Genomic DNA, 72089 nt, shown 5'->3' on the forward strand with positions numbered 1-72089 from the left:
GCGACTTTGTCATTAAAAGTATCCGAGCGGATGTAGGCTTTCTTCATGAGATCAAACTTACTCGACTCAGCTCCTTGATAAGTCTCTAAGGCCGCTCAGGAGACCTCCAACTCTTCCCTCAACTTAACCATATTTTCATTTTTTGGTAGAGCTGGGTCTTCACGTCAGTCTGCTCGGCCACCCGTCTTTCTCGCTTGGCCTTCAACGCGGCCTTGACCCCCTTCAGGTTCTGAGCCAACACACGAAACTCTTTATTTTTTATGTCTAGATCTTTAATGGCTTGGAGTTTCCTAATGTTGGACGAGTGGATTTTGGACTCAAAGGAGGCGGTCTGTTTATTAAGTCGGGCCAGCTGAACCGCCTGCTCGGCGCTCTTACCTTTCTCTGCTTTGAGATGCTCGGAGCTTTATTTAGATCGGCCCTTAATTGAGCTATCTCGGCGTTCATCTGCTCTAGTTGTGCTTGAGAAGCAGATGACTGGTTGCTCGAAGCATGGAGCTACTGGACTTCACACTCCAGGTAAGCAAGCCTATGACACATGGCCAGGCTTTCCATCCAATATTACAAAGAACGTTAAGCATTATACAAACTGAGCAAACGAAAGAAAGAGGAAAGATATACATATCCTAGTAGACATCTTGGTGTGACTATTCGCTAGTTCCCCCGGAGCTACTACCGCCGCACGGGCTCATGCGTCAGCCCATATTTGTGCGAGCGACCCTTGTATTCTTATTTGATATTCGGGGGTGTGGGACGCTGGGTTGACCGCATGGTGGTACTCATCAGTCGACAAATGGTTGATTGACGTTATCGATCTCTAGCCGCTCGAGCTAGAAGGTGCAGAAGTTGTTCGGTCAGTGGGCTGTGAGGAGACTGACCGGATGCGGGACACCTACGCTACCTACAGAGATAGGGGCGTGAAGGCAGTCGGCGGCGTGTAGATCGTTCCTTGAGGCAACCCGGACAGTGAAGGTATTCGGTCGGAGGATAGAGACGCAGAGAATTCCCCAAGGCCTTGCTCAAGAGGTGGAAGGGAAGTCTCACTCCGCTCGGATAGGGGTAGAACAGAATTCTCACCCCACTCGGATGGAGGTTGAGAGCTAATCACGGTGGGGGTCTGTAGGGCTGAAGTAGTAGTTCGGGAGGAACCTTCCGCTCGACGCCTTTTACGGTGTTGTAGGGGCTCGTCGGAAGTTGTTGAATCTGAAGCAACAACTATCGGGACCATAGACGGCTGTTCAGGCAGAAGGTCCGCTGTGGCAGCCGTCGCATCACTCACCGCTGTCCGACTTCCTCCAGCGCCGCTTCCCAACACTTAAGTTCTTTCCTCCTCACCAAGTGAATCCTGGTTCCCCGGCTACAAATCGCGGCTCTCTAACTCATATTTAAATTTAAATTAACTTGATTAAATATATTTGGATCTAAATTTTGATTAAATAAATTAAGGTTTGAGTTAATTTGATCAAGGTTAATTACATTTGAATTACTTAATTTTTTATTAATTAAATTATTTTTGTTAAGTAATGTTAATTTAGAATTTGTATGCATTTCTAGTTCTTCATTATAATCCAAACATGGAAAATCTAAAAGCATACAAATTTTCATGAAATTTAAGTTGATTTACCTTAATTGCTCCTCCTAAATCTTTGAGCATTCTCTCTATGCATTGAAATTTGTAATGATCCATTATTTTGCAGTTGAAGCATTCGATGTGATCCTTCCTTTTCCGAACTCCAAGCATTAGTTCCTCCTTTGCCTTTGGTGGTGCAGGTCAGTCCTTTAGACATTTACTTTTATAGTGTCCTTTTTCACTGCACTTAAAACATGTTATATGATCCTTAAATTTTGAATTGACAATTTTACCTTTTGAATCCTTATTAGAATTCTCCCCATTGACCATTGCCATCTCGGATTTGGGCATGGATATTTGTTCTAATTCAAGTCTAGATCCATTAGCCTCCTCCTCAGCCATTAGTGCCATGAAGTTGATTTGGTTTCGCTCTTCTGAGTTTGATTCTCTAAATTTTGGCTCAAATTCAAACTCACCTTTGCCTTGATCTTCTAGTCTCGACAGAGTCTCATGAAGCTCAATTAATTGGGTCCACAACTTTAATGCATTCTTGTAATTTTCCGATCGACACAAAATTTCATTAGGAAAACTACTAATTAATATATTCATTACCTTTATATTTGCTTCTGAGTTTCGAGAAGATTATTTCAATGTAATCCAGTTGTCGAAACTATCACTTCCTACAAAGGATTCCATTACTCGCCTCCAACAATTGAAGTATACTTGATTGTACAGTGGAGGCTCGTAGATGTTTCGCCTATCTTGATAAAACATCAATATTCTTGCAAGATATAAACAGAAAACGAATTTCCAAGACTTTGGCTTGGGATTAGTAGTGCACTATAAGATTATGAAAGGAATATAAAATATAAAAGTAAAATCTTTTTAACAAAAATAAAATATAAGACTTTTAAAGTGCTTAAAAAATGGTTAAGTTAATTCAGAATGACCTTGGTCTGATACCAATTGAAGAATCAGAATAGCGATAAAAGGAGGGGATATCACTTGTTATTTTTTTTTCTTTATCGTACAACTGAATCAGAGTAAGCAGCGGAATAATACAATAAAAGCAATACATAAGAGACACAATTATTTACTTAGTTTGGATCCTATGTCGTCTCTTACTCCAGGACTCGCGATCCTCAATCACATCGTTAGGTAATCTATTAAAATTCCTCTTTCCAAAATCTTCTAAAAGAGGTAATTCGTACAATGAGATTTACAATGAATTATGCAAGCTAAAATTAAATTTACCGACAAATAAGATTTTAGATGAAGATCATTGGAGAACTTTGATGTCATAGCTTGCACACAGAAGTGTAGAACAGTAGCAGCATGAACAGAGAGGAAAAGTTTAGAGAGTTGTGCAAGAGTTGTTTATCATCGGCTCTGATCTCAAGGTCTTTTAATAAGCTGCATTTGGTCGACTATCCTTTCGGTGATCGATCTCCCTATTGGTCGACTAATCATGCAACCTTCCTTTTTTGCTGAGATCCAATTTTCACCTCATTAATTGCATTTATTGTTCGGTCGACTGATCACCTTGATTGGTTGACCGATCCCTCTATTTTTCCAATTTTGCATAGATTGAATATGCCACTGTGTTACCTAATTAGGTTTGGCCGACTGATCCTTGGGTTCAATTGACCGATCCTTGGGTTTGATCCATCGATCTTTGGGTTTAGTTAGACCGATCTGCCTGACTTCCAACTTTGCTTTGCGCAATCTGAACCTTGCCACATTAGCTCGGCTTGGTCGGTTGAATATCTTGTTTGGTCTATCGATTCCTTCAATTTCTGCAAAACAAAGTTAGTTCCACAGTATAAAAAAATATCCCTACAACATAAAGTTAGTACAATAGTATAATGCTACATGAGTAAGAAAAGACAGTAAGATCTGTCTTGATCTTAACTTGGAAAATTTTCGGTTTCCTCAATTGGATCAGTGACCTAGAGTTTATCCCTTCCAGGGACATGACCTCCCCGCCGCTCCACTCCGATTTCTTACCTTAACCTACTTGCCAAACATGCCAAACATTTGGTCCTCCAGATCTATTTGGACTTTTTTTGCTAAGTGTTTGATCATCTGAGCCACTAAGACTTTTTCTGCAATCCTAAATTAACCAATAATAATAATAATAATGAAAAATACTATAGTAAAACTAAATTTAGGCTTACCAGGATTTGTTGATCCGGTTGACAGCGCCTTTCGATCAACCTTACTTGGAGTTCACTCCTCGAAGACTTCTCTTTACTTAAGGTTACCTCCTTCTAGAGTTTTCACCACCTGACTTCACTTATCAAGACCTAGGGTTACCTCCCCCTAGGGTTTCACCACCTAACTTTACTCACCAAGACTCAGCATCAGATCGACCTGCCAAGGATTCGATATTGGGTCCTTTAGACCTACTGAATTTGAACTTCCTACCTGGTTTCCATAATCTGCCTAGATTTTCCTTGTCTAAACGCGACTAGGACTTCTCTTGCCTAACCGTAATTAGGACTAGTCACTCAGTAGATTTCTCACCCTTGCTAGTCATCCAGTTAGCCTTAACCTGACTAGACTCTATTAAATATATTGTCAAAATTCAAGAGGTCGAGTATACCAATATTAAATATATGTACATGTTACTAATCTTTTAAAATCAAAAATTTAAAAAAATTATAATTTCTAAAAATTTTACTTGCAATTTGATAGGAAATAATTTTATGCCTATTTAGTGGATCAAGTTTTAGGGTGCAAAGTTGAAATCAGCTTGCACCCATAAATTCATGATTTTAACATTTTGGGAAGACTCGCGTTAAAGTAATGAATCAAAATTTAGATTTTCTCAGATTTTGATCGCAAGCTAATTTGCAAAACTAATTTGCGTCCACTCTATTACAGCACACTGCACTAATATAAAATTCTAAGTCACAAGTTTTTTTTTATTGGATTCACGTATTTAGTTTATTCTAATTAATTCTCAGGATGATGACCGGTCTTATCCTATAAAAATTTTTCATCGGTTATTAGGACGATCCATCAGTTTAATGTTCTTAGGTTAACTGTCCGTTATAAAAAATTCATCCGTTAATTTGGCGAATCTTAGACTCGAACCTTAGATGCCTAAAAAATAGAGAAGACACCCTACTACTGTACCATTATCCCGAGAGCAAGACATATGTTTCTTGTGAACCATAACTTCAACGTTATTGATCCGGTGGTAAGACGGGGCCCGCATGATAGGAAGTCAAAGTGGTCAACACCCAGGGTAGGTGGCCGATCGGGCGAGATACCTTCCCAAGCGGCAGGAAAAATAGCCAACCCGACATCTCGACAGCTCGGCCTGATGCCGAGTTTCCGACGCTCATAAGGCAAAGCGAGAAGAGGCGAAGACCGAGCGGACATCCCGCTCGGCTAACCAGGAACGTAGCATCGACTCGGCAGCGAAGGCTCCCTCGCTCGATAGGGCGGAGTCGGACATCAAATCAGCGCCCGAACGGACATCCAAGTCGGTCCCACCTACCGGGATGCCGTTAGTAGAGCGGTCCCTACTCCCGACCAGGGAAAGGTGCTAGCCGAGCGGTTCTTACACTCGGCTCGGTAAAGGACAAAGAGAGTAGTTGGCGATATCTTCCTAGGAACCAGTGCCGCCGACAAAAGGCATGGCCGACGGCATGGTCAGACAGAGAATCGTACGGGAGAAACTTCCACTGTCGCGTCAGAGATATGCTCGTGCTATTAAAGTATGACGCCCTGCACGCTTTTCTGACATATCCATTCCAAGTATGCTTTGAGGAGCGTGCACGTACTTCTGGAGAGCCCTATATAAGGACCCCCAGACTTCGACGGAGGTATGCTCACTTATTCACTGTAGCTACAGTTCTCATTTCTTCTTCGCTCTATTATTTTCTGTCGGAGATTTGACTTGAGCGTCGGAGGGCCATTTCCGGGGAACCCCTCTCCGGCTCGGCACTGTGTTTGCAGGTTTACGGCGGCAAAGGATCTATGTCTTTGGAGTCTTCGACCAGTCAATAGAAACACCACATCCTCAACGTCTATCGACTTAGCACTCAGGCAGGATCAGTTATATATAAAAAAAATCTCAATCACTTCCATTTACATGTTTCTTGCTTTGTTTCTTCCTTACGTTTATCAATGGCTCATTAATTCTCCGCAACTACCCTTGTTAATATTGACTCACACGTTTGTCTATCCCTCAACCTTCCTAGCACGCATTCATTTCAGTCCATGAAAGAATATGCAAGGAGAAATAATTAATTAGGCCAGATTTTAAGCTCTGACCACGTGCAGAGAGAGCTAACCTTGAGGGCCTTTAATTCCCTCTATAAAACTCATCACCACCTTTACTAATACAATATACACACTGCATGCCTTTTTTTTTCTCCTTTGTTTTTAGTTGATATGGCTTCAAATAAACCTTCAAATTACGAGGATGATCAGGTATATATCTATTGTTATCTGCAACTTCATTTCTTTTTGCTTGTTTTGGCCCTCAATTAGCTGTTATAATGAGTGTTAAGCATGTATTTTTAGATTGCAAGAAGTAGCTAAGAGAAGCACTTGTATATTACTGCTGTTCTAATTAATACTGTATAAATTAGATGAGATCTTACAGTGCTGGACATGTCTACACCAACTAAACTAAATTTGCTTGTTTAATTTCAGGGAGAAATGGTTTAATCTTTTTCCAGCTTTTCTTTTGTCCAAATAAATAAAGGAAAAGTATCTTTGTAAAAAAAAAAAACCTATCTAGTTACTTCTTTTTGAATTTTTAGTTCTGTTGTGTTTTTTTGTTGCTTAGCAAATATGAATTAACAAGGGTTTAAACAACACTATGTTAGTTTTGTTGAATTGTGTTTTGAGCAAAACATATTCTCCACTTTCTAGGCATAAAAAATTTAATAATCACAATATAAATATGTTTATTTTGGTGTTATTTTTCAAATAAAATAATATAAAAACAATATAAATTAATATAATAAAAAATAAATATTGTGACGTATATGCTCTACTTAACTTTATATATCTGAGCCACTAGAACTTGATTGCCCTTTGTGTTCTTCCTAGCTTTGCAAATATGTTATATTTTATTATTGTTAACTAAATTTTTTTAGATCTTCTTCATTTGATATGGACATTTGTTATATTTTCACTTTACCTAACTGAAGTATTTATTGATCGTCTAAGTATCTATCTGTACCATCTTAAACATGTCTTCTAGAGTTTTCCCTCAATATATGCAATCTTGACTTTCTGTCTATTATTTTCATTTCTTATCTTGTTCATTCCATACATCCATCTTAATATCATAATCTCTTCAACTCTAATCTTCTATTTATGTGTTCGTGTCATAACTCAATATTCAATTCCATATAACATAATATATCTGCATAGTATCTCAAATAACAACAATAATTAGATTCTTCATTGTATATAATATATACATTTTTTTTCAAAGAGAAAAAGGAGTCTAGCTATTGAAATCAATAGCTCTCAAGTTATTGCATATACGAGGATAAGAAAATTAGCAATAAATTAAAGCATTAATTCCCTTGGTTATTATTGAATATTTTTAGATTTATTTAAAATTTCTAACCTTTTGTTTCTACTTTTTGCAAGGTTTTGGTGGAAGGAAACTCTCATATAAAGACAATGATACTAAATAGGCCTCTAAAATTCAACGCCCTCAACTATCAAATGGTTCGTTCATCCTTAGTCTCAATTAAACAAAGCCATTTAAAAATATTATTTTTGATAAATTACATGCCATTATTAATGCTCTAAAATTGAGCCAAACAAATAAGTAAAAGTTTGATTTCTTTATCTCCATCCAATTTAAAACATTTAGAAGCATTCCATTTATAAGTTGCCCAAGTGTTAGTACCTATAGTTTCTAGAACTCCAAACACCATTACATAGATATCAAACCATTTTAAAGATAAATTTACTTATTTACTCTTACATTTCAGCTAAAATATTGGCAATAAATATTCCATTATTGTTATTTTTCTCTTTTGATTTAAATTTGTGCTTCATGTTAAATTAGGTTTCTGATTTCTATTAAAAACAAATCTTGTTTTCAAGGTTTTGCAATTGTCGGAGGAGTTCCAGAAGTTGGAAAATGATCCTGCTGTTGGGTTGGTAATTGTAAAGGTACATGCATGCAATCAATTGCCTTCTGTGAACTTTCAACTTCTTTTACGAAGAAAATATTATTATTCTCCGGATCAAATTCAATATATATAAGTGTCTAATTTTCTAAAATTTCATCATGGATTGAAGGCAAATGGAAAAGTATTTTGTGCGGGAGGAGATGTTATTGAATACTATCGTTGCTCGCTCACAGGTATTATTCAAAACGGCTATATTAATTAGCTGGAAGTTTTTTTCGTGATACTGTATTATCTGAAATTTGATACGAGCAACTAATTGTTAACCTAAATATGAGAAGGTGAGTGGGCACTGGCAACTCAAATTTATCAAAAGCAACTCACCTTGGACTACCTAGTGGCAACATACATTAAGCCCGTGGTCAGTTGATCATATCATATATAACAATAGAATTACTGAAACAATATTCTCCGAATATATTTTGTAACATATCGAGTTGAACAAATTGCTACTTGAAGGTTTTCCTGATCAATGGGGCAGTGATGGGAGGTGGTGCTGGACTTTCTTTGAATGCAAGATACCGAGTCGTTACCGAAAATACAGTATGATCAATCGGTCACGTATGCTAACATTGGTAGTTTTGAACATGTGCTTTGTATTTGCTTTTAGGTTTTTGCAATGCCAGAAGCAGCTATAGGACATTATCCGGATGTTGGAGCATCTTATTTTCTTTCTAAGCTTCCTGGCTTCTTAGGTTACTACTTAGTTAACAACTCTATGAATACATATGTGATTATATTGAGAATATATTATAATCTTTAGACTTTGTAATTGTTCATTTTAGGGGAATATCTTGGCCTTACTGGTGCAAGACTGAATGGTGTTGAGATGGTAGCATGTGGACTTGCCACTCACTTTGTTCCTTCAAAAGTATTGTTTCATGTTTTACCAATTTAGATTTTTTTTTTCTTTAACAAAATTCAGAATCTATTTTGAACATCATTGTTCTTCCACTATTATTTCTAACCAATGAATAGAATTTACTTTTGTTGGAGAAATCATTGCATGAGATGGATGTTGCTGAACCAAATACAATCCAGGGAATTATTAACAAATATACTCATCAAGTGCAATTGAAAGAAGACAGTGTTCTTCATAGGTGACCTATACATCAATACATACACAATTTTTCTTTCTTTCTATATATATATATACACACACACACTCAACATCTTTCTATTCATATCATTTTGTAGGCTTAACTTCATCGACCACTTTTTCTCAAAACAAACAGTAGAAGAAATCTTATCTTCTTTGGTAAGAATACAACCCAACACGTGTATTTATTTATGCATGTATATGTTTGTATATACCTTGTTAATTGAGTCATAATTTAAATCAGGATAAGTATTCATTACCTATCCCATTTATGATTGTTTAGGAACATGAGAATGCAACTTTGAAAGAGGAGTGGATTACTAAGTCAATAAGATCAATGAAGGCAGCATCACCAATAAATCTTAAGATCTTCCTTATGTCGGTAAATTATCTATATCTTTCTTTTCTTTTCTTTTAAGAGTTTATTTACTTGATAGAGAGGAAAGGACAAGTGATATAAAAGATACATATAAATATGTAATTGGATATCTCTTATCTTATTCATAGATTAGGAGAGGTCGATTTGAACCACTAGAAGACTGCCTAACTCGAGAAAGTAGAATATCTAGTCATATCCTTCGACGAACAGTGTCGAACGACTTCCTTACGGTATTCGCTAATTTACCTTTACTTGGATAGAGTTTATTGCCTTTTTATCTCATTTTTGAAAATAAATGCTGATATATTGTTGAATGTAGGGTATTAAGGCAACAATATTGGAGAAAAATTACAAACCAAAGGTAAGATATATACATACACAAGTTGTACCAAAATGCTTCTAAATAACTTTTGCATATATTTTTGTTTCTTTTCATATTAAATTCTTCTATCAATTTGTTATCATACTTGGCAGTGGGAGCCTTCGAAATTGGAACTGATTAGCAATGATATGGTGGAGACATATCTGACAAAGATACCTGAGAATGAAGGCTGGAAAGAACTCCAACTTCCTCCTAGAGACATGCGTGAGAAGGCACCCAGAGCTAAACTCTAATGTCTCGTTTACTTGAACAGAAATAAAAGGAATGAAAATAAGCAAGTAAATGACAGATGGTTTTTATCTATATTGTTGTCGTTTGAATAAAATGTGCAATGACAGACAATGACTGTTATTCATTTATCTGCAACAAAGAGTTCAGAAAGAGCACCAAAGACCCAAGGATTAATTTCAGCAGATGAGCTAATTAATATAGGCATAATTAGATGTAGGATCGGTGAGATTTACTTGGTTCCCAACCTCCCAGGATCAGTACATCCAAGGCCTGCGTACTCAAGCGCGAGTCCACTAGTGGTTTCCTTTTTGGAGACGGAGAGACCCGTCTTACAATTTATCAAATACAAGAATAAAAGAATGATAAAATAAATACAGCTTGTAATAAAAGAAATACAAATAAAAACTTTGCTGAGTTGATCCGAAAGTCCTGAGCGCAGCGCACCTTTCCTAGAACCCCGGTAGCAAAGCTTCATAACATAGCCTCCATTTTGAGCACACGGAATATAAGTAGTAGAAGAAGTGATATGTTGAGCGTAGAACCTTTATCTCCTTTTATAAAATTGGATCAGATCCTTATCTGGATGAAGTTATATCTCAATGAAGCATATCTGGATAAAGCAATATATGGATCAAGTTTTATCTGTATCCACATCATCTGACTTATCCTTATCCTCATCCAAATTATAAAGATAAACCAGATCTTTTACCACATCGTCTTTTATATCAACATTTCATGACTCAGCTATTTGGACCAAGCCCAGTCGATCTACCAAACCGTTGGTTCAGTCTATTGAATGGGTTTGGGTCCGGTTCAACCCGAGTCAAGTCCGGTTCATCCATTTGTGTTTGTCTTCTCTTTGTTTTGATTCCAGCTTTAGGTTTCTATAAAACAACCAAACATACACAAACAGGCAACCTTAGCCTTCATCCTGTAAATCTACTTGACCTACTAGGCTTACCTTTTACTTAGAGGTCTCTCCTCCAAGTCTACCACCTAAGGGTCAATCTCATAGGATCAAGCCGCACTCTTGTAAGTCTACCCGACCTACTACGCTTACCTTTTACTTAGAGGTCCCTCCTCCAAGTCTACCACCTAAGGGTCAATCCTTTAGGATCAAGCTGCACTCTTGTAAGTCTACCTGACCTACTAGGCTTCATGCTTGGACTGTATCCAAGACTTTACCATTACCTAGAGTTACCTCCCCCTAGGATTTTCACCACTTAACTTCACTCACTAGGGTCTAGCTTCACTCATTAGGACTTCCACCACCTAAGGTTCCTCCCCCTACAATTTTCACCACTTAGCTTCACTCACTAGGGCTTAACTTTACTCACTAGGACTTACCCTTGTCTAACTAAGTTAGGACTTTTGCTAGTTATCTAGTTCTGACTAGACTTCTTTCTTTCAAATATTAAGTCTTGTTTGGATAAACCCTTGGTCAAATTGACCATACTTACGTATATTGTCCAACATCAAAACTCTTAAGGTTGATTGCACAAACAATCTCCCCCTTTTTGATGTTTGACAATTTTCTTAAGTTAGGTATTTGGTCTTTAGGGTTTTATTCTAAAGTTGGGAGTCAAAATATTTTTAAATTTAAGGTTACTCTCCCCCTTTGACATACATCAAAAAGATTACCTAAGGTTCCCTTGATTTTTCACTAACAATTTAAAAAATACTTTGAGAAATCTTTGTGAAATCATATATTTTCAAACATTATTTTTGAAATAGGATCATTTTTAAAAATATCACTTTAAAATTATAGTTAAAAAATAATTGTCAAAAAGTTTTCAAACATAGTTTTAAGGAATTTTAAAAATTAACTTTGAAAAAATTTTAAAAACTATATTTGATCTTTCAATTAGGACTCCCCCTCAATTTGGCACTTTCCTAGGACCTTGTTAACCACAAGGAATACATCCTATGTGTCTTAGAGGTTGATCTGAATTAAAAGATTAGTTAAAATAAATTTTTGAAGACATAAATTTTTAAAATAGTGTTTCAAAAGATTTTTTAAAAAAATTTTAGAAAAGAATTTCTAGATTTTAAGAAAACATTTCTAGTTTTTTCACATATCTCCACAATGGCATGATATTGTCCACATTGAGTCTAGGCCCTCATGGATTTGCTCTTGGGCTCTCCCTAAAAGGTTTCATTTCAATGGAGATATCCTACATCCTTTTAAACCCATGATTTTTATCAAATCTTTCTAATGTGAGACTTTAATTGAACCCCAATAATGTTGGGTTTTTCGGGCCGCGAAAACCGCTTTTTCGCGTCGCGGAAACCTCGAAAGCCCATAGCCAACGGATCCGTGCAAAGAAAAATTTGAAAAACATACGAATACGAGTTTCTACCTAGATCTACACTTAGATCTACAAAAGAAAAGGTTATACCTTCGATGCGTGCCCTTTTTCGTATCCCGCTCGTCCAAGATTCGCCGGATCTCGAAGTTGTCAACGTAGACAACTCTCTATACGTATCCACACGAACACACTAGGTGGAGATGACCAAAACAAGGTGTGCTAGAACCTTATGGGATTCGGCCAAGGAGAGGAGAGGGAGAGCAAAATTGGAGCAAGAAAGAAGATGAATGAATGAATGAGATTAACTCACCAAAAAAAAAATGAAACTCATACTCCTATTGATGTGGCCGGCCACATTAAGAGATGTGTAACCTCCATGGAATGCCAAGAGTCACAACTCTTGGTAACTCCCATGAGGTGGCATCCTACTTAAGCAACCATGATGATGTGGAGCATCATCATTGGCCCAATCAATGCCAACTCACCAATGAAGTGGCATAAAGTCAGTCAAACTTGACTCTTCATCTTCCTCTCAAGTCAAGTCAAACTTGACTTAATCTCTCTCATGGTTGATCTAATCTAACCATTTAATTCAAGCCAATTTAATATAATGAATCTAATTCATTTAATTAAATTGATTCAATGAGTCATAATCCAAATTAGACTCATTAAACACATGAATCAACTTGAGTCTAACTCAATTAGCCCAATTAGGATTACTCTTAATCCAATTTGATTCATCAAATGAATCTAATCCTCTTGGTTCATCATATGAACCTAATCTCCATCTAATTGTCCTTAGTGTGTGACCCTATAGGTTCTTGTAACGTTGGCAATGCCCCTAAACCCATTTAGGACCATAAGTAATGAGCGGTATCTAGCAACAATCATTACTACCCAATGTTACAAGAATGTTGAGATCCAACATCACCTTTGTGACTCCTCACAAAATATGACAAGTGCCCTTCTATCCTAGACATCTAGATTGATTAATGTGAGGCATAGACCGTGTCATCCTCTGATCAATCTAAATCTTGAACTCCAAGTAGACTCACTAAATCAAATGAGCTCAATATCTTATATTGACTCATTTGGGCATGGTCATGCACTTCGTGGTCTCACTCTATCAAGAATAGCAATGTCTCTCCCGTCATATAGGAGGGATAGATCCCATCTACATCACTCACATCCCTCCGCATAATTTGTTACATACCCAGTAATCGCCTTTATAGTCCACCCAGTTACGGGTGACGTTTGACGAAACCAAAGTACATAACTCCTTATGTAGGGAACCATGGTGACTTCAGGTCTAAGGACTAGTAGTCATATTAATAGCCACATGAGAAAGTATATGACACTCATATAACGATCCATGATACTTTCTCATGGCGGGTCATTCAGTATACATTCTCTAATGCATACCCATGTGTCAACTTGATATCTCTATATCCATGACTTGTGAGATCAAGTCATCGAGTTGACCTACATGCTAGTCTTATTACATTAACATTGTCCCTGAATGTTAATACTCTACTAGGAATGATTAAGAGTAGTGTTCCCTATATCATCTCACTATCGATTCAACCAATCGATTGATATAGGTAAGAACCTTCTACTCAAGGACGTTATTATACTTAGTTTATTTGACACCAATACAAGTAAGTATAATAACCAAAAACCAAATGCCTTTATTTATATAGAATATGATACAACAAGTCCAAAAATACAATCATCAAATGATTGGCTCTAGGGCTCTAGCTAACAAATAATCCTCCCCTCAAATGAAGGAGCACAATTACTCTCATGGTCCAGGCTTTCCCGCGAACATCCGGTTACCTTGATCTGCTCTGGGCCTCCATGCAAGCATCCATATCTGGTCACCTTGACCTGCTTCAGGCCTCCCCATGAGTATTCGGTCACCTTGACATACTTCGGGCCTTCTTGCAAGCATTCGATCACCCTGACCTACTCGTCTCCCAGCAAGTATCCAGTCACCCTGACCTGCTCCAAACCTCCTTGCAAGCATCTAGTCATCCTGACCTGGTCTGGGCCTCCCCGCGAGTATCCAGTCACCCTGACTTGCTTTGGGGCCTTCCTGAAAACATTTGGTTGACCTGACCTACCCTGGGCCCACCCTTAACTTCGTTTAAAGCCACCCCATATGACATTTGGTCTGGACTATGACTCTGATACCATTTGTAGGATCAGTGCAGTCGGGGGGAGGGGGGGATCTCGACTTGTCACTTTCTTTTCTATTTTGTTCGTTCTTTCTATCAAAGTTGTTAGTAGTAGTGGAATAAATAAAGTATGGGAAAAATAATACTCACGGGATTTACTTGGTTTTCAACCCCCCAGGGTTAGTACGTCCAAGGCCTACGCACGTAAGCATGAGTCCACTGGTGTCTCCTTTCCAGAAACTTTCTAGAGGTAGAGATACTCGTCTTACATTTTATCAAATACAAGTATAAAAGAATGATAAAGTAAATACAACTTGTAATAAAAGCAATACAATCAAAAACTTTGTTGAGCCAATCTGGAAGTCTTGAGCATAGCACACCCTTCCTAAAACTTCCTCGGTAGCAAAGCTTCGCCTCGTAGCCTTCCTTTTGAGCACACGGAATATGAGTAGTAGAAGAAGCGATATGTTGAACGTAGAGCCTTCATTGTTGGTGCGGGAAGCATCCGACGATCGAACCTTAGTTTTGATAATGGCAAAGAGATTCAAAGTTAAGCTTAATTGTTATCTAATGTGTATGATTGAGTGTTTCAGGAAGTCCTAGCTGTGGTTAGGCAAGGAGAAAACCCTAGGGGGTGGTAACCCTAGGTCATAGGGGGTGGTAACCCTATGCAGAAAGTCTTAGCGGGTCGGAGCTTAGGGCAAAAATCCTAGGGGGCGGTAACCCTAGGTTAAAATCCTGGTGTCACGAACCGGGTAGAAGTCTGGATGGGTCGAGGACCAGACATCCAACATGAAGACCGGAAGCATCGGACGCTGAGTAAAAGTCCAGTCGGTCTGGAGAACCGAACTGGCAAAAGGTAAACTCTCTTGAGAGGAGTAGGTGAGGATGCGTTCCCCGCGGAGGGAACAGTAGGCGTCAGTTCGACCTAGGATTTCCGGTCGAAAATCCGAAGTCAGAACTGGACAGTCCAGAGACTGTCAAAGTATTTCCGATTATCATATTTTTTATGTGCTAACTTTGTTTTGCAGGATATGTTGTGTTTGTATAGTCTAACATGTCTTGCAGGGTCAAAAAACAAAGTTATGCCTCTGATGAACAGTGTCCGAGGCGCCTCTATGGAGCTTGGAGGCACCTCGGGTGCAAAGGACAAGCTGGCCGAGAAGTGCAGCTTGAGGCGCCTCAAAGGGGAGTCTGAGGCGCCTCAGACTACTGCTTGGAGGCACCTCAGATGGGTGTTTGAGGCGCCTCAAGCGAGGATAACAGCATGCAGCGAAGTCTTATCGTAGCGTTTGATTCGGGATAACATTTCAAGCTTGAGGCGCCTCCATGGGGTATTGGAGGTGCCTCCAAAGGCCTATAAAAGGCAGTCTCGAGCAGCACTTCATTCAATCACCTTCCAAGACATCTTTGAGCTGTATACTGCCAACGAGACAATCCAGCTGAGCTACGACGAGTCCCCGACGACCCGGAACTTCGAGATTTCTATTTTTGAGTTGTCGGTATAGTTTCTTTTATTGCATTTACTGTAAATACTAAATTGTACACTTTACGATATTATAGTTGTTGCCCACCGAAAGTGATCAACGATCGCGGGCATTGGAGTAGGAGTCGCTTAAGGCTCTGAACCAAGTAAACCCTTGATGTCTTCTGTGTTTGTACTTATTTCTTTTAATCTTTCCACTACTTTATTCTGAACGAGTTTTATGAATCCGAAACGAGTGAAAACCACGAGCGCTATTCACCCCCCCTAGTGCTTCTCGATCCAACAATTGGTATCAGAGCGGGGTAGCGTTGATCGGGTGCAACCACCAATCACACATCTTTTTCGTGGTTACTTTTAGTTTTACGGAGTCAATTAGAATTAGCTTAATAGCTACATTCTATTTTTTTTTCGGAATCGATTTTTGCTCGAAGTTGGTGCAACACCACTCGAGTTCGTTTCTTTCTTATTTTTTTTGCCGCACTGCTAATCCAGGATCAAGTCCTGGTACATCTTTTTTTCCTTCTTTGTGTGCAAGTTTTTTTAATGGCCCTCCAAGAAGGGTTTAGCACTGCTCGCCCCCCGCTCTTCTCTGGAGATGATTTTGCATATTGGAAGAATCGGATGGAATACCACCTCAAGACGCAAGTCGAGACGTGGATTATTATCCAGACCGGTCTCGAGCTTCCAAGCGACGGCACTGGAGAACTCGTCTCATGCATTAACTGGGATGCTAGCATAAAGAAGAAGGTGGAAGCTGATGCCAAAGCAACTTGCATGCTACAGTGCGGCCTTTCAAAAGAAGAACTCAACAGAGTTGGACCATTCTCAAGTACAAAAGAGTTGTGGAACAAACTAATCGAGCTGCACGAGGGCACCTCCGATGCTAAAGTAAGTAAGCATGATTTAATTTTAAATAAATTATACAATATTAAAATGCAAGAAGGTGAGACGGCCAGCTAACTCCATGCGCGCATCCAGGACCTCCTAAACGACCTTTACACAATCGGCGAAAGAATAGAAAACCGTGACATAATAAGGTACGCGCTTAGCGCATTTCCGAGGAACACCTTGTGGGCATCTATGGTTGATGCTTACAAGGTTTCTAAGGACCTTTCTTTAATCAAATTAGATGAACTTTTTTCTGAATTAGAATTGCATGAGCAGACTAATGCACGCCCGGTTGAGAAATGTGTTGCTTTGGTTGCAGGTACCAGCAGAATGCGTGAACCGACGTCGAGGCGCAAAACAAAACCCAAGTCCAAAGATGAATCAGACGCAGAGGACGACGACGAAGTTGTTTCCGAACTGATAAAGCTCGTACGAAAGATATGCAAGTCAAAAAAGGTGACTCAAACAAACACAAAAGACAAGTCTGGAGTCACCTGTTACAGCTGTAACCAGAAGGGGCACTATAAGCTAGATTGTCCAAACAAGAAGAAAAGAAGGAAGGTGTTGAAGGCGACTTGGTCTGAGTCGTCAGACGAATCCGAGACTGATGAAGAAGAACCGAAGAGCTTCCTCGCATTACCAGTGCAAGCAAACATCGTCGAAACTGAGACCGAGTCAGAGACTGAAGCTGAGAACGAATCAGAAACTGAGTTTGAGCAAAGCAACAAATCCTAAGAACCAAACCCCACTGTAAGTGCCTTACTCGCCGAAACTCAATTAGACGACTTAAAAAATATAGTTTCTTATTTATTGAAAAAGTTGGCTAAATCTAACGTTCGGGTCAAGTCACTCCAAAAGGAGGTAACATCCCTTAAGGAGGCGACTGACTTGAGTTCTTTAAATGAGCCAATTCAAATTGGAAACTCAACTCAAGTTAAACAACTTGAGGAAGAAAATTTCAATTTGAAAACTCAAATTAAAGAACTTAAAGACACGTTAGAACGATTCACTTTGGGTTCCAAGAATCTGGATCTAATTCTTGGAAATCAACGAGCCGTTTACAACAAATTCGGACTTGGATTCAGAATCAAAAGTAAGTATAAATCATATCTATCTATAGTAAATAGAAATAATAGAAGCATAATTCAAGCATGGCCCCCTAAGTCAAACTTGAGTAATCAAGTTGGACATGGTCACTATTGGATCCCCAAGGATCAGATCCATTTGCTTGATAGACCATATCGAGGCTATGATCCTGGGGGAGCTGCTAATAGAAAAATTATCTCAATAAATAGATAAAATTGATTGATGCTTGTTTATTTATTTTCCTTGCAATATACATGCTTAGACTAGGATAGTTTAAGGATCTAGGCGTAATTTACACTTAATTGCTAGTTAAATCTAGGAGTTTCAAAAAGAAAATTAAATATATATTTCTTTGAGCGATTCTGTCTAGGAAGGGGTGGATGATCTCATATCCAAGAAGGCCTAGAGCCTCGCCCTGACCTGGGAATCAATCATGGAAAGACATATTTAATTGACTAATTGAAAAACCTAAGTTTAACTCAAATGTAAATTAATCCTTAGAAATAACCTAAATTAAAGATAACCATCTCACAAAATTACTTAAAATTACCTGATTGATAATTTAGAATCGGGTGAGATGGATCTAGGTTCAAATAAGTTCAAATTGTTTAAAAATTTAATCAAATTTAATTAAAATCAACTAAACCCAATCAACCTTGATTTGGAAAATCTTTTAAAAAATTCTTTTAAAATATTTTAAAAATTCTTTGAAAAATCTTTTAAAAATTCTTTAAAAATCATTTGAAAAATATTTTAAAAATTATTTGAAAAATCTTTTAAAAATTATTTGAAAATCTTTTAAAAATTCTTTGAAAAATATTTTAAAAATTCTTTAAAAATTATTTGAAAACTCTTTTAAACAATTCTTTAAAAATTATTTGAAAATCTTTTAAAAAATTCTTTGAATTTTTTTTTAAAAAAATTATTTGAAAAATCTTTTAAAAATTCTTTAAAAATTATTTGAAAATCTTTTAAAAAATTCTTTGGAATTTTTTTTAAAAAAAAATTCATTAAAAAATTATTTGAAAAATATTTTTAAAAAATTCTTTAAAAATTATTTGAAAATATTTTAAAAAATTCTTTGAATTTTTTTTTTAAAAAAATTATTTGAAAAATCTGTTAAAAATTCTTTAAAAAATTATTTGAAAAATCCTTTAAAAAAATTATTTGAAAAAAACTTTAAAAATCACTTTCAAAATTATTTGAAAATTCTTTAAAAATCAATTTCAAAATTATCTGCAAAATATCTTAAAAATAAATTTAAAATCCTTTGAAAATTATTTCAAAAACTTATTTTAGATCCTTTGAAAATTATTTCGAAAATATATTTTAAAAATCCTTTGAAAAATTATTTCAGAAACTTATTTAAAAATTTCATTTAAATCTTTCAAAATGCTTTGAAAAAGCATTTGAAAAAACTTTTGAAAGCATACTTTGGAAATTATTTTAAAATTTTAAAAATTACTTCTCAAACTTAGATTTTAAAATCCTTGAAAAAATTGTGGTTCCAAACTTATGGCATTTTTTTTCTAACTTAGCTAAATATTTACAAGAAAACTTATTTTAAAAGAGCTAGGTGTTTATACTCACTTTACTCTCTTATTTATTTTTGATATATGGCAAAGGGGGAGAGTATAAGGAAATTCAATAGAAATTAAAAATTCAAAATAAAAAGAAATTTTATTAAGGGGGAGCTTCTATTAAGGGGGGAGCTTTGTATGTGCTTATGTTTTATTTATGCTTGTACTCATTTATGTTTATCTTTATTATATTTTTTACTTAACTTTGAATTTCGGTTGTCATAATCAAAAAGGGGGGGATTGTTGGTGCGGGAAACATCCGACAATCGAACCTTAGTTTTAATAATGGCAAAGGGATTCAAAGTTAAGCTTAATTGTTATCTAATGTGTATGATTGAGTGTTTTAGGAAAGTACTAGTTGTGGTTAGGCACGGAGAAAACCCTAGGGGGTGGTAACCCTAGGTCATAGGGGGTGGTAACCCTATGCGGAAAGTCTTAGCGGGTCGGAGCTTCGGGAAAAAAAATCCTAGGGGGCGGTAACCCTAGGTTAAAATCCTGGTGTCGCGAACCGGGTAGAAGTCTGGATGGGTCAAGGACCGGACATCCAGCATGAAGACCAGAAGCATTGGACACTGAGTAAAAGTCCAGTCGGTCTGGAGGACCAAACTGACAAAAGGTAAACTCTCCTGAAAGGAGTAGGTGAGGACACGTTCCCCGCGGAGGGAACAGTAGGCGTCGGTTCGACCTAGGATTTCCGGTCGGAAATCCGAAGTTAGAACTGGACAGTCCGGAGACTGTCAAAGTATTTCCAATTATCATATTTACTATGTGCTAACTTTGTTTTGCAGGATATGTTGTGTTTGTACAGTCTAACATGTCTTGCAGGGTCAAAAAATAAAGTTATGCCTCGGATGAACGGTGTCCGAGACGCCTCTATGGAGCTTGGAGGCGCCTCAGGTGCAAGAACAAGCTGGCCGAGAAGTGCAGCTTGAGGCACCTCAAAGGGGAGTCTAAGGCGCCTCAGACTACTGCTTGGAGGCGCCTCAGATGGGTGTTTGAGGCACCTCAAGCGAGGATAACAGCACGCAGCAGAGTCTTATCACAACGTTTGATCCGGGATAACATTTCAAGCTTGAGGCGCCTCCATGGGGTATTGGAGGTGCCTCCAAAGGCCTATAAAAGGCAGTCTCGAGCAGCACTTCATTCAATCACCTTCCAAGACATTTTTGAGCTGTATACTGCCAACAAGACAATCCAGCTGAGTTACAACGAGTCCCCGACGACCCGGAACTTCGAGATTTCTATTTTTGAGTTGTCGAAATAGTTTCTTTTATTGTATTTACTATAATACTAAATTGTACACTTTACGATATTATAGTTGTTGCCCACCGAAAGCGATCAACGATCGCGGGCCTTGGAGTAGGAGTCGCTCAAGGCTCCGAACCAAGTAAACCCTTGGTGTCTTCTGTGTTTGTGCTTATTTCTTTTAATCTTTCTGCTGCTTTATTCTGAACGAGTTTTACGAATCCGAAATGAGTGAAAGCCACGAGCGCTATTCACCTCCCTCTAGCGCTTCTCGATCCAACATTCATCTCCTTTTATAGAGTTGGATCAGATTCTTATTTGGATCAACTCTTATTTGGATGAAGTTATATCTAGATGAAGCATATATTGATAAGGCAATATATGGATCAAGACTTATCCCTATCTACATCACTTATTCTTATCCTCATCCAAATCATAAATATAAATCAGATCTTTTACCACATCATCTTCTATATAAACATTTCACAACTCAATAATTTGGACCAAGCCCAGTCAGTCTACTAAACTGCTGGTTCGGTCTACTGAATAGGTTTGAGTCCGGTTCGACCCGAGTCAAGTTTGGTTCATCTATTTGTGTTTGTCTTCTCTCTGTTTTGCTTTCAACTCTAGGTGTTACGCCCCGGGGGAGTCCCTGCCAGAAGAAATTTTGGCAGCATCTCCCCTATACGGGTGACAATCTGAAACTTACTACATCAATCCTGATACCTCGGCCACCACGACCGAAACAATAACAATAAAAATAAGTCAAACACCCACGCATTATAATAGTAAAACTAAACTAATGCAACGATAAGAAAAAAATCCTTTCAAATATCCTATTCAACTACACTCATAAAGCTCAAAATTTATATCCTACTCAATTACACCCATAAAGCTCAAATCACGACGCAATAAAATCAACTCACCTCTTCTGCTGTCCAGGCAGGCATGTAATAAAACATATATAATAAAACTCATCAACAATAAAGATAATACAATATCCATAAAGCAAGACCAACATAAGTCCAATATATAGACAACTATATAGTAAGAAAAGAACAATAAAAAGGTCCATATGAAAATCCTTGAAATCTGGAGGGGGACTAGCGACTAGAAATCTTTCGGACAACCTCAACATGAAAATAGTATATCAACGGGGTGAATCAACTCCTTAGCGGGTAACTACTGAGATGCATAGTAAGAAATATAACAAATAGCATTAATCATGCGTACAGTCTCCTGATATAAGAAGGATAAATGCAATTGAAATAAATAGGAGAACAACTGTATTAACCAGGACCTGGTGTATGGATAATAAACCAAGAGGTATCGAAATCCTGTATGCATGTCAAACATATACATCCACCCAATATGCAGCAAATAAATGTAGCAAATACAAGCAATAAATGCATCAATGCGTATGATGCCAATGACATGTCTTGGTCACCCCTACTGTCAGTCAACCATGTCACATATGATGGTGAGACCGAGTGGGTAGGGCTGTGACAATCGTGCGCTCTGCCATCACTGCTCCTGATAAGTGACCGAGTGGACGGGATGCTGTCGGAGTACACCTATCCTCCTATCCCAAATCATAAGTGGGGGAGCTCAATGCTCTCATCTCCCTGAGCCAGTCTAGAGGAGGGATCCCTGACGTGCTATCACGTTGTGTCACGCTACCAATGAGTGGACCAACGGAGCACTAACAGAACACCTGCTGCAACACACCCTGTCTGAATAAAAACTACTAACCCATGGGTGGTAGTGTGTGTAGATCCATGTAACTGGAGATGAGCTCAACAATAATGGAGCTAAAAATCGCTCAACATGCAATCATGCAAATGATGCATGACACTAAGCATGAAGATCCTGACCATATCTACCTCCATAAAATATGTACCAAAAATATACATGGATCAAATAAAAAAAATCTAGGTACACAGGTCAGATATGGTATCAAATAAGTTCAGTATATCCTATGGCATGGTATGTCATTACCTTTATGATCATAAGTAATTTGAAAGGTATAAACATGAATACAAAACCAGAAAACAATTAAAGCATGCACAATTAATGGATAATGACATACCGATGCAGATATAATACATAATCATTACTATTTGTTAAAAAAAATTACTATGCACATTAAATGACAAATCAAAAAGATAAGTCAAGGTACCCGCCTCCAATAAGAGGATCGTATCCGAAATAGATCCCTCGTCGAGACAACATCTCGAATCAAAGTCCTGTAATATCAAACATATAATTTTTAGCTAATTCCGATATGTATCCAGTAGCTAAATCAAATTCCTATTAAACCAAGAACCCTAATCTGTTCATTTATTCTAGGTTAATTAATAATTCGGATCTAACTACAACTTAGATTAGACCCGACATTTAAACCCTAATTAAATATCTCAACGGTCAACTACCAAAAACCTAAAATCAACTTAATTAAGCATCTTACCTCAAACTCACAGCCAAGGATGCTGTTGCCGAAGAAGGATAGCTGTTGGAAATTATGGCCGGAGTTGTGAGTCGCCCTCGAATGGTGATGCTCGAATCCACAGCGAATAATAACCTAAGTCCAGAACTCCCCAATTAACACAATTAGAGATCTGATACTAAACTCCCAAATTAGGGAAGAACTAAAGCGATCAAATCCCAAATACCCATATATGCTTTACTTGCAACGATGCCAAGTTCTTCCTCTCTGCCGGAGATTTAACAGAGAGTGAGACTAGGGCTTGGAGGTGGCTCGGCCCTCTCTGGTGATCAACAACCGACACTGAGGCTGGAGATCGACGGTGATGGGGTAAGAGGGCGATGACTTCTTCGACTACCCTTGAGAAAGAGGCAAGCTTCGGATCAGAACCCTCGGTGAGATTGAGGACTTCTGTGGCGAGGAGGCAACGGGCAGAGAGAAGAGGGTGAAGCTAGGGCTTCCTCAGCCGAGGGGCTTTGTACGCGGGGATGGGTGGCAGTGGCGTCGGGTGTGCGGCTCGGGAGGGAAGGAGAAGAGAAGGGAAAGGGTAGGCGTTGCTCAGTTCGACGACGGCGGAGGTCCTAGGGCAGAGGGGCGATCGGAGTTGGCGCCGGGTAGTGAAGTCGGCGTCGGCTGGGGTGGTCGGTGGCAGCACAGAAGAGATTGAAGAGGGGCGGTGGCGTGCGGCGGTGGAGAGGCTAGGGCAGAGATCGGGTGGGAGAAGAGGAAGAAGGAGATGCAAAGATCGCTCGGCCATGGCTTATATCACGAGGGGAGGAAAAAACCGCTCGACGCGAGGAGGTTAGGGCACGGGTTCGACATTGCGGCGGGGGAGAAGAAAAATAAAGAGGGAAAAAAAATCAAACATTTCCTCTCTTAAATGGGGTAGCCTAAACAGGCTTTCCCGGAGCTTAATATTTAATCCCCGTAAACTGGTCATACGAGCTCCGAAAAATTCCCTTATGGTTATTCGCCCTTTTTCAGTATTTTACTCTAGGTTCCTACAAAACAACCAAATATGCACAAACAAGCAACCTTAGCCTTAATCCTGTAAGTCTACTTGACCTACTAGGCTTACCTTTTACTTAGAGCTCCCTCCTCCAAGTCTACCACCTAAGGATTAATCTCTTAGGATCAAGCCGCACTCTTGTAAGTCTACCCAACCTACTAAGCTTACCTTTTGCTTAGAGGTCCCTTCTCCAAGTTTGCCACCTAAGGGTCAATCTCTTAGAATTGAGCTGCACTCCTGTATATCTACTTGACCTACTAGGCCTTAAGCTTGGATTGTATCCAAGACTTTACTATTACCTAGGGTTACCTCCCCCTAGGATTTCTACAACCTAGCTTCACTCATCAGGACTTCCACCACTTAAGGTTACCTCCCCCCAAAATTTTCACCACCTAGCTTCACTCACTAGGGCTTAACTTTACTCACTAGGACTTCCACCTCCTAAGGTCATAAGTTTAAAAAAAAAAATTAGCAAGCTTAGCTCTTTTATTCTTACATGTTTGGATTTTCTTATTGATATTAGATGAGCATGAGCAGCTTTACATGTTTAGCATTTCAGTCTGTTTTGATTTCCTTGCTATTAGATGAGCATGAGTAGTATTTCTTTTAAAACATTCAGTTCTTAGATTTCTTCCTGTTCACATGCATATCCGAGTTTTGTGAGTTAGATAGTGCTTACTAAGCATTCTGCTTATAGTTATATTTTCCTCTTACTGCAGATAAAGGGAAAGGAAAGCTATAGAGAAGGAAGGCGACAAGGAGATGTGAGATGGATGTGTGATGTCTGGACTATGGAAGCTTTGGGATTTTGCTTAAGAATTCATTAAGATTTTGTATTTAGACTATTAGCATTATTCTTTCATATTGCTGGATTTGTTCATTGAATATTTTAAGTTTTGGATTATGCAGATTAGTTCCTCTATCTGAGTTATATTATTGTTGTATGCATGTTCAGATTAATATATAGTTTTAGCATGTTCAGATTAATATATATAGTTTTAGTTGAGAACAAATAATTGAGTAGAATGTATTAGATGAGTTATTTATGTTTCCAGCTATTACTTATTGCATGTTTCGAGTTTGTAAAGAGTTATAAGTATAATTATCAACATGTGAGCAACACTAGTTAAGTAAAGTTAATAGTCAAGTAACGTCTCACCCTCACAGACTAGTAGAGAGGAGGGTGGGGTTGTTACACTCTCAGTCGTTCCTGCCTCCAGGGTAACTCCAGGCACGTCAGTGTCCTCCCCGTCTTCCCAGGTTTCCTCTCCTTCTTTTCCAGTAGTGAGAGCTAGAAGGACCCCTTGCAAAAGATCCTCTAATTCTGCCTTCCAAGATGTTGTTACTGAGCCAACCATTGAGTCTGCGCCCTCTGTTTCACTCCCTACTATCCCAATTGCTGTACCAAGGCCTCCCCTTACTTCTAGTGTCGACCTTTCCTTTTCCCGTCCCAGTGTGTTGCCTTCTTCTTCCGCAAGGCCTCCAACCCTTGTTTCTATTCCTCCTCAAGTCCTTTTCAGCAAGCTCAATACTTACCCTCTTTCTTGGGACAAAATCAGGCTTCTTCTTCTTATGGGCTCCTTTAGTTGAAAGATTCCCTGGCTACTTCTTGGTTATAGAGTCAGAATTCCATGCAAGGAAAGACTATCTTTGATCAAGCCGACAACCACAACCGTCAGGCCATTGCGGTAAGTATTTTAAATGTGTTCTTTTATTTCGTACCTACAACTTATAACTACATTATTGTTCTATTTAGTTTTGTGCCTCGATCTTGTACGTGAGCAATTTAGCCGTGGACTTAGAGAGGGAGAATAAGGAGTTGAAGAATCAGTTAAGGGCCCTAAAGGCAACCTCCCCTACCCCGAGCAATGAGGTCACCCAACTCCAGGAGAAGATAAGTTCTCAAGCTCATCAAATGACTCTCTTGGAGGACTTACAGAATCATCGCCAGATGCTAGGGGTTAGGGGAGAAGAGAAAAATACTATGGAGCTGCAAATACAGAGCTTATCCTCTCAATTAAGTGTTGAAGTAGCCAAAAAAGACAAAGTTATCTCAAATGCTGCCCTCAGATCTTCTATATTAGAGCGCTTTCAGACTTCCCTCCCTAAGTCCCCGGACTTAGCTCAAGAATTGACTTCTCAGAATTTTGAGCTATTACAGCTCCAGGAGAAGTTAAAAGCTCAAGACTCAGAAGTAGATTTCCTCACTAAAGGGTTAGAACATCTCAAAACTGAAAAGACCAGTTTCCAAGAGAAAGTGGAACGCCTTGAGTCAGAATTATAGACATATAAGGCGGGTGAAGAGGAGCGATGGGAGAGCCGACGCTAGCAATACTTGACCTCTTCTGAATTCACGAATGAGTTCTCCAGTCGCATTGTGGGGACCTTGACCCATTCAGTCAATAGGGTTTTGACACAATTGCGAGAAGGGGGGTTTTTAGCTCAAGAGACTCCTCCCCTATTTATTGATCGGCGGCGACTCAATAAAGAGTTGCCCAAGCAATTCATCAGTAGTTTTAAGTGAGCCTGGTATGGTTAACTGATGTGCGTAGATTTTATATACTTTTATGCATGTTTTGATGCACATTTACATACTTTAAACATGCTTGATCTATGCATTTTTGTACTTCCAGTTTTTCTTTTAGCATATTTACTCTTTTTGTTCGGAGATATGCTTTTGTGCATTTTCTGTACACAGGAGTCGAATTCGGTGAAAATTCTGCATTCTTGGACAAAACTTATGAGCAAAGCAAGTGAGAAGGCACCTGGTCGTGTACCAGACACGACCATGCATTGGTAGGGAGCTCTGGACGTGTGGAGTTCAGAGGTCGTGTGGCAGCAACAACAAAGGAAGAAGGCCTGGTCGTGTGAACCTCACACGGTCGTGCCAAGTTTTGAAGCAAATCAGAGTTCAATCCTTACATGGCCGTGTGGATCTACATGGCCGTGTAAAGTTTCCAGAGACCAAGAAGGCCCTGGCCGTGTGCATCACACGACCGTGCAGGTTCCCAGCGCTTAAAAGTGTTCTGGTCATGTGCATCACACGGTTGTGCCAGGTTTCCAGAAGCTGGGGCAGTCCAGGCCGTGTGGATCTACACGGTCGTTCTTGGAGGTCTTGATGGGAGTTGTCCACGGTCGTGTACACCACACGGCCGTGTATGGATAGCAGAGAGGGGAAAGGCTCTGGCCGTGTGAACTTCACACGGCCATGCCTCGGGGCCTTGTGGCGCCCGAAAGCCCCCCTATATTTAAAGCCTCTTTGAAGATTTGAAAGAGGATCTTCTCCCCTTTGGGAGAAAGCAAGATTTGGTGGATTCCTCCCATTCTTGGGAGGATTTTTGGGCAATTTAAAGGGAGATCTAGGCGAATTCAACTCCGGGAGCGAGGATTGGATCCGAAGATGGAGCTATTTTGTAGATAAGTTTTCTTTCTTTCCTCTTCTTGGATTGGGATTGAAGAAATGCTTGTAATCTTCTTATCTTTGGTTTTCTTTCTTTGTTTCATGGAGTAGATCTTGTTGTTCTAGGATGGAGGGAGTATTTGTGAGATAAATTGATGTAAACTCTTGTGGATTTGCCATTTCTTTGTTTCTATGATGTTGCCTAGTTTGTATCGATTGGATCTTGAATGATTAATTGTGATTAGGGCTTAATTCTCATTCTTGATTGATTGTTTGGATATCTTATGAACTTTGTAGAGATTAACCCTCACTCGATTTTTCGAGGGATCCACGTGACAGGTGCAAGCCCGTGTAAGGACGTTTGAGGGATAACCTTGAAGGGGAAATGAGAATATTCAAGAGGGTAGGATAGATTTTATGATTCAATCCTTGTATCTTTATGGGTTAAGAAGCTATGAACTTCTATGTTGGTATCCGAGGGAAGCATAGTAATAGGTGCAATCCTGTGTAAGGACAACGTAGGTTCATATCTAATTGATCATATTTAGGTATATTTTTCAGTCCTAAGCCGGTTATCTATTGCAAGAGAGAACCGGCAACCTTCTACAAATATTAAACAATTGAGAAATAAGAATTGGTAAACCATATACATTAAAGAGATCCTACAAAGAAACCAAAACTCCTATAACCTCCCTTTATCATAACTCAAACCCCAAACTATTGTTTGTTAATCTTTCATTTTAGATTTGTTTTTTCGTCCTTAGCATTTGAAACCAATTGATTAGTTGTTTAGCTAATTCACTTTGAGATATTTCTAGTGCTTATTCCAGTCTCTGTGGATGCGATAATCTTTTATATTACTTGCGACATTTTCGTACACTTGCGGGAGCAAACAAGTTTTTGGCGTCGTTGCCGGGGACTGCGCTATAACATTGGAGATTATCAATTGAGTTAGACTAAACATAACATTTCTATTTCTTTTCATTTGCATATTTGTAACTAATCTCTAGTTTTCCGCTTTCATTTTCCTGTATACTTTCTAACTTCTTGGAAATTCTTTTGTAGCAATTTTAATTCTGCACTAACATTCCAATCTTACCTTTCTCTGTTTTTAATTTCTTTGTTTGATTTAGTTTCTATTGTAATCTTGTTCTTGTGTATGCGAAGATCTAACTTTGCAGGAGAATTTTTTCCTCTTGACCCTCCAATTGATAGAACATTTCATAGAAGAAGAATTCTGCAGAGACAAATTGAAGAATAAGAGCATTTGAACATGACTAATAGACCACTAAAGGATTATGCAGCACCTTATGTTAGGGGTTTTCGATCTAGTATTTCAAGACCCTCAGTGGAGGCAAATAATTTTGAGATCAAACCTGTAATTATTTCCATGGTGCAGCAAAATCAAGTTGGCGGAGGACCACATGAAGACCCTAATCAACACTTAGAGGTCTTTTATGAAATATGTGGGACAATGAAAATGAATGATGTTCCTTCAGAAGCAGTGCGGTTATTATTATTTGGGTTTTCTTTGAGAGATAGGGCCAAGCAATGGTTGAATTCTTTGGCTCCCAACAGTATCACCACTTGGGAATAATGTGTGCAACAATTCCTTGATAAATTCTATCCCCCAAGTAAAACTGCTCATATGAGGAATTTGATTGCAAGTTTCAAACAAGCTGACTCAGGATCTCTATTTGAAGCTTGGGATAGATACAATAGTATGCTCAGACAATGTCCTCACCACGATTTGGAAAGATGGTTAGTGTTGCATACTTTCTATAATGGTATTAATTATCATACCAAAGTGTCCCTTGATTCAGCTGCTGGAGGGGCACTCATGAATAAAAATTTGGATAAAGCTGAGGAAATCATAGAGAGTGTAGCACAAAATCATCATCAATGGGCAAATGAAAGAAGTGGTGGTCATCCTTCAATAAACCCAATAACAAAAACATCAGGAAAGTTTGATGTTGATGTAGTGACTTTATTGGTTGCAAAACTTAATGCTCTTACAAAAATTTTTGAGAATATGGGGACTAGTTCAAATATGGTAAATGCCATTGCCATATCTTGTGAAGTATGTGGGAGTTCAGAACATTCATGACTCATGTCCATTGGGAGCTATCACTGCACAAATTAATCAATTAGAGCAATGCGATGCAATCATGGGTTTCAATCAAAGACAGAAAAACTCATACTCAAATACTTACAACCCTGGATGGAAAAATCATCCAAATTTCTCTTACAGAAATAATCAGGATCAAGGACCATCTATGGGGGCAAGACGAAATTTTCAATCTGGGCAACAAAATTTTCAGCAACAATCTTTTCAAGGCTTTCCTACATCCAAAATTGAAAAGATGTTTGAAGAAATTATCTCCAATCAAAATGAAATGAAGCAGGATCTATTGAAGCTTACTCAGAGAATGGATAATTTTGAAAAGCATCAAAAGATTCAGGATAGCCAAATTGCCCAGCTAGCTTCCTCATCTTCTAGAGCATCAGGACAACTTCCTGGAAAACCTTATGTAAATCCTATGGAGCATTGCAACATAATTGAGCTTAGGAGTGGACGGACCTTGGGAAATCCCCAAGTGACTGCTCAAAAAGGGATGCAAAATGAAGAAGAGCTCTCTCCTCCTACACCTAGTCAGATTTTTGATAATGAGGAGAATACCATTGAGGTTGAAGAGACTCTTCCACTGAACCATCAGAGCAAAGTTATCCCTTTTCCCCAAAGACTCAATATGATTAAAAAGGATGAAGAATTTGACAAATTTTTGGAGAAGGTTAAAGAGATATGTGTTGAAGTTCCTCTTATAGATGCTATTCTTCAAATGCCAAAGTTTGCCAAATTCCTAAAGGACATCATGTCAAATAAAAGAAAGAGAGGAGATGTAGAGACCATTGCACTAACTGAGGAATGCAGCGCTCTTTTGGTGAAGAACACTTCCTCGAAATTGAAGGATCCAGGGAGCTTTTATATTCCTTGCAATATAGGAACAGAATTCATTGAAAAAGCATTTTGTGATTTGGGAGCAAGTGTTAGCCTCATTCCCTATTCAATTTGTAATAAGTTAGGTCTCAAAAACATTAAACTTACTACTATGACACTACAACTTGCTGATCATTCCTGCAGGTACCCTATGGGTATTATTGAAGATGTGCCAGTAGAAGTTGGTGGGAGTATTATTCCCACAGATTTTTTTGTGTTGGATATGGAAGAGGACCCCAAAATTCCTATCATATTAGGAAGACCATTCCTTGTTACAGCTGGAGCAATTATTGATGTTAAAAATCATAAGTTGTCATTGGTAATTGGTAAGGAACGGTTGGAGTATGATTTATCTAATGTCTCTAACCATGTTTCTTCTCTTTTAAATGCTTGTAGCAGGGCAAGCATTTACAAACTTGAGGAATGGAATTTCCATCCTCATGGAAGGTCACCTAATGAAAAGAACAATTTGGTGGAGGATGTTGGGAGGAGAACTCCCAACAAAAATGAAAAATATGTCTGCCCTCCGAGGGCAAGGAAACGAGAAGAATAAGTTGGATTGGTCGAGCTAAAGACCCTAAACAAGCGCTTCTTGGGAGGCAACCCAAGGGTTCTTTTTGTTAGTTGAATTTTGTATTTTCATCTTTATTTTGTTTTCACTATGTTTTAGCTTTGTTTTCAGGTTAAAATCTACTTCTATGAGCTGGCCATGACTTACTCATGGGCATGGAAGTATTGGAGAAGTGGATTAGGAGAATAAACATCAAATGGAGTAAAACAGGGCATGGCCGTGTGTTGTACACGGCCAAGCAAAGGATGCAGAGACGGAAGATGACCTGGCCGTGTCTACTAGACACGGCCGTGTGAAGTCTGCAGAGAAGGAAGGGAGCAGGGCCGTGTACCAGACATGGCCGTGCAAAGAATCCAGAGAAGGAGAGTTCTTCGGCCGTGTTCCAGACACGGCAGTGTGGAGAAATCAGAGCAAAAGCTTGCATCGGCCGTGTACCAAACATGGCCATGTGCCAAATCCAGAGAAGAGAACTCAGAAGGCCGTGTTCCAGACACGACCGTGTGAAGAAAGCCGAGAAGAAGAAGGATGTGGCCTTGTCCCAGACACGGCCGTGTGAGTGAAGCCGAGGAGGAAAAGGGAGGGGTCGTGTAGATCTACACGACCCGTGTGGAGAAGCCCTTAAGAGGCCGTGTTCTCCTTACATGGCCAGGTTTTGGCCATGTCCTGCACACACCCACCTCTCTTAAAACATCTTCTTTTCTCTCAATCTCTTTAAAATCCCTCTTTTCTTCAACCTTTTCCTCAAACTCTCTTAGATCAAGATTCTTTTCCTCTCCAACACTCAAGATCTTTGTTCTCCTAACCTCAGATCTTGTTCTTCAAAAATTTGTTTCTTTGAGATCTTACTTCTCTAACCCTAAATAGTCCCTTCCCTCATCTAAACTCAACAAGATGTCTAATCTTTTGAAGTAAGTTCATAAAGGAGGTGGTGGATCCAGTGGAAATAAAGGGAAGGAACCATCTAGGGATAAAGGAAAACAAACGATGAAGGGCAAAGGAAAGAGGACATCACACAACGAAGGTAATGACAATGAATTCATATTGTATTTAGAAATGATGATCAAATTACTAGATTTGCAATTCTTGTCAATAGAAAGATTGTGTGTACTTGGTATATGGACCCAACTGTTCTTGATATGCTTGGAATTAGGGAAGATGTAGATTTGTTGATTGGGTTTTTAGAGTGGGGTGATATTATGTACACACATTTGCCTACATATCCTCATCTTGTTTTGGAGTTTTTAAGTTCATTAGATGTCCATTTTACTAACGAGGATGATTATATTGGAAAATTTTCATTTAGATTGATGAATCAAGAATTTCAATGGACATTTAGTGATTTTAATTCTTGTTTTGGATTGTCTACCGGTAGCCCTCGTAGGTTTGATTCAAGGTTTAATTGGAATCATTTTTGTAATGCATTAACTGGATTGGATCAACCTTATGAGCCTTCAAGAGCTAAGGCTTCTCATATGCAAAACCCCATTTTTAGGTACCTACATAGAATTATGAGCAAAACTATTTTTTGGTAGGGGAGAGAGTGATGGGGTAGTAAAAAGATAGAGCTTTATGCTTTATGGGCCATGTTTTATAAGGTCGATTTCGATTCTGGTTTTCATTTTGTACAAACCTTGTTAAGAGCCGCAAGGGCATCGTCGGGATCAATTGTCTTTGGTGGATTGATTACCCGAATAACTTATAATTTAGATCTTGATTTAGATGGGATGAAAATAATTCATGGCAATGACATGATAGACATTGATGCATGTCTTGCCATGAAAATGATTGTTCGGGATGAGAATGTGTTTGCATTTCCTAGGAGGAATGGTTTTTCTCTACCTCTCCCTTGTCCCGGACGAACGTCTATTCATAACCCTGCTAATTGAGTAATCATCGATATCGATCCCGAATATGTTCCCTCTATATCCGGAGACACAGAGCCACACATTGAACCCTCAATATCTGGATACCCGCAGCCTTCCGGACATCCGGATCCTGCTAGGCATTCTTTTGCTTATGGTACGGGTTCCTCCAAATTTGATTTTTCTAATTTTCGTACTTCTCTAGAATCGCTCCACGAGAAGCATGATGCCCAACGAAGAATGTTGGAAGGCCGCTTCTCTTTATCAGATAATCAGTTTAGAGAAGTACAAGAGCACTTTCAGTTCACAAGGAATTTTCAGGGTCAAGTGGTCGAATTTGTCCAGGATTATGATACTGATCAAGCTAGAATGAGAGACTTTATGCAAAGCATGAGTGTCACTAGCCAACAAGTTGATGCTTTGTTTGAGTATCATATAGTCCTGAGTGAAACTCCAGGTTTCCCTAGTTTCCCCGTTGGTCAGCCACGTCGTAGGCACCCTTTTCCTCATCCCCCTCCACCTCCACCTCCACCTCCACCATATTGATTTCATCGGGACGATGAAAAGTTTGAGTCTGGGGGGGTGTCAAACCTGATTTTTTTTTGTTTCAGTTTTTGATTGTTTTCTTGTTTTCTGCATGTGTAGTTTTTGTTTTGCATTCTATTTTGATTGTCTTTCTTGAGTGTTTGTTTTGATAGTCATTTGATTATCTTTTGAAATAATTTTGGCAAACATCTTGAGAACATCAATCTTCACTTTTATGCTTTCTTGTCTTCAAGATAAAATGTTAGCACGTTCATTATCTAGATTCATGATGTTGTAAATGATGCTAGTAGTAAGCTTTATGTACTTCTTTTTTCTATCTTGGGTAGCATGAAATAAGCTAAGAATCATATGGAGATGAGTTTTAGTCTTGGCTTGACCTTAAGAATCTTACTTTCACTACACTTTGACTTGATGCTTGAATGGTTGATATCATTGAAATAGTCATGATTCATCTTGTTTGCTTAGTACTTGGTTTCCATGGTGATTTTTCAAACTTCATTTTGGTTACTGGATGAGGCTCAACTCATGAAAGCTCATTTGGAAAAATCAAAATATCCCAACATTTGTGCTTAAAGTACACTTGTGAAATAAGATTTGCACAATGCAAATGCTTATGAAAAAAAATTGAAAAAAAGCAATGAAAAAAAAAGTGAATATGGGATATAAAAAATAGTTGTCATGAGTGGAATCTAGCAAGTCACTCCTTTGAGACCGAGTTAGGTTACTGGGGAAATGACTGCTTAGCTTCTCTTGAGATTGAGCACACCTTTGAGACCTTGAGTTGATTGATAAATATGAACCAAGTGAGTGGCAAGTAAGTGCCTATCACTGGTTACTTGTCTTTCACCGGAAACATTAGGAATTCAAATTTGATGATGACTTGACTAGGACATAGATTGAAACTTAAAGGGTTTTTGAGTTACTTTTACACTGTGCACAGGATACTTAAGCTTGAGCCATACTTGATTTGTTTCCATGATTATGCTTGTTATTGGAACTCTTTGATAGAGTTAGGAAAGTGCATTAGGGTTTATGAATGCGTTGTAGAACATATGAATTTAGATTGCAGCATTTTGCTTGAGGACAAGCAAAGGTTTAAGTCTGGGGGTTTGATGTGCGTAGATTTTATATACTTTTATGCATGTTTTGACGCACATTTACATACTTTGAGCATGCTTGATCTATGCATTTTTGTACTTCTAGTTTTCCTTTTAGCTTATTTACTCTTTGTTCGGAGATCTTCTTTTATACATTTTCTGTACACAGGAGTCGAATTCGGTGAAGATTCTGCATTCTTGGATAAAACTTATGAGTAAAGTAAGCGAGAAGGCACCTGGCCGTGTACTAGACACGGCCCTGCATTGGTAGGGAGCTCTGGCCGTGTGGAGTTTAGAGGTCGTGTGGCAGCAACAGCAAAGGAAGAAGGCTTGGTCGTGTGAACCTCACACAGTCGTGCCAAGTTTTGAAGCAAATCAGAGTTCAATCTTTACATGGCCGTGTGGATCTACATGGCCGTGTAAAGTTTCCAGAGACCAAGAAGGCCCTGGCCGTGTGCATCACACGGCCGTATAGGCTTCCCAGCGCTTAAAAGTGTTCTGGTCATGTACATCACACGATCGTGCCAGGTTTCCAAAAGCTGGGGCAGTCCAGGCCGTGTGGATCTACACGGTCGTTCTTGGAGGTCTTGATGGGAGTTGTCCACGGTCGTGTACACCACACGGCCGTGTATGGATAGCAGAGAGGGGAAAGGCTCTGGCCGTGTGAACTTCACACGACCATGCCTCGGGGTCGTGTGGCGCCCGAAAGCCCCCCTCTATTTAAAGCCTCTTTGAAGATTTGAAAGGGGATCTTCTCCCCTTTGGGAGAAAGTAAGATCTGGTGGATTCCTTCCATTCTTGGGAGGATTTTTTGGCAATCTAAAGGGAGATCTAGGCGAATTCGACTCCGGGAGCGAGGATTGGATCCGAAGATGGAGCTATTTTGTAGATAAGTTTTCTTTCTTTCCTCTTCTTGGATTTGGATTGAAGAAATGCTTGTAATCTTCTTATCTTTGGTTTTCTTTCTTCGTTTCATGGAGTAGATCTTGTTGTTCTAGGATGGAGGGAGTATTTGTGAGATTAATTGATGTAAACTCTTGTGGTTTTGCCATTTCTTTGTTTCTATGATGTGCCTAGTTTGTATCGATTGAATCTTGAATGATTAATTGTGATTAGGGCTTAATTCACATTCTTGATTGATTGTTTGGATATCTTATGGACTTTGTAGAGATTAACCCTCACTCGATTTTCCGAGGGATCCACGTGACAGGTGCAAGCCCGTGTAAGGACGTTTGAGGGATAACCTTGAAGGGAAAATGAGAATATTCAAGAGGGTAGGATAGATTTTATGATTCAATCCTTGTATCTTTATGGGTTAAGAAGCTATGAACTTCTATGTTGGTATCCGAGGGAAGCATAGTAATAGGTGCAATCCTGTGTAAGGACAACGTAGGTTCATATCTAATTGATCATATTTAGGTATATTTTTCAGTCCTAAGCCGGTTATCTATTGCAAGAAAGAACCGACAACCTTCTACAAATATTAGACAATTGAGAAATAAGAATTGGTAAACCATATACATTAAAGAGATCCTACAAAGAAACCAAAACTCCTAGAACCTCCCTTTATCATAACTCAAACCCCAAACTCTTGTTTGTTAATCTTTCATTTTAGATTTATTTTTTCATCCTTAGCATTTGAAACCAATTGATTAGTTGTTTAGCTAATTCGCTTTGAGATATTTCTAGTGCTTATTCCAGTCCCTGTGGATACGATAATCTTTTATATTACTTGCGACATTTTCGTACACTTGCGGGAGCGAACATTGACCTGGTTGTAAGACAAACTATGGGTGCTTGCTCTCCATCACTCGGTGAGCCTTGTGCCGCAAAAACATTACTGGCTCGTGACTTGGTGCATATATATATATATATCTCAGACTACGGTAAATACACTTGCTAATCTCTAAAGCAGGCATGTGTTAATCATAGCATGTTAGATATATTCGCAGGTTTTTAAAGTAGACATGTGACAATTATGGTATCAGAAATGAATATAGAGTAGTTATTTGTATGTACGATAGGCGCATATTCGAGAGGTGATACTTACTTGTTCGCCTACCGATCTTTAAGTTTGTTAGCCCAGAGAACTACCCTTGCTTTATGGTTCATTGTCTTTTGACACTTCTCCCTTTTCTAATTTGTTCCTGTTTTACTTATAACAGAGAAGAGGTAAAGGGTAGGTGCTTTAACGAGGTGGTCCCGAAACCATGCAACCCCATAGGCGGGTATGTAATGGGTCAAGTGATTAAACATAAGCGTTTTTCCTTATTGTTTCCACTTGAAAATATATTGGTATAAATCAACACTTACTTGTTTCTTGCGAACTTTGTATCCTTTTAGAGTGAACCATGTTGGTATAAAGGATTTCATCCACTTTTGTACTTTGGTCAAGCTTCATATGTAAGAATCAAAGGGTTATGCCATTTCGGTCGGGGATATGCTCCCAAGCAGATCTGAACATAGTATATTTTGTTCAAGAATGTACTTCTGAACAGATCTACATTAATACGAGGAGGCCAGAATATTGTCAAATTTCGGTCGGGCATGTACTCCCGAGCGAATACAAATTAATATGAGAAGGCCATAATATTATCATATTTCGGTCGAGAATGTCCTCCCGGGCGAGTCTGCATTAATACAAGGAGGCCAGAGTATTGCCACATTCCAGTCAGGAATGTCTTCCCGAACGAATCTGAATTAACATGGGAAGGCCAGAATATTGCCATACTTCGGTCGGGAATATCCTCCCGAGCGAATTTGAATTAATATGAGAAAGTCAAAATATTGACATATCTCGGTCAGGCATATACTCCCGAGCGAATATAAATTAATATGAGAAGGCCAGAATATTATCACATTTTGGTCGGGAATGCCCTCCTGAACGAGTCTGAATTAATATGAGGAGGCTGAAGTATTGATATATCTCGATCAGACATGTACTCCCGAGCGAATATAAATTAATATGAGAAGGCCAGAATATTATCACATTTCGGTCGGGAATGTCCTCCCGAGCGAATCTAAATTAATAAGAGGAGGCCGAAGTATTGATATATCTCGGTCGGGCATGTCCTCCCGAGCGAATCTGAATTAATACGAGGAGGTCAAAATGTTGATGTATCTCGATCTAGAATGTATTCCCGAGTGAACCTGGATTAATATCTGAAATCCAGAAAGTTGATATATTTCGGCCGGGAATGTTCTCCCGAGCGAATTTGAATTAATACCTGAAGGCCAAGAAGTTAATGTATTTCGGTCGGGAATGTATTCCCGAGCGAACCTGAATTAATACCTGGAAGCCAGAAAGTTGATATATTTCGGTCGGGAATGTATTCCCGAGCAAATCTAAATTAATGTCTGGAAGCCAGAAAATTGATATATTTCGGTCGAGAATGTATTCCCGAGTGAATCTGAATTAATGTCTGGAAGCCAGAAAGTTGATATATTTCGATCGAGAATGTATTCTCGAGTGAATTTGAATTAATACCTGAAGGCCAGGAAGTTAATGTATTTATGTCGGGAATGTATTACCGAGCGAACCTGAATTAATACTTGAAGGCCAAAAAGTTGATATATTTCAGTCAAGATTGTATTCCCGAGCGAATTTGAATTAATGTCTGGAAGCCAGAAAGTTGATATATTTTGGTCGAGAATGTATTCCCGAACGAATTTGAATTAATACCTGAAGGCCAGGAAATTAATGTATTTCGGTCGGGAATGTATTCTTGAGCGAACCTGAATTAATACCTGAAGGCCAGAAAGTTGATATATTTTGGTCAAGAATGTATTCCCGAGCGAATCTGAATTAATGTCTGGAACCCAGAAAGTTGATATATTTCTTTCGATAATGTATTCTCGAATGAATTTGAATTAATACCCGAAGACCAGGAAGTTAATGTATTTCGATCGGGAATGTATTCCCGAGCGAACCTAAATTAATGCCTGGAAGCCAAAAAGTTGATATATTTCGGTTGAGAATGTATTCCCGAGCGAATTTGAATTTTCTTAGAATATAAAATCTCCAGCTATTTCGACGAGAGCCAAACCATTCTCTTCTCAAGATATCCTAGTTAACCGTTACCGAGTGGAGGAATCACGCTCAAACTATTAAGGGTTTAAAGTCTCCGGTTCCCCTTAAGGAAGTCAGGTCGGTCACTCCTTAAGGTCTCCGATCGACTGTCTCTGAGCGGAGGAAGCATGCTCGAATACTACTGAGCGGAAGAAGAACGCTTAACTGCTAAGGATTTAAAGTCTCTGGTTCCCCTTAAGGAAGTTAGGTCAGTCACTCCTTAAGGTCCCCGATCGATTATCTCTGAGCAGGGGAAGCACGCTCGAATAGTACTGAGTGGAGGAAGCACGCTCGAATAGTACTGAGCGGAGGAAGCACGCTCAACTATTAAGGGTTTAAAGTCTCCAGTTCCCCTTAAGGAAGCCAGACCGATCACTCCTTAAGATCTTCGATCGACTGTCTCTGAGCGGGGGAAGTACGCTCGAATAGTACTAAGCGGAAGAAGCACTCTCAACTGCTAAGGGTTTAAAGTCTACGGTTCCCCTTAAGGAAGCCAGGTCGATCACTCCTTAAGGTCCCCGATCGACTATCTCTGAGCGAGGGAAGCACGCTCGAATAATACTAAGCTGAAGAAGCACGCTCAACTGCTAAGGGTTTAAAGTCTCCGGCTCCCCTTAAGGAAGTCAGGCCGGTCACTCCTTAAGGTCCTCGATCGAGTATCTATGAGCCGGGGAAGCACGCTCGAGAGGAGAATCGCTTGGTCCATTCTAGCAAATGTATGTATTGATTAATGATTAGATGCCTGCATTTTTTCATTATATCCAAAAATTAAATGAAATATATGGATAAATTATAGGCGTACTTGTTAGGCTTTGTATGGTTGCAAGTAATTTGCACTCCAAGGTCTATCGAGATTTCCTCCTTCTAAGCCGTTGTCATCTCGGGATGTGTTGGTTCGGGCATTCTAGATGGCTCACCCGGTAATTGCAGCGCTCCCTGTTGTGGCTCAGTCGCCTAATATTCCAGCTTGGGCGGACTATTTTGCCTTTGATAGGTTTGTCGGTTGGGAGATCGTCGGCGATACCGATTATTATTTGTCCACTAGTTCTTCAGGGAAAAATAATTTTCAATGTAATGGGTACCTAACATATGGTAGGTACACCACCTCCTTGGGACGTCTTATGACATTTTCACATGCTGAACTGCTTGGGGCCTATGCTTAGGCTGGCGGTGTTGCAAAGGAACCATACGAGGTCCTCTTGGTGGATGAACAGGAGCTGTAGACCTTTCATTAGTTGGAACTGCAATAGGTACCACACTTTATTTTTTGCACGCAGCTTGGGCTTCTTCCACATTAATGAATTCAATAGCTCTAACCAAAAGGAACAATCGAATCACAAATTTGAAAAATAAGAAAACACAAAATCAAAAAATAAATTCGATAAACTAGATCTAATTGCCTCTTGTATTTAGAATTCATACAAAGAAAAATAACTAGTATGATGCGGAAGAAAACTACTAGTTATACCTTCTCTTTGTAAGCTAATGACCTCGAGATCTTCTGCCGTATTCCTCGCCTCGCCTTGGATGTCGTGTGGGCGACGATCCTCCAAGATGAACACCACCCAAAAGCTTCCTCCTCCTTCTTCTAAAATCCGGCCACCACCACCACCAAGGAGAAGAGAGCAAAGGGAGAGGGAGAAGGGAGAGGGCCGGCCACCAAGAGATCACCCAAGCAAAAGAATAAGAGTTGTGTCTCATGAAGCCCCCTCACCCCTTCTTTTATATCACTTGCCCAAGGCAAATAAGGAAAAACCTTTTACAAAAAATAAAATCATCCAAGAGTTTTTCCTTTTTCCTTTTTATTTTTCCTTTTCTTTCCTCTTGATTGAATCAATCACCAATCAATGGTTATGATCAATCCTATTTAGTTTAGGATTGAATTTAGTTTAATCCTATTGGCCGACCCTTGCTTGGGCACCAAGCAAGGTGGCCGGCCACAATTAAAAGGAAAGGAAAAATAATTTTTTTAAAAATTTTACAAGAAGAAAACCTCTTATAAAATTTATAAGCTCTCTTTCCTAAAGTATGAGTTAAAAAAGGAAAGTTTCTAAAAATTAAAACCATGTTTTAAAATTTAAAAACTCTCTTATAAAATTTCCTTTTTTAACACGGTGATAGAAAATTTAAATTTTAAAACTTCTTTTCCTTTTTATTCTTAAACCATAAGGATTGTTAAAAAAGGAAAGTTTTAAAATCTTTTAAACTCTCTATTTAAACATGTGGCCTAATTCAAATAAGGAAAGTTTTAAAAATTAAAATCTCTCATTTAAAACTTATAGTTTTCTACAAAGAGAATATTTTAAAAATTCAAAACAACCCTCCCTTTTTGAATTATTATAGCCGACCCCTACAAACTTGGTCACCAAGATATAGGGCCGGCCCTTTTTAAGAGGATGTGGCCGGCCATTGCTTGGTCACCAAGCAATGGTCCGACCCCCTTCTTAGACACCAAGAAGAGCCTTACATTTGGATGAACTTGAGGCTATAATGAGGCTACGACAGGGACCTAGAGGAGAAATTGGTTTTGGCCTTCCGATGAGCTTGAGTATCCCGTGTTCGCCCCGAACACACAACTCAAGTTCATCGATAATAACTCATTCCACTAGAGAGTTATTACCGCACTACCGCACCAATCCCAAATTACATTATGGGCTCCTTCTTATCATGAGTGTGTTAGTCTCCCTGTGTTTAAGATTACAAATGTCCACTAATTAAGTAAGTTACTGACAACTCACTTAATTAATATCTAGCTCCAAGAGTAGTACCACTCAACTTTATTGTTATGTTGGACTAGGTCCACCTGCAGGGTTTAACATGGCAATCCTTATGAGCTCCTCTTGGGGGCATTCTCAACCTAGATAACTAGGACACAGATTCCTTCTATAATCAACAACACACACTATTAGTAATATCATTTCCCAACTTATCGGACATATTGATTTATCGAGCTAAACCTCACCCTTTGATAAATCAAAGAAATAAATATTAAATATATGTGCTTGTTATTATATTAGGATTAAGAGCACACACTTCTATAATAATTAAGGTTTAGTTCTTTTACTAAGTCAGTACAAAAAGAACATACCTAAATGATCCTACTCAATACACTTAAAGTGTATTAGTGTAATTTATTAGTCAAGATAAACTAATACTTAATTATACTACGACTATACTGATAGTTTGTTCCTTTCTATCTTAGTCGCGAGCAACTGTTTATAATTTATAGAGAACCGACAACATGATCTTCTGAGTGTGACACCACACTCCATGTTGTCTACTATATAAATTAATTGAACAATTACATTTAATAAATAAATGCAGATATTGACCAATGTGATTCTTTTATTTTAACAAATAAATGTTTACAAAAGCTAGGCTTTTAGTATACACTCTAACATTATCGACCGAGATTAATCAGTCGGGCGTACATAAACATTCAGGACAGCTTAAGGATAAGTACTTTCACGCTCGATCGGTCTCTTACCCTCGGCCAGCCTTTGCCCGCCGAACTTATATGCTCGGTCGGTCTATTACGTTTGACCGATCTCTGTCGGCCATACGTGTAGCGACCCCCTTACCTGGTCAAACCTTTTCCAGACGACCCTCATCTCGCCCTTTTCAGCCTTCTTTGTCCTTGTTATCCCCTTTCCTTCTCCTGCAAAAGGTCCACTTATCATAACCCATATCAGCTACCAATATGAGACTAACATGCTTTACCTTAATATAGATTTGTAGCTTCCTCTCTATCGGAAATCCAAATGCTACTATGGTGGAATTAGAGCTCCCCTCTTCTCCAAATCTAGAGAGAGTACCACAACAAGAGGGAACGGTGGTGTCGGATCGGAAGGAGGTGGCTCGACAGCGGCTCTAGGGGGCGACCCAAAAGCTTGGCTGCAGGGAAGAAGAGGATGTGGCGGTGCATAGGAGTGGGATGCCAATGTCTTGCGGTCAGAGTGGCAAGGTGGTTGGCGGCCGACGTCTGGCCATGGAGGTCAGCAACTACACAAGGCGAATAAAGAGGGGTGATGAGATGTGTTGCGGCGTCGCGGCAGAGAGGGAACGGAGTCGCCACTCTTCCTCGTGTCGGCTCCTCCCTTCCGGCAATGACGGAGCAACCGAGATAAGTGACACACTGTCTTGTGGGCGACACGACGTCGGGTGGTGTCTGCCAGCAGCGTGGCGTCGAGCAGCATTGACAGTGTTGAGCAGAGGTGACACAATGAGAGGGGAGAGGGCAAGGGATCGGGCGGAGAAAGGGAAAAATGAGGAATCGGGAGGAGAGACAGAGAAATCGCGATGGAGAAGTAGGGCAAGGGTCGGCGGTGGCCCGACGTCGCGAGAGAGGAGAAGGGAGAGGAAATCGGGAGTATGCGGCGGCGACAGTGCAAAGAGGAGAGGGGAGGAGGAGATCGGCGAGATGGGGAAAAGAAAAAAAAAGAAACGAAAATAAAAACAAAAACCTAGGTTTTAATTGATACTTAGGTTTTATTAACTCAATCAACTCCTACATTTGGGTATTCCAAACAGACTTTTCTTAAGCCTATAAATGCATCCCCTTAACATACGTCATACGAACTCCGAAAAATCCTTAGAAAATTTTTAAAAATTCCAATAAGATTATTTTCTCAAATAACCTTATTATTTAATTATTATTTGTTCAATATTTTACAAGTAAAATGAAAAATGAGTACGTGATTTGATAATTTCGGAAACTTAGTTATGTGGTTTGGTAAAAAGGCGAAATAGTTTTGTTGTTAATTTAGAGACAAAATATTTTTTTGTCATAATTTTCGTTGCTAATTTCAGATGAATTTATTTGATTGTAAAAATTCATCACTAAATTAGTTTTTTTTTCAGTGATAAATGATAATCATATAAGTGGAGATCTGATTTTTGATTATGTATCCCGGCCCCAACTGTTTTGACACATAAGTAAAGGTCTTATAAATGATCTTTTATCAACAGTGAGAGAATTTATTTGGTTGACTAAGAATGCCATTGTCTTCTAAATCAACAGTGCGAGAAGCACATTTTAATGCAGATATACATGTTTCTTGCTTTGTTACACGCGTTTATCGATGGTTCATTCTGCAACTACCATTGTTAATATGACTCACATGTTTATCCAACAACCTGCCTTGCACGCAATCATTTCAGTCAATGAAAGAATATGCAGAGCTAAACTTGAGGGCCTTTAATTCTCTCTATAAAACTCATCATCACCTTTTACTAATACAATATACACACTGCATGCCTTTTTTTTCTCCTTTGTTTTTTAGTTGATATGGCTACAAATAAATCTTCAAATTACGAGGATGATCAGGTATATATATTTTTATCTGCAACTTCATTCATTTCTTTTTGCTTACTTTGGCCCTCAATTAGCTGCTATAATGAGTGTTAAGCATGTATTTTTAGATTGCAAGAAGTAACTAAGAGAAGCACTTGTATATTACTGCTGTTCTAATTAATACTGTATAAATTAGATGAGATCTTACAGTGCTGGACATGTCTACACCAACTAAACTAAATTTGTTTGTTTAATTTCAGAGAGAAATAATGGTTTAATCTTTTTCCAGCTTTTCTTTTGTCCAAATAAATAAAGGAAAAATATCATTGTAAAAAAAAAAAAAAAAAAAAAAACCCTATCTAGTAACTTCTTTTTGAATTTTTAGTTCTGTTGTGTTTTTTGTTGCTTAGCAAATATGAATTAACAAGGGTTTAAACAACACTATGTTAGTTTTGTTGAATTGTGTTTTGAGCAAAACATATTCTCCACTTTCTAGGCATAAAAAATTTAATAATCACAATATAAATATGTTTATTTTGGTGTTATTTTTCAAATAAAATAATATATAAAATAATATAAATTAATATAATAAAAAATAAATATCATGACGAATATGTTCTACCTAACTTTGTTTATCTGATCCACTATAACGTGATTGCCCTTTGTGTTCTTCCTAGCTTTTCAAATATATCTCATTATAAAGTGATTGCCCTTAATTTGTATAGTATTTCTAATTCTACAATAATAATAATATAATCAAGTTTTATCCCACTAGATGGGGTTGACTATTTGGATCCTTCTAAATCATTATGCTCTATCTCCTATTATATCATTATTTACATTTAAATAAATTTTGTCATGTTTTATTATTGTTAACTAAGTCTTTTTAGGTCTTTCTCATTTGATATGAACATCTATTATATTTTCATTTGACCTAATTGAAGTATTTATTGGTCATCTAAGTACCTATCTGTACTATCTTAAACATGTCTCCTATAGTTTTCTCTCAATAGGTGCAATCCTGACTTTCTCTTTAATATTTTCATTTCTTATCTTATTCATCCTTATATGTCCATACATCCATTTTAATATCATAATCTCTTCAACTCTAATCTTCTATTTATATATTCATGTCATAGCTCAATATTCAATTCCATATAACATAACATATCTGCATAGTATCTCAAATAACAACAATAATTAGATTCTTCATTGTATATAATATATACATTTTTTTTTCAAAGAGAAAAAGGAGTCTAGCTATTGAAATCAATAGCTCTCAAGTTATTGCATATACGAGGATATATAAGAAAATTAGCAATAAATTAAAGCATTAATTCCCTTGGTTATTATTGTATATTTTTATATTTATTTAAAATTTCTAACCTTTTGTTTCTACTTTTTGCAAGGTTTTGGTGGAAGGAAACTCTCATGTGAAGACACTGATACTAAATAGGCCCCTAAAATTGAACGCCCTGAACTATCAAATGGTTCGTTCATCCTTAGTCTCAATTGTACAAGCCATTTAAAAATATTATTTTTGATAAATTACATGCCATTATTAATGCTTTAAAATTAAGCAAAACAAATCAATTAAAAGTTTGATTTATTTATCTCCATCCAATTTAAAACATTTAAAAGCATTCCATTTATAAGTTGCCCAAGTGTTAGTACCGATAGTTTCTAGAACTCCAAACACCATTACATAAATATCAAACCATTTTATAGATAAATTTACTTATTTACTCATACATTTCGGCTAAAATATTGCCAATAAATATACCATTGTTATTTTTCTTTTTTGATTTTAATCTGTGATTCACGTTAAATTAGGTTTCTGATTTCTTTCAAAAACAAATCTTGTTTTTAAGGTTTTACAATTGTCCGAGGAGTTCCAGAAGTTGGAAAATGATCCTGCTGTTAAGTTGGTAATCGTAAAGGTACATGCAATCCATTTTCTTCTTTGAACTTTCAACTTCTTTTATGAAAAAAAAATATTATTATTCTCAAAGTCAAATTCACTATAGATAAGTGTCTAATTTCTTAATAATTCATCATGGATTAAAGGCAAATGGAAAAGTATTTTGTGCTGGAGGAGATGTTATTGAATACTATCGTTGCTTGCACAGAGGTATTATTCAACCTGGTTATATTTATCTGGAAGCTTTTGTGATACTGTAATATTCATTTTTATCTGAAATTTGATAAGAGCAACTAATTGTTAACCTAAATATGAGAAGGTGAATGGGCACTAGCAACTCAAATTTATCAAAAGCAACTCGCCTTGGACTATCTAGTGGCAACATACACTATGCCCCTGGTGAGTTGCTCATATCAGATATAACAATAGGCTTACTGAAACAATTATCTCCAAATATGTTTTGTAACATATCAAGTTGAGCAAATTTCTACTTGAAGGTTTTCCTGATCAATGGGGCAGTGATGGGAGGTGGTGCTGGACTTTCTATGAACGCAAGATACCGAGTCGTTACCGAAAACACGGTATGATCAATCGGCATTTATGCTAAGATTTATAGTTCTGAACAGGTGCTTTGTATTTGCTTTTAGGTTTTTGCAATGCCAGAAGCAGCTATAGGCCATTATCCAGATGTTGGAGCATCTTATTTTCTTTCCAGTCTTCCAGGCTTCTATGGTTATCACTTTGCGGACAACTCTATCATTTAAATATGCCTTGTGATTATATTGAAAATATTATGATATTTGGACTTTGTGATCGTTCATTTTAGGGGAATATCTTGGCCTTACTGGTGCAAGACTGAATGGTGCTGAGATGGTAGCATGTGGACTTGCCACTCACTTTGTTCCTTCAAAAGTATTCTATCTTGTTTTTCCAAAAAAGAATATGCTAGTTTGTTTTTTTTTTCCTTAAACAAAAATCAGAATCTATTTTGAACATCATTGTCCTTACACTATTATTTCTAACCAATGAATAGAATTTAATTTTGTTGGAGAAATCATTATATGAGGTGGATGTTGTTGAACCAAATACAATCCAGGGAATTATTAGCAAATATACTCAGCCAGTGCTATTGAAAGAAGACAGTGTTCTTCATAGGTGAACCATGCCTCAATACATACACATTTTCGTTTAATTTCCCACAAATATATATATTCAATGTGTTTCTATTTATATCATTTTGTAGGCTCGACGTTATCAACCACTTTTTCTCAAAACAAACAGTAGAAGAAATCTTATCTTCTTTGGTAAGAATACAACACAACACATGTATTTATTTATGCATGTATATGTTTGTATATATACCTTGTTAATTGAGTCATAATTTAAATAAAGATATGTATTCATTATTTCCTATTTATGATTGTTTAGGAACATGAGAATGCAACTTTGAAAGAGGAGTGGATTACTAAGTCAATAAGATCAATGAAGGCAGCATCACCAATAAATCTCAAGATCTTCCTTATGTCGGTAAATTATCTATTATCTTCCTTTTCTCTTTTTCTAAGAGTTTATTTACTTGGATGAAGGTAAAGAGAGAAAAGGACAAGCGATATAAAAGATACATATAACTAATGAAATTTCATATCTCTAACCCTAATTCATAGGTTAGAAAAGGTCGATTTGAACCACTAGAAGAGTGCTTAATTCGGGACAGTAGAATATGTGCTCATTCTTTTCGACGAACAGTGTCAAACGACTCACTTGAGGTATTCACTAATTTACCTTGTATAGAGTTTATTTCTCTTTTCTCATTTTTGAAAAAAAGTGTTGATATATTGTTGAACGTAGGGTGTTAGGGCAACACTATTGGAGAAAAATTATAAACCAAAGGTGATATATCTACGTACACAAGTTGTACCAAAATTCTTCTAAATAACTTTCACATATATTTTTGTTTTTTTTCATATTAATTTCTTTTATCATTTTGTTATCATACTTGACAGTGGGAGCCTTCGAAATTGGAACTGGTGAGCAATGATATGGTGGAGAAATATCTGACAAAGATACCTGAGATTGAAGGCTGGAAAGAACTCCAACTTCCTCCTAGAGACATGCGTGAAAAAGGACTGAGAGCTAAACTCTAATGTCTCGTTTACTTAAAGAGAAATAAAAGGAATGAAAATAAGCAAGTAAACGACAGTTAGTTTTTATCTGTATTGTTATTATTTGAATAAAATATGCAATGACAAACAATGACTGTTATTCATTTATCTGCAACAAAGAGTTCAGAAGGAGTACCAAAGGTCCCAAGGCTTAATTTTAGTAGATGAGGTCATTAATATAGGCGTAATTAGATGTCCTAAGAGCTCATATATTTCGCCAAGTCTCCATCTGCTCTTCGATGTTTTCTTTCTCGATCTCTCCCTCGGCTAGCCTACGATGCTCTAGATTACAACCAGAAAAGTGATCCTTGTTGCTGTCTTCTCAACAAATATTATTGTCGCTCGATGTTGCAACCTTTGTTGTTCTTTATAGAGCATGGCCACACCTCTTGGATCGTTAACCGCCATGGTTGTAGCCCTATCATTGCTGCCATTGGTCGCAGGAATCCATGCCCTTGTGGCAGAGGTTTGTACTCGATAATGTTCGTCCATGCCCTAGTTGGATCACAAACGTAACCGTGTTTATCGAATTAAATTGTGGTTTGCAGCCACTTTTGCCTCCTCTAGGTGCCCACAAGGATTGGAGATGGTTGTCGATTTGTACATTCCTTTTCATAAATTCTGATTTTCTTAAGGGCATTAGTTTAGGACACTGATATTAAAATTAATAAGATAATGAATATCACAATTATTCTTAAAGGTTTGTCATCGCTTTAACTCCGAAGGACTTTCATATCTTACTATGCTAAAATAACTAAATAAAATGAATTATTTATGCTATATATAAAACATTAACTCTACCCATTTCTTAAAGATTGGTCCCCAAATTTCGTTATCTACCGTCAACATATACTAGCAAAAGCTAAACAATATAAATGCTTAACGGTAAATTAAATCACATACCTCAAGTAAAAAGATGGGGGTATCGAGCTCGAATAGTATCCTCGAGCTCCCAGGTAGCCTGCTCGTCCGAATGATGCTGTCATCCGACTTTAACCAGCCGGATAGTCTTGTCCGCAACTGACGCTCTTTCCGGTCTAAAATCCATACCGGAATCTCCTCATAAGTGACGTCAGGCTGAACGGGAACTAAGATATCTGTCAGCACATGTGTCGGGTCAGGTACGTATCTCCTCTGCATAGATACTTGGAATACGTCGTGGACACCTGCCAGGGACGGTGGTAGTGCCAGACGGTAAGCTACCGCTCCAATCCTCTCCAAGATCTGGAAAGGTCCAATGTATCGAGGAGCTAGCTTACCTCTGAGGTCAAATCTCTTCACCCCTTTCGTGGGTGAGATTCGTAGAAAAACATGGTCACCAGTAGAGAACTCTAGGGGTCTCCATCTCCGATCTCTTCTGGCGGTCCTGCGCCTCTGACATCCTCCGTCTGATAATATGGACCAACTCTGTCTCATGCTGAACTCTATGAGGTCCCAACAGCTAGGCCTCCCCAACCTCATCCCAGAGGGTGGGTGTCCGACAAGGCCTACTATACAATGCATCAAACGGTGCCATTTGGATAGCCGAATAAAAGCTGTTGTTGTAGGCGAACTCTACCAATGACAAATGGTCCTCCCAACTGTCTTAAAAATCCAATACACATGACCTCAGCAAGTCCTCTAGAGTCTGAATGGTCCGCTCTGACTGTCCATCTGTTTACGGATGGAAAGCTGTACTGAAACGGCGCTGAGTGCTCAAGGCCTGCTGCAGACTCTGCCAGAAACAAGACGTGAACCAGGGGTCTCTATCCGAAATAATAGTCAAAAGGGACACCATGTAATCTGATAATCTCCCGACAATACAGATCTGCCAATCGATCCAGGGAATCAGTCTTCTGGATCACTAAGAAGTGTGCGGATTTGGTGAATCGATCAACGATTACCCAAATCGCGTCATGGCCTCGTCGTGTCCTCGGCAAACCCACCACAAAGTCCATGGTAATGTGTTCCCATTTCTACTCGGGAATAGGAATCCGCTGAAGACATCCGGCAGGTCTCTGGTGTTCAGCCTTCACCTGCTGACAGATAAGACATCTAGCTACGAATTCCGCGATGTCTTTCTTCATGCCATTCTACCAATAAGAATGCCTCAAATCCCGGTACATACGGGTACCGCCAGAGTGGATCGTAAATCGAGAGCGATGAGCCTCCTAAAGTAGCTCCTACAGGACCGGGTGAGACTGAGGTACGCATAATCTGCCTCGGAAGCATACAATACCCTCCTCATCTCGTGTGAACTCAGTCTGTTTCCCAGAAGCTATCTGGCTGCCAATAAACGACAAATGCAGATCATCGGCCTGGGCCTCCTGAATTCTCATCCTGATCGACGACTGAGCAACCATGGTGACCAGAATACCCTGCTCTGTCTGTCCCTGTTCCTGAAGGCCTAATTCGGAGAAACCCTGAACCAAGCCTGTGACCACAACTCGGTGGCAAGCTAAAGTCCCTCTGGACTTCCGGCTAGGTGCATCGGCAACCATATTAGCTTTCCCCGAGTGGTAGCTAATGGTACAATCATAATTCTTCAGGAACTCTATCCATCTCCTCTATCGGAGATTAAGTTCCTTCTGAGTAAAAAGTTATTTGAGACTCTTATGATCAGTGAGAATCTCAACTGTAATACCATAAAGGTGATGTCGCCAAATCTTCAAGGTAAAAATAATGGCGGCCAGCTACAAATCATGTACAGGGTAGTTCTTCTCATACTCCTTCAACTGTCAAGAAGCATAGGAGACTACCTTGTCGTGCTGCATCAGAATGGCGCCCAAACCCTGAAGAGATGCGTCGGTGTAGAGTACAAATCCGTTCTCTCCCGAAGGTAAAACCAAAACTGGAGTCGACACTAATCTCCGCTTCAACTCCTAGAAGCTGGTCTCGCAGTCCTCTGTCTAAGTGAACTTCACGCCTTTTCTGGTCAAGCGTGTCAGTGGCATAGCTAGATGGAAAAAACTCTCGACAAAAGGTTTGTAATATCCTGTCAGTTCCAAGAATTGCAAATCTCCTGCACTGATTTCGGCTGCTCCCTATTGGTGACAACCTCGATCTTCTGCGGGTCTGCTAAAATACCTCGGCTAGAGACCACATGGCTCAGAAAACTGACTAAAGATAGCCAGAAGGCGCACTGGTTGAACTTCGCGTATAGCTGATGTCGTCGAAGAGTCTCCTAGGCTATGCGAAGATGCTGTGCATGTTCCTCCTCGGAACGCAAATAGATCAATATTTCGTCGATGAAAACGACAACGACCTGATCTAGATACTCCATAAAGATGTGGTTCATCGAATCCATAAATACCGTTGGAGCATCGGTAAGCCCAAATGACATCACCAAAAACTCATAATGTCTGTACAACAAACATTCTCAACCAGAGGTCCCCGATTACAAGTCCGAAATCTGATCACTAACTACAAATCACTAAAGAATAGATCATCTAATGTGAGAGCTACGCTCCATCACAAGAAATACTACATATGTGGGAGCAACGCTCTACCACCAACAATCCAAAATATGTGGGAGCAACACTCCACCATAAACAACCCATAATATGTGGAAGCAACGCTCCACCACAAATAATCCATAACATGTGGGAGCAATGCTCCACCACAACCATCTAAAATATGTGGGAGTAACACTCTACCACAATCAATCCATAAGTGAACAAGACATCTAACTATCCAACTAGTGACTGCACGAAATCACTCTATCACATATCACTGTGAGCAACCAAGGATATAACAACCTAGTAAGCAAATCAAATCCATCGTCAACTCTATCAACATCCTAGTGGGTCACCCACCAATAGGAGAATTAGTTGGCAGGGTAATACCACAAATGAAAAAATGTAGACACTCCACATCCTGCATTCAACATAAGTAGAATCATCATAATGTCACCAACAATACACCTGACACACATGAACACACCACATAGGTATAATCGACATAATCCTCCAATTAGTACACACCCAACACACTTATATCACATGTATAAATCAGCGTGATACCTCCAACAATACATACCAAACCCGTGTGCATAAATCAACGTAGGTATAATCATCAATACACCTCAAACAACACTCAACTAACATATATACACACCTATGCCAAGAGTAAAATCAATGTAATACTTCAAACGAATCATAATAGTCACAAGTGTACACAGAACAAATATAATCAACAAGATACCTCTTAATACACCAAACACATGTACACATACCATAACATAGATTTAATCGACGTGATACCTTCAATAATACAATCAGACACGTACATGCAACATAGATATGAATAATCAGCATATATAACCCAATCAACCTGGCATTCCCTATGCTACATTCTAAGTTATCCAACTACGTACATACAGTCTAAAATTAAAGTACCCATGGAATAGGATACATCGATCCTCTATAAACTGAACAAACCGACAATGGTATACGGTTAATTCAGTCTTTTCCACGTCAGTACAAGCCATGTACTTAAATGTGATAGATCGATTAAGTGCGATAGAGGGGGGGGGGGTGAATATCGCACTCTTTTAAAAACTTTTCTTTTTGTATTTCAAAACAATTCGAGTAAGCAGCGGAAAATATAAAGAAACAAGTTCGTTTACTTCGTTCGGAGCCTAACTCGACTCCTACTCGAAGGCTCGCAGTCCTTGACTGAACCGATGAGTAATCCACTAAGATTCTTCTTTCCGAAAACCTCGGAAAGAAGTAATGCGTACAAAATACAATAATATAAGATAGTAACAAGCCTACTATCTTATATGAGTTTAAGTGCAATACAAAAGTAAAGTATATCGACAGTATGTGAAAGTTGAAGCTCGGTCGACACTTGTGTAACGACCCAGCCCTTTGGCCTCTTGGGCGGTCCTTGTGGCGGCCCTTGTGTCGTCTTCCCATTTGGCGACCTCTCATGTCGTCGACCGACGACCCTTGGCCGTGCTGTTACTCACTAGGACTTTCCACCACTGGCCAGTGGATTTTTGCCTCCCCCAAGATTCGAACTCTAGACCTCCAGGCTTAAGTACTAGAGTTTTAGAACAACTTAAAAATTTCATGAATAAGTGTAAGTTAAAAAATAAGAAAGTATAAATTTTATGATTTGATAGAAAAATTTTCTAAGGAAAACTTTATAAGAGAAAATAGTGAACTAAGTTTTGAAATTAATCCTTAGAATTTTTTTTTAAAAAAAACGTTGATTCAAGAGTTAGGTTTTGAAAGGATGAAGCAAAATATTCTAATTAAGAACATTTATACTTTTTCAAGAAAATAAGTGTATAATTTTTGAAATATGTTGGAAAGAGAATTTTAAAAATCCATAAGTCTAAAAGAAATATTAAACCAATAAGTTTTGAAAATATGAATATTTTTTTTTTAAAATTATAGGAAAGATTGGTTTTTAAATGATGTTAAGGCTCCCCTTAATTAAATAATCCTAAGGTTCAAGCGGGATATAAAAAATATATGTTAGACCAAAATTTTGGAATAGTTTTTAATTTAATTAATTAATCTCACCATTTCTAAGTTATCAAACTAAATAAACCTATAGTTGTGTGAGATGATTCAAATTATTTTGGTAATTAGGTTAAATTAATACTTAATTAAAGTTTAATTAATGGTTAAAGTTTAAAGTTAATTTAATTAAAGATTTAATTATTGTTTTAATTAAAATAAATTAGGTTTAAGATTAAAAATTTATTGATTTATTTAATTTCTAATTTACTGTATAATTATTTAGAATTAATTAATTAAGGATTACTTTAAAGTTTATTTTTAAGTTAATTATTCAAAACATAATTAATTTAGGTTTACAAATTGATTCATTTATTTATTAGATTAATTGATCAAGTTAGTTAACTTAATTTAACTTTAATTATTAAATAATTTGATTAATTAAGAGGTAATTAATTAAATCAGTTTTGAGTTAGATTGATTTGGTTTATATTATTATAATTTTTATATTAGTTATTACTCTTTTCAAAAAAAAATATTATCATTTTAAGTTAGAGTTTAATTTTGAGATGATTAAGTGTTAATTTAATTAAATTTGATTTAAGTTTTAAACTTTAGTATTGAATTTAGGTCTAGATTAATTAAATTTTACGTTGTGTAAGTTTTTATTTACTTTAAGTTTTAGTTTAAGTTTATATTTTTAAGATTTAAATTAAATTTTAGTTTAAGTTTTAATGAATTAATTTATTAACCTTGAATTTAGTTAAGTTATGTTTTAATTAATTTAAGTTTATTATTATTATTATTATTAAATTTATTTATTAATTTATGTTTTAGTTCAGAAATTTCAAGATTAATTGTTAAAGAGAATTAATTAATTAATTAGTGATTTCAAGTTTAATTAATTGATTAATCATGTAGTTATGAATTTAGAGTTGATTTAGTTTTCCTTGAAGTTTTAGCAAAGTGTTTTTTTAAAAAAAATATAATTAAGTTTTAATAAAGTTTTAAAAGAAATTTAATTAATTTTTAAGAAATTTAATAAAGTTTTAAAATAATTTAATTTAATTTTTATTTTATTTAAGTTTTTAAAAATAATTAAAAAATAGTATTTAAATTAAGTTTAAAATAATTTTTTAATTAAGTTTTTAAATAATTTTAATTTAGTTTTAAAATAATTTTAATTTAGTTTTAAAATAATTTTAATTGAGATTTAAATTAATTTTAATTTAGTTTTAAAATAATTTTAATTTAGTTTTAAAATATTTTTAATTTAGTTTTAAATAATTTTAATTTAGTTTTAAAATAATTTTAATTTACTTTTAAAATAATTTTAATTTATTTTTTAAAATAATTTTAATTTAGTTTTAAAATAGTTTTAATTTAGTTTTAAAATAATTTTAGTTAAGTTTTTAATTAAGTTTTAAAATAATTTTAAAATAACTTTTAATTAAATTTTAAAATAATTTTAATTAAGTTTTAATAAAGTTTTAATTAAGTTTTAAAATAATTTTAAATAATTTTCAAATATATTTTAATTAAGTTTTAAAATAATTTTAATTAAGTTTTAATATAATTTTTAATTAAGTTTTAAAATAATTTTAATTAATTTTTAAAATAATTTTAATTAAGTTTTTAATTTAGTTTTAATAAAGTTTTAATTAATTTTAAAATAATTTTAAATAATTTTTAATTAAGTTTTCAAATAATTTTAATTAAGTTTTTAATTAAGGTTTAATAAAGTTTTAATTAAGTTTTAAAAGAATTTTAAATAATTTTGACATAACTTTTAATTAAGTTTTAAAATAATTTTAATTAAGTTTTAATATAGTTTTAATTAAGTTTTAATTAAGTTTTAAAATAATTTTTAATTAAATTTTAATTAAATTTTAATATAATTTTAATTAAGTTTTTGATTAAGTTTTAAAATAATTTTAAATAATTTGAAAATAACTTTTAATTAAATAATTTTTAATTAAGTTTAAAATAATTTTTAATTAAGTTTAAAATAATTTTAAATTAAGTTTAGAATAATTTTTTATTAAGTTTAAAATAATTTTTATTAAATTTAAAATAATTTAATTATGTTTTTAATTAAGTTTTAATAAAGATTTAAAAATAATTTTAATTAAATTTTAATTAAGTTTTAATTAAGATTTAAAAATAATTTTAATTAAATTTTTAATTAAGTTTTAGTAAAGATTTAAAAATAATTTTAATTATGTTTTTACTTAAGTTTAAAATAAATTTTAAATAATTTTAAAATAATTTTAAATTAAATTGATTATTTAATTTTTTTTTAAGATTGAACTTGAAAAAGGTTATTGAACCCATGTTAGATTCAAACTTAGCTTTTGGTTAATCAAGCATGCGTCATAAGGATAACCTTTCAATTCAGTGGCGAGGCATATGACCTTCTTGTGTATCAACGGTAGACCACTTGCTGAAGACTTTCCAAACTGTTCCCGTTAAAAAAAACTTAATACTAAATTTTTGTCTAACTAGCCCATGTTTGACTGGGGTAGCTTCGGTCAGATCCACTAAGTCTAGTGCACCAGGTAGAATTCTATATTTAGCCTAGACATGCCTTTGACAAAGTTTCCTTGACGTACTATCATCCCAATCCATTCCGATGCTATGTTGTAGGATTTGGTAAACTTTTTTCATCTAACCATTCTAAGCAGAAAAATAAACCTAATCCTAAGTGTTGAGTTTGGTTAATCAAGTTAGTTGTATTGTTTTTCTACTTGCTCCCCCTGAGTCATAGCTTAGATAAGGTCTATTTAAGTAATGAATCTGTCTCTTAGGGATTAAGTATAGGTTTGGTTTAATAGGTTTGATTAAATGTTTTGTTTGGACCCATGCTTGGACTTGACTTCTAACTTTTTGACTAATTAAAGACAAATATGATTTGTTTGTTTGTTTAGGGTTGTAGCCAAGTCCTGATTTGTTGTACACGGCTCGTTGCGACCCAAGTACCATATTTAAACACTTAGATCCCAGTTCGAACTTTTCCAACATTTCCTTGAGTTGCTCTACTTGTCTTTTCATGTTGGAATTTTCTTCCTCAAGTTTTGTAACTTGAGTCGAAGTTCCAACTTGAACTTGATTAGTCGAGTTACTCAAGTTAACTTGTTCCTTAAGGTGGTCTATTTCCTTAAGTAGCAAGTTATTTTATTTTTCGGATTTTGTTAATTTTTTAAACAAGCATTTAATTACTTTCAACATTAAAGACTTCGAATTAAAAGTTACCTTATCGTGTCCTTTTGAAACTGATGCAAATCCATGGCTTATCTCAGACTCATCGTCGGACTTTGACTCATACTCATCTTCAGACTCGGATTCGGACTCTTCAGTCTTTGCCATAAATGCTATATGACTCAAGTGCTTTGGTTCTGGTTTTGTTCGGGGCTTAGCTTCCTTGTTTGGCCCTGCATACAAAGCTAACCCTTTCTTGGCTTGACTCAAGTTAGTCTGCTCATGTAATGTTAATTCACAAAATAATTCGTCTAATTTAATAATGGAAAGATCCTTCGCAACTTTATAGGCATCTATAATAGATGCCCATAAGGAGTTTCGAGGGAATGAGTTAAGTGTATACCTGATGATATCACGATTCTCAAGTTGATGGCTGATGATATGCAGTACATTTAGGATGTCTTTAATCCTCATGTGTAGTTGACTTGCCGACTCACCATCTAGCATTTTAATATTTAGTAATGAATTTAATAAAAGATCACGCTTTATTACCTTTGTATCATTTGTCCCTTCATGTAGTTTACTTAACTTTTCCCACAAATCTTTTGCATTGTCGAAGGGGCCGACTTGTTTGAATTCTTCCTTTGATAATCCACATTGTAGAGTGTTGAGTGCCATTGAATCAATTTATACTTTCTTCTTTATTTCTTCTGTCCATTCCTCTGGATTGTTGACTGGTGATGTGTAGCCGCATCGGATAATAAGCCATTGATCAATGTTTGTTTTAAGAAAAACTTCCATCCTCTTTTTCCAGTATGAGAAATCACTTCCATCGAATAGCGGAGGACGCACGGTCGAATATCCCTCGGATTGCGCCATTTGTTCTTGCACCAAAAATTAAGAAACAAAAAGAATTTCCAAGACTTTTGTCTTAGGATTAGCAGTGCGAGATAAAGAAAAAAAACTTAAGAATTAAAGAAAACACTTTTAAAGCAAAAGAAAAAGTTTTTAAAGTTGCTTGAAAAACGGTTAAGTAATTTCAGAGCTACTAGGCTCTGATACCAATTGATAGATCGATTAAGTGCGATAGAGGGGGGGGGGGGTGAATATCGCGCTCTTTTAAAAACTTTTCTTTTTGTATTTCAAAACAATTCGAGTAAGCAGCGGAAAATATAAAGAAACAAGTTCGTTTACTTCGTTCGGAGCCTAGCTCGACTCCTACTCGAAGGCTCGCAGTCCTTGACTGCACCGATGAGCAATCCACTAAGATTCTTCTTCCCGAAAACCTCGGAAAGAAGTAATGCGTACAAAATACAATAATATAAGATAGTAACAAGCCTACTATCTTATATGAGTTTAAGTGCAATACAAAAGTAAAGTATACCGACAGTATGTGAAAGTTGAAGCTCGGTCGGCACTTGCTTGCATGTAGAAGAGTTGTAAAGCAGTAGCACGAACAATGACAGCTAGCACAGAGATTGACTTCGAACTCGAACAGTGTTATACAGCCCTGGACCTTGAGCTCTCTTTTATAAGAATCGTCAACGTTCGGTCGACCGATCCTTGGGTTCGGTCGACCAAACCCGCTCCATTCCTTCTGTGTTGAGATTCGCTGAGAACTGATCTTTGAGCATTAACTGATCTTTAATGGTTCGGTCGACCGATAACCTTGTTCGGTCGACCGAACGGTGAATTTCCCTTCTCGCCGAGATTCGCACTTAATGCTCCATTAATGCTTTTATTGGTTTGGTCGACCAAACCTCATTTTCGGTCGACCGATCATGCTGTGATACCATGTTTGTGAGTCTGAACTATTTTGCCAAATTTGCCTGTTCGGTCGACCGAACCTTTTTTCAGTCGACTGATAAAATACCTTGATCGGTCAACTGAACCTCCTGTTCAGTTGACTGAACACTTGGTAAATTGAAGGTTTCTGAGTGCTGGTCGCGTGGCCACTGACAGAGCCTGATTCTGTGTTCTGAGTCAAAAGTTATGACCATTTGAAGTCCAAGGGGTCATATGATTCTACAACACAAAGTTAGTTCGATATAACAATAATATTCCTACAAAACAAAGTTAGCACAGTTATAATACATGAGTAGTAATATGCATGAGTATAACAGTTAGGACTGTCTTGATCTCAACTTGGAAACCTTCCCGGTTTCTTCAGTTGGATCAGCGACCTTAGGTTGTTCCCTTCAGGAACCCGACCTCACTGTCGCTCCTCCAGTTATTTACCACAACCTACCTGCCAAACGTTAGGTCCTCTAGACCTGTTTGGATTTTACTGTCTGGTCATGACTAGGGCTTTCTTGATTGAGTAAATAACCTGCACACTTAGCCAAATCATCAGATCATAACAAGACTTAACTTGAACTTTTGACAACATCAAAACTCATGTTTGATTCTTGTGCACCTTCACCAACAAAATGTACTCCAGATATCTGACTAAGCACAAATAACCCAAAGATTATAACCTCTAAAAATAGAGTATGATGGTCCCCTACTGATCGGACCAACAAAACTAAATCGGTCATCTACTAACTAATCAAGAATACCTTAATCCTCTATAAGCAACTAAGGTATATCGATCCACGACTACCCAAATCAACAAGTGTAAATCAGACTTCTACTGACCGATCTAACAAGAGTAAATCAATTATCTACTGACGAAATTAACTAAGATAACATGGTATGCTACTGAGTAAGTCAACATGAATATGTAGATACTATCCACTATACAGCTAATAATAGTAGAGGTTGGTATGTGCCTCCATCTTCTAACCAACTAGTAGTAATAGAAGCTAAAACTACTGATGGTATGATATGAAAAATCACCAGAGACTGTAATCCTTGATCTCTATTAGAGTCGATCATCATCAGTGGCGAACCCATCACATGTAACATGTGCTACAACAACTAGACAGGTACTAATAAAGAATGCTAATACATGTCATAAACTATAATAGTCAACAGTGCATATACTAACAAAAAGGTAGGATAATATATACCAACATACCTCCTAAAGCTTGGAGATGTCCTGCCGCTGCCAGGTCCCAAAATCCGAAAAGTCACATCGAGAAAACTAAAACATAAAATCCGAAACACGAGATATAAGACTCGTAAACCGTGCTCTGATACCAATAAATTTGTAAAATACTGGAAATAGGCGAATATTAATAAGGGAATTTTTCGGAATTTTTGGACATTTTTTGAAAATTTTTCAGAGCTCGTATGGACGAGTTGACGGGGATAAAAACGGAGTCCGGAAAAGCCTGTTTAGGCTACCCCATTTAAGTGAGGAAAAGTTGAATTTCTTAATTTCTTTTCTTTATTTATTTTGCCTTTTCTTTATTTTTCTTTTCGCCGTTTCCTCTATTTCTTCTTCCCGAATCTGTTTCTTCTCCCCGAAACCGTTCGCGCGCCCCTTCTTCCCTGTCGCCGACTCCTTGCCCTAATCGCCGACGCCCCTCCTCACTGCCGCCGTGACGCCAAGCGCTACTGCACAGAGCCGGCGCCACCGCCGGCCACCTCATCTCCCGCCACCACAGCGACGCCGCCGAGGACTCGGCTCAAGTCTCTGCCCCGATCTCCAGCAACGCCGTCCCTCTGCCCTACTGTTGGCTGCCAATTTTTCCTCTTGTGCTGATCATCACCGTGCCCTTGCTAGTAGCCGGCGTCGCCCAGAGCAGTGCCGCCCCTCACTGTGCCGCCTCTCCTCTGTTCTTGAGCAATCCTTCGTTGTGGTGGAATTAGGTCACGGTTAAGGTAAGGCAGTGATGAGAAGGTTAGGGATTTGAGGATCTTGATTGATCTCGGATCAGTTTCCTGTTCTGTTGGTTTGATTTGTAGGTTGTTTTAGTAGTAGGATGTTAACAAATTATGTTTGATCTGTGATCTTCTTACCGGCAGCACTCAAACCAGCATCACCAGTGGGTTGGATCAAGAGCAGAGGTTTGAATCAAGGTAAGAGGTAGAGTAATTGTTACATGTTGATGAGTTAGATTCATGTATTGGATTAGGAATATATAGGATTAATCCATGTTTAGGTATGATCTTGATACCTATTGATAATTTATTCATCATTAGGTTGTGTAGAATAATTAGGTTATATGGATTTAGGTTTTGGATTTTTATCAAAAGGGTTGTTTGGGGTTAAGGTAATTAACCCTAATTAACCGTTAGAAAGGTTGAGGGAAATGGTTTAGGGTTTATCCCTAAATTTTTATTTAGGATTTATTTAGCTGTTTGTTTGTATTCTAGCTAAATAAAAATGTATATTTATTGGTGACACAGGACTTTGACGCGAGACGGGTATCTCGGAGTCAGATTTGGACTTTTCTTATCAGAGGCGGGTACTTTTGACTTATGTCATTTGATATACATAGTAGTGAATTTAACAAGTTGCATTAATTATGTCCTTTATTTGTTTCGGTTAGTCACTACCCAATATCTGATACATGATTGATTGATTGCTTGATTTGCATCCCATGTATACTTTATTTGTTTATACATGCTTATAGGGGTAGTGATATACCATGCTTCACCTTGTTCAGGACCTAGGTTTTTATACCTTCTGTGTACCTTTGATTCGATATGATTCGTTGACCTAGGGTGCACTTTTCTATATATATGGATTAGGTCAGGATATTTTTATGGTTATTGCCATGCACCATTTGCATGATTGCATGCTGTGTGATAGTCCGCTCCATTATTGTTGAGCACATCGCCAGTTACATGGATCTGCACACACCACCACTCATGGGTTAGTGGTCGATTCGGGTATGTTGCAGCAGGGACTCTGTTAGGGCACCGTTAGTCCGCTTATGGGTAGTGTGACACAACGTGTTATCCGTCAGGGATTCCTCCCCGTCATCGTGTCGGGAGTTGAGAGCATTGCGCTCCCCATTTATGATTTGGGATAGGAGGATAGGTGTACTCGGAAGAGATCCCGTCCACTCGGTCACTCATCGGGAGTAGTGACGACAGAGTGCATTCACAGCCCTACCCATTCGGCCTCACTATTACGTGAGAGATGATGCGTCAGGGGTGACCAGGACGCATCATTGGAATCATATGCATGATGCATTTATTGCTTGTGTTTGTGTTTGCTGCATTTATATGCTGCATATTGTTTGGATACCTATGTTTGACATGCATACAGTTTTCTATCCCTGACTGTTTGACCTTATACTCAGGTCCTGGTTAGTCTGCATCTCCTGTTTACTTCAGATGCATTTTTATCTTTCTTATCAGGAGACTGTACGCATGATTAGTGCTAGGTGTTATTTCCCTACTTTGTATATCAATTGTACCTGCTGAGTGTTGGACTCACCCCACCTCCATTGTTGATATTTTCAGATTGATGCTGTCAGGAGAGATTTCCAGTTGCTGGTCCCTGCAGACCTCGAGGATATGATTGGTTTTCTTTTGGTTTCTTTTCTGTTCTAGACTGTTTTGAACTTGTTATGTTTTGGATTATTTTACTTATGGACATTGTATGGATTTTATTATGACGATGGATTTGGATTTGGATTTATTCTACTACATGCCTGCCTGGACGGCAGAAGAGGTGAGTTCGTCGGATTTGAGTTTTACGAGTGTAGTTGAGTAGGGTGGATTTCGAGTCAGAGTACTATTGTTTGTTATTACTATTATTAGCTGCGTGGTTGTGACAGCCAGAGGCTGAATATCTATATAAACTGCGTGGTGATTATTTTTATTTATTGTTATTATTCCAGCCGTCTGTGGCTGAGGTATATGTGTTATGTAGAAGTTTCAGATTGTCCGCCGTATAGGGGAGATGCTGCCGAAATTTCTTTGGACAGGGACTCCTCTGGGGCGTGACAATTTAGTGGTATTAGAGCGCCAAGTTTGGCGATACTTGTTGGATTTTTGTATTTTGGATTTTCGAGATTTATCTGATACCAATTTATTTGGTATCAGAGCAGGTTATGATACCTACTTTTGGTGTTCTGGAGATTTATCGGATACCTGTTGTTGGTATTCTGGATATTTGGGTTAGCCAAGTTTGCGAGTCAAACTGGGCATTTTCAGATTTTCGATATGGTTATGTTTCGGATTTCCGTTTCGGATTTATTTGGATTTCCGGCGATATTCTCGTTCGGAATTTTGAGGTCAAAGGGCGACGGAACATCTCCAGACAGCAAATAGGTATGATGTTTATTTTATGATTGTTATACCTGTAGTAATATCTGTAATTTAATTTAACAGATATGAGGCGATCTACTCGTGCTGCTGCGAGACGTGGTACTGGACGACCACGTGCGAGGACCACGGGATCTCTGGATATGCCAGAGATGCCCACTGTTAGTGAGCCTGTCAGTCAGGGATAGACTCAGCATGCTGCGGGCACGTTGGACTTTCAGACCTCGACGGCTCCTATAGAGGTACCTACCTCGGTTGTGCCGTGCCACCCTTACCGTATTTACGGTACCATCGGGGTACCATTGGCGTGCAGACATCCGCTCGGTATGACCTCGGTGTATTGACCACCGCCACTTGGATCTCATGCAGACACGGTGCTTTCGCCCCAATGCCTCTGATGGCGGTACGCACCATATCCATTACCTCAGTACCTCCATTGCGGCCACTTATGTTCACCCCGCAGTACCGACGGCTTATGCTTCAATATATACAGGAGTTCCTCCTCCGGTTTATTCTGCAGTACCACGTAATATCGGCTCGATGTTTATTCTGCGGTAGTCCAAACCGACTCATCGATATTGTCACGAGCTAGGATTCCGATGGGTGAGTCGATGAAGACTCGTTTCACTCTTTTCCGCGGAGATCTCGATCCGAGCATGGCTCTGTCATGGATAGAGACTATGGAGCAGACTTTCTTCTATATGGCTTGCTCCGAGTGGGAGAAAGCAGAGCTGGCTGCCTACCATTTACGGGATGAAGCTAATGCCTGGTGGATTACTCAGCGTTCTATTATTGGTGAGCGCAACGTCACGTGGACCAGGTTCAGAGAGGCTTTTGAGAGCTGCTTCTTTCCATTGTCTTATCAGATGGCTCGCCGACAGGATTTTATGAGTCTGAGGCAGAACAACCGCTCAGTGACCGAGTATAATACTGAATTCCACCGGTTGGCTAAGTTTTGTCTAGAGTTAGTTGCGGAGGACAGAACTCGCATGATGCAGTTTATTCAGGGACTGGATGGTTATCTGCATGTACGACTTGCCGGTTTAGGGATCACATCTTACTCTGATGCACTGGATCGAGCTTTGATGATAGAGTTAGCTCAGTAGACAGCATATCCGGACAAGAAAAGGAAGCATACGGGTAAGGCATCAAGGCAGATCCAGCAGACACAGACGACCGGACAGCATCAGACTAGTCGCGGACGGTCAGGTCAGAGTTCTTCTGGGGTATCTCGTAGGCCTCAGAAGTCAGAGCGGTCTTCTTCAGGACGTTCTCGGTTTTCTCAGCAGAACCGGCAACCACCTCCCAGTGATACTCATTGTTTCAGATGTGGATCCAGAGATCACCTCACCCCAGCTTGCTCTCTGGGACAGTCAGTTTACTTTTATTGCAAACTGCCGGGGCACCAGAGCCGAGATTGTCAGCTGAAGGCTCAGCACACGGCTTCCGGAGGGTCAGGTCAGAGGGGACAGTCTAGTAAGTCAGGGGCATATCGAGGAGGGCAGAAAGCCCATTCTTCACATCGTCAGCAGGGAGCAGCTCCCACTGTAGCAGCTGCATTTGGCATGCTTGGACAGGAGTACTCTAGTGCTTCTGTAGCACCCCAGAGTTTTGTTCCAGGACCTTATTATCCGACTCAGGGGCAGTACTAGACTCAGTCCCAGCCAGCTGCACAGTATCAGTCACCATCCTCTTAGTCTTCTCTGGCACATTGTCCAGCAGCGCCTCAGTGGCAGGCTTCTGCCCAGCCGCAGCAGCCGCTGGCAGCGTTACCACCTCCTCCTCCGCCATAGACTGGTCGTGTTCATGAGATTACCAGAGAGGATGCTCAGCGGGCCGATGGATCCGATTTCCTCGGTACGATTTACATTTATGCATTTTCCGCTGATATTTTGATTGATACTGGTAGTTCACACTCTTTTATATCCCGTACCTTTATGCGGGAGATTGGTAGATTACCTACTGTTAGACTACAGCGGTTGACCGTCTCCCTACCATCCGGTGATACTTTAGACGTCACCCAAGAGGTCAGAGGTTGCCCGTTAGACTTTGGCAACATGACACTTACGGTAGATCTTCTAGTATTGGAGATGATCGAGTTTGATATCATTCTTGGCATGGATTGGCTGTCAGTATATCATGCTACCGTTGATTGCCAGACGAGGGTGGTCACCTTCCGGCCTCCGAACCAACCATCGTGGAGTTTCACTGGCATCAGAGATGACGGCATCTCGATTATTTCGGCGATTCTGGCGCAGAAGCTGCTGTCTCACGACTGTCATGGTTTTCTATTATCTCTGATTAGTACTGAAGACAGCAGCAGTTCGCAGCTCTCCGACGTTTCTGTAGTCCGAGAGTATCCAGATGTATTCCCTGAGGAGCTTCCTGGTTTGCCTCCTAGAAGGCCAGTGGAGTTCACTATTGAGCTGATTCCGGGAACCGTTTCGACATCGAAAGCTCCTTATCATATGACACCAAAAGAGTTGAACGAGCTGAAGGTTCAACTCCAGGAGCTTTTAGACAGGGGATTCATTCACCCTAGTGTTTCCCCATGGAGTTCTCCGGTACTATTTGTCAAGAAAAAGGACGGCACCATGAGGTTATGTATTGACTACAGGCAGCTGAATTCAGTGACCGTCAGAAATAAATATCCATTACCACGGATTGAGGATTTATTTGATCAGCTCAGAGGTACTTCAGTGTATTCCAAGATTGATCTGCGATCCGGATATCATCAGCTGAGAGTCAGAGACTCAGATCTTCAGAAGACAGCGTTCCGTACCAGATACGGTCATTATGAGTTTTTGGTAATGCCATTTGGGCTTACCAATGCTCCAGCGGTGTTTATGGACTTGATGAACCGCATCTTTCTGGAGTATCTGGATCAGTTTGTTATTGTTTTCATTGATGACATATTGGTCTATTCGCATTCCGAGGAGGAGCACGCACAGCATCTTCGTACAATTATGGAGATTCTTCGACGACATCAGCTGTACGCGAAGTTCAGCAAGTGTGCATTCTGGCTATCTTCAGTCGGTTTTCTGGGACACGTGGTCTCTAGTAGAGGTATTTCAGTTGATCCTCAGAAGATCGAGGCTATCACCGGTTGGGAGCAGCCGAAGTCAGTTCAGGAGATCCGCAGTTTTCTGGGATTGGCTGGATATTACCGACGTTTTGTCGAGGGTTTCTCGCGTATTGCTATGCCATTGATATGTCTTACCAGGAAAGGCGTGAAGTTCATGTGGACAGAGGATTGCGAGACCAGCTTTCAGGAGCTGAAGCGGAGATTAGTGTCGGCTCCAGTTTTGGTTTTACCTTCTGGAGAGGATGGATTTGTACTCTACACCGACGCGTCTCTACAGGGTTTGGGTGCCGTTCTGATGTAGCACGCCAGAGTAGTCTCTTATGCTTCTCGTCAGTTGAAGGGGCATGAGAAGAACTACCCAGTACATGACCTGGAGTTAGCCGCCATCATTTATGCATTGAAGATTTGGCGCCATCATTTATACGGTATTACATTTGGGATTCTCACTGATCATAAGAGTCTCAAATATATTTTCACTCAGAAGGAGCTTAATCTCCGACAGAGGAGATGGATGGAGTTCTTGAAGGACTACGATTGTACCATTAGCTACCACCCGGGGAAAACTAATGTGGTTGCCGATGCACTCAGCAGGAAGTCCAGAGGGACTTTGGCTTGCAACCGAGCTTCAGTCACGGACTTGATTCAGGGTTTCTCTGAGTTAGATCTTGAGGAGCAGGGACCGACAGAGCAGGGTATTCTTGTTACCATGGTTGCTCAGTCATCGATCAGGACGAGGATCCGAGAGGCCCAGGCTGGTGATCAGCATTTGCAGTTCATTAGCAGTCAGATAGCTTCTGGGCAGCAGACCAATTTTACATGAGACGAGGAGGGTATTATATACTTCCGAGACAGATTATGCGTACCTCAGTCTCATCCGGTCTTACAGGAGCTACTCCAGGAGGCACACCGCTCTCGATTTACGATCCATCTAGGCGGGACCCGTATGTATCGAGACTTGAGGCGTTCCTACTGGTGGAACGGCATGAAGAAAGACATCGCGGATTTCGTAGCTAGATGTCTTGTATGTCAGCAGGTGAAGGCTGAACACCAGAGACCTGCAGGATTACTTCAGCGGATTCCTATTCCTGAGTGGAAGTGGGATCACATCACTATGGACTTTGTGGTGGGTTTGCCGAGGACACGACGAGGCCATGACGCGATTTGGGTAATCGTTGATCGATTAACCAAATCCGTATACTTCTTAGCGATCCGGAGGACTGATCCCTTGGATCGATTGGCATATCTGTATTGCCGAGAGATCATCAGACTACATGGTGTTCCGTTGAGTATCATTTCGGATAGAGATCCACGGTTCACATCTCGTTTCTGGCAGAGTCTACAGCAGGCCTTGGGCACATAACTCCGTTTCAGTACAGCCTTCCATCCACAGACAGATGGACAGTCAGAGCGGACTATTCAGACTTTAGAGGACCTGCTGAGGTCATGTGTTATGGATTTCGGAGGTAGTTGGGAGGATCATTTGCCGCTGGTAGAGTTTGCCTACAACAACAGCTTTCATTCGGCTATCCAGATGGCACCGTTTGAGGCGTTGTATGGTAGACCTTGTCGGACACCCGTCTTCTAGGATGAGGTTGGAGAGGCCCAGTTGTTGGGACCTCATAGAGTTCAGCAGGATGCAGAGTTGGTCCGTACTATCAGACGGAGGATGTCAGAGGCGCAGGACCGCTAGAAGAGTTATGCTGATCGGAGACGCAGACCACTAGAGTTCTCTGTTGGCGACCATGTATTTCTACGAATTTCACCCACAAAAGGGGTGAAGAGATTTGGCCTTAGAGGTAAGCTAGCTCCTCGGTACATTGACCCTTTCGAGATCTTGGAGAGGATCGGAGCAGTAGCTTACCGACTGGCACTACCACCGTCCCTGTCAGGCGTTCACGATGTATTCCACGTATCGATGCTGAGGAGATACGTGCCCGACCCGACGCATGTGCTGGCAGATATTCCAGTTCCAGTTCAGCCTGACATTTCATATGAGGAGGTTCCGGTACGGATTCTCGACCGGAAAGAGCGTCAGTTGCGGAACAAGACTATCCGGCTGGTTAAAGTCGGATGGCAGCATCATTCGGACGAGGAGGCTACTTGGGAGCTCGAGGATACTATCCTAGCTCGATATCCCCATCTTTTCACTTGAGGTATGTGATTTATTTAGCGTTCAGCATTTATACTCTATATCTGTTGATAGTACTTGCTGATGGTAGATAACGAAATTTGGGGACCAAATTTTTATAAGTGGGGGAGAATGTAAAATACCAGAAATAGGCGAATATTAATAAGGGAATTTTTCGGAATTTTTGGACATTTTTTGGAAATTTTTCGGAGCTCGTATGGACGAGTTGACGGGGATAAAAACGGGGTCCGGAAAAGCCTGTTTAGGCTACCCCATTTAAGTGAGGAAAAGTTGAATTTCTTAATTTCTTTTCTTTATTTATTTTGCCTTTTCTTTATTTTTATTTTCGCCGTTTCCTCTATTTCTTCTTCCCGAATCTGTTTCTTCTCCCCGAAACCGTTCGCGCGCCCCTTCTTCCCTGTCGCCGACTCCTTGCCCTAATCGCCGACGCCCCTCCTCACTGCCGCCGTGACGCCAAGCGCTACTGCACAGAGCCGGCGCCACCGCCGGCCACCCCGTGCCCTAGCCGAGCTTCCTCCTGCCGAGGCTGCGCCCTAGCATCCTCTTCCGCCACCACAGCGACGCCGCCGAGGACTCGGCTCAAGTCTCTGCCCCGATCTCCAGCAACGTCGTCCCTCTGCCCTACTGTTGGCTGCCAATTTTTCCTCTTGTGCCGATCATCACCGTACCCTTGCTAGTAGCCGGCGTCGCCCGGAGCAGTGCCGCTCCTCACTGTGCCGCCTCTCCTCTGTTCTTGAGCAATCCTTCATTGTGGTGGAATTAGGTCACGGTTAAGGTAAGGCAGTGATGAGAAGGTTAGGGATTTGAGGATCTTGATTGATCTCGGATCAGTTTCCTGTTCTGTTGGTTTGATTTGTAGGTTGTTTTAGTAGTAGGATGTTAACAAATTATGTTTGATCTGTGATCTTCTTACTGGCAGCACTCAAACCAGCATCACCAGTGGGTTGGATCAAGAGCAGAGGTTTGAATCAAGGTAAGAGGTAGAGTAATTGTTACATGTTGATGAGTTAGATTCATGTATTGGATTCGGAATATATTGGATTAATCCATGTTTAGGTATGATCTTGATACCTATTGATAATTTATTCATCATTAGGTTGTGTAGAATAATTAGGTTATATGGATTTAGGTTTTGGATTTTTATCAAAAGGGTTGTTTGGGGTTAAGGTAATTAACCCTAATTAACCGTTAGAAAGGTTGAGGGAAATGGTTTAGGGTTTATCCCTAAATTTTTATTTAGAATTTATTTAGCTGTTTGTTTGTATTCTAGCTAAATAAAAATGTATATTTATTGGTGACACAGGACTTTGACGCGAGACGGGTATCTCGGAGTCAGATTTGGACTTTTCTTATCGGAGGCGGGTACTTTTGACTTATGTCATTTGATTTACATAGTAGTGAATTTAACAAGTTGCATTAATTATGTCCTTTATTTGTTTCGGTTAGTCACTACCCAATATCTGATACATGATTGATTGATTGCTTGATTTGCATCCCATGTATACTTTATTTGTTTATACATGCTTATAGGGATAGTGATATACCATGCTTCACCTTGTTCAGGACCTAGGTTTTTATACCTTCTGTGTACCTTTGATTCGATATGATTCGTTGACCTAGGGTGCACTTTTCTATATATATGGATTAGGTCAGGATGTTTTTATGGTTATTGTCATGCACCATTTGCATGATTGCATCTTTGTCGATAGTCCGCTCCATTATTGTTGAGCACATCGCCATGTATTCTGCACACACACCACTCATGGGTTAGTGGTCGATTCAGGCAGTGTGTGTTGCAGTTAGGCTCTGTTGGTCCGCTCATGGGTAGTGTGACACAACGTGTTATCCGTCAGGGATTCCTCCCGTCATCGTACCGGGAGTTGAGAGCATTGAGCTTCCCATTTATGATTTGGGGTAGGAGGATAGGTGTACTCGACAACATCCGTCCACTCGGTCACTCATCAGGAGTAGTGACGACAGAGTGCACGGTTGTCACAACCCTACCCACTCGGCCTCACTATTCTGTGAGATGATCGACTGGCGTCAGGGGTGACCAGGACGCATCATTGGCATCATATGCATGATGCATTTATTGCTTGTGTTTGCTGCATTTATATGCTACATATTGTTTGGATACCTATGTTTGACATGCATACAGGATTTCCCTATCCCTCGGACTGTTTGACCTTATACTCAGGTCCTGGTTAGTACAGTCTCTCCTGTTTACTTCAGATTCATTTTATCTTTCTTATCAGGAGACTGTACACATGATTAGTGCTAGGTGTTATTTTCCTACTTTGTATATCAATTGTACCTGCTGAGTGTTGGACTCACCCCGCCTTCATTGTTGATATTTTCAGGTTGATGCTGTTAGGAGAGATTTCCAGTTGCTGGTCCCTGCAGACCTCGAGGATATGATTGGTTTTCTTTTGGTTTCTTTTCTGTTCTAGACTGTTTTGAACTTGTTATGTTTTGGATTATTTTACTTATGGACATTGTATGGATTTTATTATGTCGATGGATTTGGATTTGGATTTATTCTACTACATGCCTGCCTGGACGGCAGACGAGGTGAGTTCGTTGGATTTGAGCTTTACGAGTGTAGTTGAGTAGGGTGGAGTACTATTGTTTCAGATTAATCTTGATAATCCGTAATATGAATCACAGACAAGTATCACCAATCTGATTCTGATATCTAATAAATTGGTATCAGATTATTTTGATTATTCATCACACAAAAACTTGACTCGCAAAACCATCAATACGAAAACCAAGCATCAGAAACCTGTGCTCTGATACCAATAAATTGTCACGCCCGGGGGAGTCCCTGACACATATACCTCAGCCACTGGCGGCTGGAATAATAACAATAAATAAAAATAAACACCACGCAGTTTATATAGATATTCAGCCTCTGGCTGTCACAACCACATTAGCTTTCCCTGGGTGGTAGCTAATGGTACAATCGTAATCCTTCAGGAACTCCATCCATCTCCTCTGTCGGAGATTAAGCTCCTTCTGAGTGAAAATGTATTTGAGACTCTTATGGTCAGTGAGAATCTCAAATGTAATGCCATACAGGTGATGACGCCAAATCTTCAATGCATAAATGATGGCAGCTAACTCCAAGTCATGAACTGGGTAGTTCTGCTCATGCTCCTTCAGCTGACGAGAAGCATAAGAGACTACTCTGCCGTGCTGCATCAGAACAGCGCCCAAACCCTGTAGAGAAGCGTCGGTATAGAGTACAAATCTATCCTCTCGGGTAAGACCAAAGCTGAGCCGACACTAATCTCCGCTCTCTGAGGCGATCTCGCATCCTCGGACCATGAACTTCACGCCTTTCACGGTAAGGCGTGTCAACTGGCATAGCAATACGAAAAACCCTCGATAAAGCGTCGGTAATATCCTGCTAGTCCCAAAACTACGGATCTCTCACCGACTTGGTGCTCCCAACCGTGGTGACGACCTCGATCTTCGAGGATCAATGAAATACCTCGCTAGAAACCACGTGTCGGAAAACCGGAGGATAACCAATGCACACTTGTCGAACCGTCGGTGATGCCGTCGAAGAATCTCCATAATGCGAAGATGTTGTGCGTGCTCCTCCTCGGAATGCGAATAGACCAATATGTCATCAATGAAAATAATAACAAGCGATCCGGATACTCGGAAAGATGCGGTTCATCAAGTCCATAAACACCTGGGCATTGGTAAGCCAAATGGCATTATCAAAACTCATAATGATCGCATATACGATATGCTCAACGATATCTGAGTCTCTGACTCTCAGCTGATGATATTCGGATCGCAGATCAATCTTAGAATACACTGAAGTACCTCTGAGCTGATCAAAAAAATCCTCAATCTGTGGTAATGGATATTTATTTCTGACGGTCACTGAATTCAGCTGCCTGTAGTCAATACATAACCTCATGGTGCCGTCCTTTTTCTTAACAAATAATACCGGAGAACCCCATGGTGAAACACTAAGGCGTATAAATCCCCTGTCTAAAAG

At 38.8% G+C, this 72089-nt stretch overlaps 2 protein-coding genes and 1 non-coding gene across 3 annotated transcripts; 2 read left to right on the forward strand and 1 right to left on the reverse strand.

Annotated features, from left to right (window-relative positions):
* The first annotated feature begins 5894 nt into the window (after nt 1–5894).
* On the forward strand, nt 5895–10016 carry LOC121990360 (probable 3-hydroxyisobutyryl-CoA hydrolase 3). Its single transcript, XM_042544502.1, has 14 exons — nt 5895–6016; nt 7196–7276; nt 7661–7729; nt 7859–7922; nt 8028–8107; nt 8206–8289; nt 8357–8441; nt 8532–8617; nt 8725–8846; nt 8944–9004; nt 9129–9227; nt 9353–9454; nt 9544–9585; nt 9699–10016. Exons 1-14 carry the CDS (start codon nt 5978–5980, stop codon nt 9837–9839), a joined length of 1155 nt encoding a protein of 384 aa, XP_042400436.1. The 5' UTR covers nt 5895–5977; the 3' UTR covers nt 9840–10016.
* Nucleotides 10017–29148: 19132 nt separating this feature from the next.
* LOC121993426 lies at nt 29149–29254 on the reverse strand. The gene has a single exon (XR_006115271.1). It is a non-coding gene; the product is annotated as a small nucleolar RNA R71 (small nucleolar RNA).
* A 14591-nt stretch (nt 29255–43845) lies between these two features.
* Nucleotides 43846–48126, forward strand: LOC121990361 (probable 3-hydroxyisobutyryl-CoA hydrolase 3). Its single transcript, XM_042544503.1, has 14 exons — nt 43846–43971; nt 45348–45428; nt 45810–45878; nt 46006–46069; nt 46179–46258; nt 46357–46440; nt 46507–46591; nt 46686–46771; nt 46893–47014; nt 47103–47163; nt 47288–47386; nt 47524–47625; nt 47708–47749; nt 47863–48126. The coding sequence occupies exons 1-14, from the start codon at nt 43933–43935 to the stop codon at nt 48001–48003; spliced, it is 1155 nt and encodes a 384-aa protein (XP_042400437.1). The 5' UTR covers nt 43846–43932; the 3' UTR covers nt 48004–48126.
* Nucleotides 48127–72089: the final 23963 nt, after the last annotated feature.

This window comes from Zingiber officinale, chromosome 6B, assembly GCF_018446385.1.
Source record: "Zingiber officinale cultivar Zhangliang chromosome 6B, Zo_v1.1, whole genome shotgun sequence".
Classification (NCBI taxonomy): domain Eukaryota; kingdom Viridiplantae; phylum Streptophyta; class Magnoliopsida; order Zingiberales; family Zingiberaceae; genus Zingiber; species Zingiber officinale.

What these genes read in the sequence shown, in the direction of transcription:
- LOC121990360 (XM_042544502.1), top strand. Translation starts at nt 5,978, where the DNA reads ATGGCTTCAAATAAACCTTCAAATTACGAGGATGATCAG. An exon ending in TTGGGTTGGTAATTGTAAAG is followed by an intron (nt 7,730 to 7,858) that starts GTACATGCATGC and finishes CATGGATTGAAG; the next exon opens with GCAAATGGAAAAGTATTTTG. An exon ending in TTAAGATCTTCCTTATGTCG is followed by an intron (nt 9,228 to 9,352) that starts GTAAATTATCTA and finishes TCTTATTCATAG; the next exon opens with ATTAGGAGAGGTCGATTTGA.
- LOC121990361 (XM_042544503.1), top strand. Translation starts at nt 43,933, where the DNA reads ATGGCTACAAATAAATCTTCAAATTACGAGGATGATCAG. An exon ending in CAACATACACTATGCCCCTG is followed by an intron (nt 46,259 to 46,356) that starts GTGAGTTGCTCA and finishes TTCTACTTGAAG; the next exon opens with GTTTTCCTGATCAATGGGGC. An exon ending in AGAAAAATTATAAACCAAAG is followed by an intron (nt 47,750 to 47,862) that starts GTGATATATCTA and finishes CATACTTGACAG; the next exon opens with TGGGAGCCTTCGAAATTGGA.